The sequence below is a fragment of the Bidens hawaiensis genome, unplaced genomic scaffold (assembly GCF_021521415.1).
Source record: "Bidens hawaiensis isolate Kalapana, Puna unplaced genomic scaffold, B.hawaiensis_p1.1 tig00037261_1, whole genome shotgun sequence".
NCBI classification, from domain to species: Eukaryota; Viridiplantae; Streptophyta; class Magnoliopsida; order Asterales; family Asteraceae; genus Bidens; species Bidens hawaiensis.
Window position 1 is genome coordinate 408 of NW_027496504.1, and position 72,089 is coordinate 72,496.

Here is a 72,089-nt window from a genome sequence, read left to right on the forward strand (position 1 = left end):
AAAATCGAGAGAAAACAGGAACCATTCCAGTGCTACATTCGACCTCGGTGATATACGTTCAAAGTTGTGCGAGGCACTTTGCACTGTTGAATTGTTTGGCCATGTCATGAAGTTAATAAATGCTGAGCGCATTGATGTTCCTTTCGATCCAGGTGGCATTGATTCTGAAGGCAAAACTCGAGGACGAGTTTTTCGAAGATTGGGAGTATGATGCAGGAACATCTCCTAATTTAAATTCTGATTTTATTATGTTTTATTATTTTATGTTTATCTTGTTTTCATGTTTATCTCTTTTCTTTGTTTAGTATAAATAGGGTATGGTTGTTTAGTTATGGAGTTTTTGATTAAGTTTTTATATAAAAGAACATTGTTCTTGGAACCTTTGGTTCAATTTTATCGTCTTTGTTAATCATAGAGTCTCTTGAGCCATTAATCGCTTCCCGAAACTGCATCAGCATCAGTTGTTTTGTGAATGAATTTGTGGTCGTTTAAAATAGGTTTTTTTGGCTTTTATTTACTTTTTTAGCAAATTAATAGTTGGATAATTCCGTTTTTCTTAATGTATAATTTTAAAAAATAAATATGTCAGAATTGTGTGTATGTATCGGAAAACAATTTATATATGTTCCTGTGTAAGCATAACATTTATGTGTCGGAATTGCGTCAGTATACAATTAATATATGCGTTATAATTGCGTCGCAAAAACTGAAAACTAATACGATATTTATACATATACAGATATACCATTTTAACTTTTTAAAAAACTAATGCTTGTTATTATAATTATTAGAAGAAGTTAAAAAGTGTCATAAATTTGCGACAAAATGAGGGGTCGGAATTGTGTCACAAAAGAATTTTCAACGAGGGTTTTTACGGCATTCCACGATAAAAAAAAGCACAAATACGAATGTGAATTCACCATGCAAGTTTAGGTTAATTTACGATGTGAAATAGTAAGTGAGTTAACATTAATATGCGCTTGACACAATGTAAATTCGTACCGTAAACTAATGCCACGAATTTACAAGAATGTGAATATACATTAGTTCACATGTAAGCTGCGTTACAAATGTAAAGTCACATATGAATTAATAATGTTAGTTTACATGTAATTTACTATTAATTCCATAGTTAAACACCCAAATATCAAACCCCCCTTGTATATATCAAAAATAGGAAAAGAAAAAGAAAACTAATAAAGAAGATTAAAAATTCTTCAAGAGAGAGAGTATTTTATTTTTAGTTTACATATGAGGTCGTGGACAATCTCCACAAGTCCCATCTTGCTCGTGTTAGTGCACTACTTTTCAAGAAGGTGGACCACAAAGAACCCCAAGTCCACTATGTTTATATGAATTTTAAAATTTTCCTTATTTAAATTATAATAAGTTGGAAGAACTTAATTATTTTTTCTAAATAGAGATTAAGAATTTTAATAACCGGCATTTAACTCGTATCGGATTGAGAAAAAAACAGTGCATCCGGTTGTACCTTGAGATTCAATCGAGTTAAATAGTTTACCCTATAACTTCATGTAAAAAATAACCTAAAAGAATATGATTCCACAATAAAAAATTATCCAAAAGTTAATCCATAATAGAAAAAAGAATATAAAAGCACTCTATTTTCAAAACTAATCAAAAAGTTTACTCGTATAAATACTAATCTCTAGGTTAAAAGTAATTTTTTTTAATAATGATTAAATGCTGGTTTAAAACAAATTGTGCAGTGACAATAATGATTATGAGGTATGGAACTCAAGCTTTTGCAAGTGTGGGTAATAACAGAATATCATCTAAAAATATTGAGTTTACATATAATTTTTTAACAACCAATGGATAAAGTCCGGTAATATGGGATAAACCAATGGCAAAAGGTGATCACATATGACCGCGATCGCAGACAACGTTGGGTAATTCAAGCTCACCATCTTCTGTTTTGAGAAAAACTCACAACTCAAAAGCACAACATTATAACATCCAGTTGGAATCGGATTCGAACATGAGACTTTGTGGCCTCAATTTACTTCCCCTCCATGTCGCTGAGCTAAAGTTAATTAGCATATTGAGTTTATACTAATAATAATTTAAAATTACAAGAATATAATAACGTTGAATACCTCTATTATTATATATAATAGATTATTTTAATATTTTTCTAAATTAAAATGAGTTTATAAAAAAATTTATTCTTTTATAAAGATAAAAAAATTTATTTTAGTATTGTTTATTTATAATAAACAATACGAATGTGAATTATGAATAATAATGAATACAATTGTTGGTAATTAATTAACCTTGGCCGGTGACTTCGTCAAAGAAGACGAGATCGAAGTGTTTGTGGCATACGCCATTTATCTTCAATTGACGTAGAATTTTGGATCTGAATTCTCTCAGCGATATGTAGGGTTTACCACCGTCGATTTCGTTGGTGTCGAAGTTAATGGAGCTTCTGGATTTGAATCTGATTGACATAATATGCCACGTTTGTGATTGCTGCTTGTTTGAATTCAATGAAATTATGAGCTAGCTACGGTTTCAAAAGAGGAACGACAGAAATGACGAAGGTTTGAATTAAATAATAATAGTCATAATTTAAAATAGATAAATGTGAAATATTAAAGTTTAAAGAAAATACAGATTCGCTTTAATGCAAAGTTTTACAATTTTGTAACTTCGTATTAACATTGGAGTCAATAATTAGAAAGGTAGGAGATTATGTCGATCAGATTCAGATTTAGAAGTTATGCCAACATTGACACGATCGAAATCAACGGTGATAAACCCTACGTATCGATAGGAGAATTCAGATCCAAAATTTTATGTCGGAAGAAGATAAATATCGTATGGCGTAAACCTTCAATCTCGTTTTCTTTGATTTGGTATGTGTGGTGTTTAGAAAGATTTCATAGATGAAATTGTGAATACGTGATAGTTGTATTTGGTGTTAGATATTTATAATGATGGTTAAAAGTAATTTTTATAACTACTTAAACAAAATATTAAATTCGAAATTTGTATAATGATTAATAATGAATGTCGTATTGAATTTGAACCGAAAAACAAAATTTAAAAACTTTAATTTAGTATTCGGATTAAGTTTGTGTAATGCTAAAATCTATATAAAATCCGTCTATGCATAAACACAAACGAATTAGACTCCAGTCCTTCAAGTTTGTGTTTTCCCAGAATAAACCCTGCAGTTTGATGATATAACAAAAAATAGTCCTGAACCGAAGAGTCAAAGTATAATAATTATGTTTCCATGATTTAACAAGTCCTAGAGTGGATGGAGTGGAAGGAAAGATGTGAGCAAGATGGAATCAGAATAGGTAGAATTGGTGAGGTGGCAAGATGGGATCGGGATAGCGGCTTGGACAACCCGATTCCACAAGAAATCAAAGAAGAAATGAAAGTCAACGAGTTGGAGGATCGGGAAAAATGCCAAAAGATGGACGGGAATACCATTTTGGCCATTTCGAATTTTCGATACCAAAGTAAGTTGGCAAGATAGAATTGGGACGGCGTGCTCCGTTTTGTACACCCTTACTGGTGTATTATTTAGGAAAAAAAATACTATAATTGTTGTATGTATGCAATACAAAGTTGAATGTTTGACTAAAATGTAAGGATTTTTCTTTTTAACAGCACTATTGAACTTTTAACCTTATCTTTCACATTCGTACCTTTGTTATGCTAGCATATATGATATTAATTATAATGTTTACGCACATTTCAAAATGTGTATATATTAAATAATACACAAAATATATAGATAATGCTTTAAATTTTTTTAAAATTTGAATTTTTATAATTATAAATTCGCTAGTATTTACTATTCAAATGGATTTGAGGTGACCTAAAAATGGAGTTTCGGATAATGAGAACTCTAGCGACTAACTATTAATCACATAATACCGTAAATGGCACTGGACTATAAGGGTAGACAATATGGAAGAAAGACCAAGTAGACGGTATCGAAGAAAGATCAAGCAAAACGGTGTTTACAATTTACATGGAAAGATGGTATTGTACGGAATATCGCCCCATCTCTAGGTACCGCCAAAAAGAAATTCAAATCAGGTAATGCATCCCGACGGAGAGAAAGCAAAGAAGAAACAAAATAATACCTAAGCGACAAACGTAAAATGAGAGAGTGAGACAACCACCCTCCAATGTGGTACCAAAAGATGGACGGTGCGTGATGATGAGGATGCGGATCTATACCGTATATACCAAGATATCAAAACCGATTCCATACCCGTATAATTGCTACCTACATTCCACACTTATCAGTACATGTAATACATGGGATATCTTGCTATTTAATACAAACTAAATGGAGTAATTAAGAAGTCTTACAAAAGCTTAGGGTCTAAATGTAACTTTGTTAATCATGCTTTGCTGTACATTAGAAAGTTAATCCACAGATTAACTAGTGGATTCCATAACAGTGCCGACGAAATCATTGATTCTCCCGCAAAAAGAAGCCTACGCGCACAAAAACACGTGCCCATCACGGACCAAGAAAACAAGATGTCTCACGTGAGTGTTACACACGCGCTCTGATGATGTTAGCTATATCTCCGGCATTTATTTTTTTTAAAAATCTGAACAAAAATAAAAAATTCTTTTTAACAGGTAGGCAGAGAAAGTAGCGGATTGCGATTTCGCATCTCTATTTTTCATAATTTGGCCACCAATTTATTTTCCATTTTCTTACGAGACAAAATGCGACCTTATACACCTGTGATTGCAGACAACGATGGATAGCTCTCTTATTTTGAGGAAAACCCGTCACCCGAAAACTCACTCCGATAAAACCCAGTCGAGATCAGATTCGAACTTAAGAACTTACAATATACAGCTGAAATCTTTACTTCCTCTCACATATCAGCCGACCTAAAGCTAATTGATGCTACTATAATTTTCATAAACTCTTATTTTGTTGCATTAGTTTTATTTTCATGATTTTGATTTTATTAATATTAAAAGGTACTAACATCATGATTCTTTTTGTTGGAACATAGAATTAAGCAGGTACGGAAATATGTGTCATTACTCATTTGCTAGACAACATTCTTGTGTTATGTTTTTGTTTTTGGAGAACAGAATTTTAAACATTATGAAAAATAGTTGTTAACAAATGTTTATTTTTCTTCTAATACTAAAATCAATTATATATAACCAATTTAAATTAGGACCGTGAGTTTTGTTAAATCAAAATATAAAACAACCATACGACAAGTTGTGTTGTTACATTGGTTCTAGATTGAAAAAAATTCATGTTTTCTATGTTGTCAATTCTGTTAAAGGTGGGGGTATTCAACATGCTCAAGCATAAGAAAAAAAATTATTCGTAATGTGGTTGTATTGTGTTTTGTTCTAGAGGTAATTGTATATGATTTTTGCGCACCTAATGTGATTGTCCAATTTTTTTTATATAGATTGGGATGGATATTTCGCAAAATGGTAATGTTCCTCAACTTAGGTTTTAAGGACATTTATATATATCTTCAATTTATGTGAAAATTTAATATATATGGAATTTGATATCTTGAATTTATGTGAAAATTTGTTTGCTTTTTTAGGTTTTAAGGACTTTTATTCCTCAATTTATTCATTGTAATATCTTGAATTTATGTGAAAATTTAATACTATATATCCCTCTAGGCTAGCAAATGGTATTGTTTTCTCAACTTAGGTTTTAAGGACATTTCACCAGATGTTTATAACACTTTGTGTTTTATAAAAACTATGATCTTTTTACAAATTTCTTGAGGATATATGAAATTATAAAATTGTTCCCTTAAACTTCACAAATGCACCCAATTGATGCAACAATTTACTTTTATATTTTTCTTTAAAGTATATATTTATTTTTATATTATAACTTTGAATATATATTATTTTATATAACTTTAATTATAAAGTTACCTAGTGTAACGTGTTTACTTTCATATAAATGATCAAAAACCGAATCATACACAATATATTAAATCATTTTAGAGTCTAGACCAAAAATATGTTACACAAATACTATTCATCTTATCATAAAATTATTATCACTACATTGTTAAAAATATATATTAAAAGTAAAATAATTAAAACAGAAAATTGGAACTTTAAGCCATCCGTAGAAGTTGTGGGAGTGGAAAACGGCCTAAACGCCGGGCACATTTTGGGTCCGCTTTAGTGGTCCAACATTGTGTACATAACGGTGGTGTGGGGAGGGTTGTCCAGCCAAGTTTTTTTGTCTTTTAATTTATATAAATAAAAATAAAAAGATAATAATTGTGTAATGATTTAAATGAGGTTATGGGGTTTTTACCACTACACCATTTTTCGCAAAACTCTTAATTATTGACTGGTTGCAACGTGACACACAACACCCATATGTGAAAACTTTTGGCTATTAATCATGAATAATGAAACCATAGTGGCCAAATCTTTTAACTTGTTAATAGTTTAGTGACCAAACATGAGTTTTGACTCAAGTAGTTTCCAGTTGTGCATACATCAGAAACAAACCTACACTAAAAAAAATCAACAAAATACCAATTATTTATTAATCTTACATCAGCCATCTTTACTTTCTGTACTTGTATTCTCCTTGAATCATCAAACAAACCTCAATCTTAACAAAAACTGAATCTTTCTTTGTTTATCAAGGTCTTGATCACCTGTATCATTCCCCTGGGAGTCTTATGGTGGGGCTTCACAGACTGTGACCAGAATCTCCAACAAACAACAAAGCAAAGGTTTCAACAACATTAGAACTCACAGATGATTACAAGGTACAATATAAAGATGATATCTAAGTGTTGTCTCTTAATTTGATAACAAAAAAACACTTGTTTTTCTGACCAGATACATGTGTTTCAGTGTTTGGTCTTTTGTTATGTCTTTTTTTTTTCAGATTTATTTTAATTATTTTTTTTTCACTTGCTTGTTTTGGGTTTTTGAGGTAATGAATTCTTGGCAAGATATTAATGTGGTGACTTGATTGGTTCTTCATGAATTTAATTTCAAGAACATGAACTATTTTGACTTAAAAATTGGATTTTTTTGGGAGTTTTCTTCATTGATTAATATTTGCTAAACAAATTGATTTTCAAGTGTTCTTTAATGGGTTTTCAATATTGATTGATCTTTTTGCATCTGTTGATGATCATCTTACATGTTTGACTAATTACCCAAGTCAAAAAAGCAAATCTTTGCAGAATATTCTGATTTTCTTCTGTTTTAAATCTTTGCAGAATATTCTGATTTTCTTCTGTTTTAAGCATGTTAAGGTTGATTTCTTACTGGAGGTGTACATGTTTGACTAATTACAGAGTCAAGATTGCAACTTTTTTACAAACCCTTTGATTTCCAATAGTTTTTATCATTGTTATAGGATAATATCAATTGGGGTTTCTTTAATCTTCATTATTTGGTCTTTATTGCATCTGCTGATGAATATGCAACATGTTTGACCACAAATCTTGATGTTTGACCAATTACACTAGTCAAAGCAGTAATTTGTATGCAATACCTTGATAATTTTTTCTCCTCATTTGGACAGGTAAATCTTTTGCCTTTGAAAAGATACATTGTGGAGTTTTTATCAAAGATAGCCATGGATGGAAACGATTTCACACTCGAAAACTCGCCCGATACGCTCATGGACTTCGATTACATGGATGAACTCTTGTTGGATGGATGCTGGTTACAAGCAACAAATGGAACTGAAATCTTGAACAATAACCCTTCACCTTCCAACCCTTTATTTGACCCTTCATTTCAATGGCCCAAATTTGAATCCAACGCCGAAAACCCCGAGTCAAACGACCAACAACCAAATTCGCCGAAAACACATGTTAGAACTCTTGTTACTCTACCAAACCCATCTGAGAATCTTTCTGAATTAAGCAACCAATGGTGGATTGCACCAATGGCAAGTCCCGGTCCATCGTTATCCTTAATGGAACGATTAGTGTGTGCGATCGAGAACATAACGCATTACACGGTAGACAAGAATCTGCTCATTCAAGTATGGCTGCCCGTGATCCGAGATGACGGGAAGAAAGTTTTGAGTACAAGTCAACGGCTTTTCTCACTCGAATTCAACTGCCCGAGGCTTTCTAAATATAGAAACGTCTCGGAAGGTTATAAATTTCCAGCTGAAGGGAATCCTAGAGATAGTGTCGGGTTGCCCGGAAGGGTATTTATGGAAAAGGTCCCCGAGTGGACTCCTGATGTTCGGCTTTTTAAGGTTGAAGAGTATCCGAGAGTGTCTCATGCTAAATTACATGATGTTCGTGGAAGTTTTGCGGTCCCGGTTTTTGGTCGAGATGTTAAGGATTGTGTTGGTGTTGTTGAAGTTATTATGACTACTCAAAAGTGTAACTATAGTTTGGAGATTCAAAATGTTTGTAAGGCCCTTGAGGTATGTTTTCTTTCCGGTTTTTTGACGCAGAGCGGAAGCAAATAAAACGCAAAGATAATTAATTTTTGACTAATTGAGCTATTACATAAAGAACTGTTACACTAAAATGCATTTTTAGCCTAAAAAGAAAAAAAAATGAAGATTGCAAAGTTTGAGGCTTAATCTTGGTTGATGAAATTGGAGCCTTACAACTAGGCCAAACCGCCTGCTCGTTATGGGCCCGTAATACCACCCCTAGACCAAGTTATGCTCGTTTAAGGTTTGGGCCTTTTCTGACATGTTTTCTGTAGTCCAACTGGTCTAAGAAAGAGTGCCAACTTTTGGAACAACTCCTCATTATTTTTTTAAATTTTTGTACAAGTTTATAGTTTAAGCACCGTTGTAATTTAAAACAAGTTTCGTTATCTTGATAGGCATTTAACCTCAAGAGTTCTGAAGATTCAAACCCACAAAAATTCAAGGTATTTGGAATCCAAATTCAATAAAGAAATGTAAAAAATTATTTCAATAAATTAGTACTAATACTTTTGATTATTAGGAAAGCGGTGGCTTCAACCATCCTGTACTACCCGAAATTCTTGAAATACTGAAAACCGCATGCGCAATGCATGAGTTACCATTAGCTCAAACATGGATCCCATGCATCCAACAACGTGACAAAGCGGGCTGCCGTCACTCAAGCCAAAACTTAATCCACTGCATCTCAACCGTTGATTCCGCTTCATATATATTCGACCCTCTTTTGAAAGATTTTCAAGAAGCATGTTCTGAGCATCACTTGTTTATCGGTCAAGGTGTTGTGGGAAAAGCTTTTAAATCAAGTGAGCTGTTTTGTTACTCGCCCGATGTGACATCATACATGAAAACCGAGTACCCGCTCGCTCATCATGCTAGAATCTTTGACTTGCATGCTGCTGTGGCTGTTCGCGTCAGGTCCACGTGTCCTCCAACGGTTGACTTTGTGTTGGAGTTTTTCTTGCCTGTTAAATGCAAGAACCGCGAAGAGCAAAAGGCGGTCATTAATTCGTTGTTGGGCATTATAAAAAAGGTTTGTAGAAACCTGAGGATTGTTGCAGAGATGGAGGTGCAGGAATATAGTGGTAATGATGGGTTACTTGTTGTTTCTGATACTGAACCGGGTGCAAAAGTTCATGAAATGGATAGTCATGCTCATGGTGCGGGATCCGGGTCAGGGTCGGGCTCGGGTTTGGAGAAACGACAGGCTGGTGCGAAACTGGAAAAAGCGATTACTTTAGATATGCTAAGGCAACATTTTGCTGGGAGCCTGAAAGATGCTGCCAAGAATATTGGTGGTAAGTTCTTATTATAACCACCATGAAACTTAGTTATTATTTTATGATTTGCATATTCACATCTTGAAATCGTGTTACTGTAATTGCAGTTTGTCCAACGACTTTGAAACGGATATGCAGGCAACACGGGATTCAACGGTGGCCATCTCGGAAGATCAAGAAAGTCGGTCACTCGTTAAGAAAGATTCAACTTGTAATGGACTCGGTCCATGGTGGCTCGGGTTCGTTTCAGATCGAGTCTTTCTACTCAGACTTCCCAAAACTCGCTTCTCCCGGCCAGTCAAAAACAACCCGTTCCCCATTTCCAGCTACAAAAATCGAAACTTTCAACCATAAAGCTACCGAGGGCCCCGCCATCGCCACCGAGGCCAGCCAGAGTTCAAGCTCCAGTCATTCTTTATCTGGTGGGACGCACAGCATCCCAACCGTTGATCAAGATAGAAGTGGTGGTGGTTCTCTGAAAAGAACCAAAAGCGCTGCAGAGATTCACACGTTTCACTCGTCAACCGATCAAAATCAAGTTCAAGAACCAAAAAACTTTATAAGATCCCAAAGTCATAAATCACTTAAAGAGAATCAAGATCGCCCCCCTAAACCACGCGTTAAACCAGAAAGTCATCCTTTGAGGATAAAAGTGACTTTTGGCGAAGAAAAGATTCGTTTTCGGATGCAAAAAGATTGGGGTTTTAAAGAGTTGCTGCAAGAAACCGCGAAAAGGTTTAGCTTGAATGATACTAGCGGGTATCAGTTAACGTACCTCGACGATGATTCTGAATGGGTGTTGCTAACTTGTGATGCTGATGTGGAAGAGTGTATCGATGTGTATCAGTCGTATAAAAGTGGGACCATCCGGCTAGCTCTTCGCGAGCCACCACTTCGTGTTGGAAGTAGTTTAGGTAGTAATGCACCCTTGTAAATGGGTGACCGTGGTGCACCATCGTTCACCGTGGTTCTTGACTTTTGGTCAATGGTTTGGACATGTGGTTCACTGGTTTCAGGTTTTAGGGAGTTGGTGCACAAAGTTTAGGTATGCAGGCTTTTACTTTGCATATGTGAAGATTGTGCATGCATTGTGATGTTGTACTGTATGCATTATTGGGTTGTACCGTAGGACGAGTGGAAAACAGTTAAAAACACTTGGTGGATTTGAGAAATGCAGGGTGATGTTTTTAGGTAGTGTTTTGTATTATGTATGAAATGTTTAGTAGACTGTAGATAATAAAGGTACAACTCGCCATGCACGATGTATAAGTTTTAATCATGCTTGTTTTTAACTGTAAGCATACATAGACCAACCAGAACTACCACCCTTATCACATTTTCTCACTTTAACTTCACCTTTTTTTGACTTTGTTTCGGTCAAAGTTTCATCTTCGCGCTTTAAACCGATGCACATTTCTAAACCAAATAACCGACTGCTTGTTGACCAAGCTCCTCGTCCTTGTTTTGACTGAACTGGAGACCATTGATAGCAATCATTAGATCTGTGTTCATTAAATGCACTCGTCGAATCATCCTTTGACTTTGACTGGCTCGGTTTCATTTTGATCGCATCGATACCTTGCAGACCCGACACAACTTCCTTCATAGAAGGTCGGTTTTTGGGTTCTGGCTCAAGACATGTTAGGATGAGCTCAGCGGCTTTGATCACACCTTTTGTAGGGTAATCTTGGTCCAACCGCGGGTCAATGATTTTTTGGATATTCTTTGTGTTGGTTATGAAAGGTTTAGCCCACTCCACTAAGTTCTGCTTCATGCCATTATGGTTATAGTCTGACGCTCTTAACCCTGTTAGAAGCTCGAGCATCACGACTCCAAAAGCATAAACGTCACTCTTGACATATAACCGACCTGTAATCGCAAAGTAACACAAAACTTTTTAATAGATTATATGCAACAATGATTATGTGAAGACAACCATGTAGAAATAAACAATGATCAACAAAAGTGTTTGGTACCAATATTATTTCTTATTTACAAGTGAGGGAATTTAATATATTTCATGAAGATAAGAAAGTATATTAGTTTAATGTTGTTAACACTGAAAAGAACTAACCAGTGGCCACATATTCAGGAGCCATGTGGCCATAGGTGCCTGCAATTTCTGTTGACACATGAGACTCTCCATTAACCGGGCCTAACTTTGCCAACCCAAAATCCGAGAGCTTCGCATTAAAATCCTGTAATATTCAATAAAAATGTAATTCGGTAAGGATTTAAACTAAAGTGTTATTGATATTTTTATAGGGGTGCAACCATAATAATATACTCATATTAAAATTTACTTGCCTTGTCTAACAATATATTTGAGGATTTCACATCTCTGCAAATCACATTATTTTCTGTAGTGTGCAAAAATGCAAGACCTTGGGCTGCTCCCATTGCTATTTTAATTCTTGTGTCCCATGAAAGAGGTTCTGCACCTTCTGCAAAGTCCAATTTAAAACAAATAAATCGTTCATAAATCTTGAATTTTTTATTTTTTTTTTTGTATTTGTTGGCGTAGATTTGAATGCATACCTTTGAAGAGAAGCATATCTAAGCTTCCCTTTTGCATATATTCATAAACAAGAAGGAAATTCTTATTTTCCCAGCAGTATCCAAAAAGCTTAATGACATTCGGGTGGCTAAACGTTCCCAAGAATTTCACTTCCGCCTGTCACAAAACACGCAAAAGTAACAATTTTATTTTGCCATTTCATACACTTTTCTTCAAAAACAATATATCATCAGAATACATTGAAGAACAAACCTGCCACTCATTAAGACCTTGAGCCCGGTTGGGACTCGATTTCTTGATGGCCACTGCAAGTCCACCACCCGCCTTCTGTGGGGAAAGTGTTACACTATCCAACCACCCTATAAAAACCTTCCCATAACCACCTTCTCCAAGAAACATTTCCCGACCGAAATTCTTTGTGGCGGTTTTTAGCTCAGAAAATGTGAACATCTTCAACTTTGGTATCATTGCCTGCCGCCCCCTAGGCAGCACCGCTTGCTGAGCACCACCACCTTCAGCCATCATGATGCTTTTCTTTTTGCCAACAATGCTTTGCCCGAGTTTCTTTATTGTAGGACTCATACGCTCTGCTTAATCAACATTTAACATTAGAAAATAATTTACAAAGAAAGATTTAGACACATAAGCTTTACTTGGACCTTTGGTCAAAAACATTGACCATGCCTTCTCAACAAACATTGACTTTCCAATATGTTTCCGATTAGTAGCTCGCTGCACACTCTGCAATGTCCAGTTTAATACAAACTCGAGCCTTGCTACCACCTTAGTCATCGTGGGTCGGTCCTTTGAAGAATTAAGAATACATTCATACGCGATTTTCCCAAACTCTTTAAGACAGTTACTCTCCGCTTGCCCTCTCAAACTCGGGTCAATAATTTGGTCAACCTTACAGTCTTTGATGCACTGTCTAGCCCATCCAGCTAGACTATGTTGTTGTTCATCTAGTGAAAAATCCAGAGCCGGCCTACCACATAATACTTCTAATAACACAACACCAAATGCATACACATCAGACTTTCTAGTCAGTCTGCGAGTCGAGAAAATACTCGGCATCCATGTATCCAAACGTCCCTTTGATCTGATCCGTATAAACATTTGTAGTAGAACCAGGCTGGCGTGCAGGACTAATTCTAGACAACCCAAAATCAGAAACCTTAGCGGTCAAGTTATTGTCCAACAAGATGTTTGAACTCTGACATCACGATGTATGACTCTGTGTTGGACACCTGTACCCGTATGGAGGTAGTCTAACCCACGAGCCGCACCTATGCAGATATTAAGCCGTTGAACCCAAGTCAATGGCGAATAATTACTTCCATTCTCTCTTTTTTTGTGCAAATGATCCTCAAGGCTTCCGTTGGGCATGTATTCATAAACAAGTATCATTTCTTTTTCACAATATCCTAGTAAAGACACAATATGACTATGACGAAACTTGGAAAGCATCTCGACCTCTGCCCAGAACTCGGTTGTGAAGAAACGTGGATCGGCTCACTGGTAGACGATCAACTTTCCTCGGGTATGAGTATGCTATTTCACCGATGGTTCTCCGGAGTATGAGTTCTTCCACCTACAAAACGAGCAGCACCGTGAACTTACCCCTCAGAAAGGGACAGAGGGGTCCTCTTTGGGGTAACCCTCCGGTGTGAGAATAAGAGATTGTAGGAGAAGATAATAATAATCTGAGAGTGAGTAAGGAATTGGAATGTATTTTCTTGCTTACCTCCCCTTGTGGAGGTGGTGTGGTATTTATAGTGTTAGGGTTTCCAATGATTGGGCTCAGATCCCATTAGGGCCTTTTTGGCCTCCTCCTATTGCTTTGCGCCACGTGTCCTTAGGACACCTGGTGCTTTTTCATTGATTATTCTCTGACCCAGGCATTTTACCTGACCCATGTGCAATCACGTGGTAGCACATGGGTTTTGCTGAGTTGTCCACCTTTCATTGGCAGCTGTCAACATCAGCATATTCTTATTCCTTAAAGGATACCTTCTGGAAGGTTTGCTGACGAGCACAATCAAGGTTGTCCTTATCCTGATTTGGATAAGGACGAGGTTGATTATGTGCACGTGTGATATGCGCCTATCCTGAGGATGCGCGAAGTCTTCTCTTTATTCTCACGCGCAGATGTTTCATGCGCAGATGTGATATGCGCAAGCATATGTAATATGCGCCACGCGCATATGTGATATGCGTGAGCATATATGATGCGTGAGCATGCGATATGCGCCACGCGCAGATGCGCCACGCGCAGATGTGATATGCGTGAGCATATATGGTGCGCGAGCATGTGATACGCGTGAGCATATGTGATGCGTGAGCATATATGATATGCGCCGTGCGCATAGGTTTTGGCTTTGTGCCTTCATGATATCTTGATTTCAAGCCTCTTGTCTATATCTTGTGGGTTGACCCGCCCCGCTCGATGTTAAGGCGGGTACATACCTCTTCAAGCCCCCCCAGTCTAATGTGTGTCTTGTCTCGCGCGAGCGAGGTAAGATAGATATTAGACTTAATAGTTCTCTTTTAATAGGGTTTTGTCTTTTCCTTTTTTATTTCTCATCGTTGCGCGAAATTCTATCCTTGTGGTTGAAATGAATCGTCCATGTACGTGGTTGGTTGGTGCTGACATGCGTCAGAGATGGAGACGTGTCAGACTTTTAGTGTGCTCGAGGTGCTACAGTTGCCTTTCATGTCCCCTCACACAGTGTCAGGAACACGTGTCGCGCTCGCGTTGGCCTGCACCTGCGAGTGGGGGCGCGTGAACTCTGATCAGTACCTGTTTCGTTCCCTTTTATGTCCCCTCACACAGTGTCAGGAACACGTGTCGCGCTCGCGTTGGCCTGCACCTGCGAGTGGGGGCGCGTGAACTCTGATCAGTACTTGTTTCTCTCTCTCCTGGGCCTATAAAAGCAAGCCTTTTGAGTTGTTATTCTTCATCTTCATTGTTATTTCAGAGCTTTTTCTTTCCTTCCATTTTTATTCCGATTAAGAGCTTGTCTTTTGCTTCCAGATTTCCGTTCTTGAAGTAACATCTGTTTGATTCACAGTTGTATTTCTGATAACCCAGACGCCACAATCTCCCCCAGCAGACGCCGTGTAAAATCATTAGTCATGTCCACTTTGAAGAAGACCGGCAAGGGAAAACGGGCTGCTGAGGCCTCGTCGGAGGAGGTGGGGAAGGGCAAGACAGTAAAGAGGTGGGATGAGATTCCCTGTAAATTGAGACAGTCTGATTTTGACAGTCTCATCGCCTCTCAGGGTTTTCTCCCTGAGTATGGCTGTATGCTTCCGGCGGCCGGGCAAACGGCGGAAGATCCGCCCACCGGCTATATCTCCTTATATTGCCATTTTTTCACTCACTGCAACCTTCGTCTCCCGATGACAAGGTTTATGGGTGCGCTGCTTCAATTTTATGGGATTCACATATCCCAAGTCCATCCTTTTGGACTTGTGCGCATGACTCATTTTGAGTTCATGTGCAAAGCTCAGCGCGAGGAGCCGACCCCTCGGCGCTTTCAATTTTTTTATAAGCCAAAAATCAAAGATTCTTGGTTCTCATTCGTTCCTCGCAGTCAGAAGGTCAAGTGCTGCACTGTTTCCTTCAAGAGCCTTCATGACTGGTCTGAGAAATTTTTCTATATTAAGGCTGGTGTGATTCCCATCCGCATGACCATGCGCGCGATCACTTCTGCGCCCTCGGATGTGAATGTTTTTAAGAACCCAACTGGCGCATGGGTTAATAAGTTGACTGCTGAACCATCCCCCGCCAAGAATATTTGCGAGGAAGCGCTGGTGGGGGTTGGCATGAGCAGGAGGTGGGCCGACAGCGCGACTGAGCCTGTTATCCAAGTTGATGGATTATGTGAGTTATTAGCTCATTGCATTATTTCTGCGCGAACATAATTCGTTTTGTTGATATCATTTGTCTTGTTTTATGCAGTAAGCAAGGAGTACGTCCACGCCGCCTATGATGAGCATATGGAAGGTGGCTCTGTCGCGCTGGGCGCTGGGGAAGTTGGCTTCCCCGATCGCTTCGCTGATATGTTCATCCCTGTTGATTTGGGATTTTGCTTTGACAGCGATGCGCCTGGTAGGCCTTTGTACTTATGCTTATGCCTTTAGAATACCAAATTTGGTTAACATTTCTGTTGCACGTATTGTAGATGCGCTCGAGAACTATGAGCTGGAGCTCGCGGAAGAAGAGGTGGAGGAGGAAGCTGAGGTGCCACAGCTCAAGCGTAAAGCTAAAGGGAAAACTTGCGCAGGGGCCAGTAAAAAACAGAAGAAAAATGATGCCCCTGTTGCTCAGGATCCTCCTACTCAGGCGAAGGGACTTAAGAAAACCAAGGGGTTTACCTCCAAGGTTTCCTTGTCTTCTTTGCCTCAAGGTGTGGGCAGTCCTCCTGTCCACACGAGGTATGGTGCCGCCACCTCCTCTCTTCGCGCGGCGGAAAAGGGAAGCGGCGCTGCGCCTGCTGTTTCCTCTTCAACAGGTATACTTTGTTTATACTTTATGGTTTTATGAGCGTGATTCCGATAGAGTTATTAATGAATCTTTGCTCACTCAAATGTTTGTAGAGCCGGCGACCTTGGTGGATCAACCTCAGGCGCAACAAGGTACCGAGGCTGCGCCGAAGGTTGCTTTGAAGTCCCCTGTTTTGCCCTCAAAAAGGGGGAAAATGGACTTCATGGCGATGTTTAACTCGCGAACGGCGGTGCGCCAAGGTATATATTGCGCTTTTATTTTCTGACTTTTTTCTTTTTAGATCAAGTCTTGAATCATTTCTCTTTGTTGGTTTTTTCATAGGCATTATAGCTGGCACACAAGCTGCTGGCGGCACTGCTGGCGCCGGCACCAGCGCCGTTGGTTCTGCTCCTGCTCCTGCAAGCACTGAATCTCCCCTCATTGGGATTACTAAGGAGCAGGAGGCTATTTTACGCGCTGATCTCGCGGCGTCGAGACCTCCCTCACCTCCTCCTGCGCTCAGCCCTCCTCGCGAGACTGGTTTTGATTTTTCCAGGTCGCAGGAGAAAAGGCCTGTTACAGAGGAAGATGAGGAGGCCCATTTTGAAGATTCCGATGGCGGCCGCGCAAGCCCTGTAGCGCCACGAGATTTCGTGGCGCAGTCTTCTCATGGGGCTGGCGCTGACTTTTCTGCTTGCTCCCCGCAGGTATAAGTTCGTTTTGCTCCGCTGCGCGGACTTCCATATTAGTGTTTAGATGACTCGAACGTTGCTTTGTGTTTGCAGGAAGCCGATCACATCTACCGCCCGAGATGGAATATTACTGAGGATAGCTCATTTCAGTCCATGGGGGTGTGTGAAGACTTCTGGGCTCACTCCGTGCCTCCAGCTGAAAGGAGGTTTCAGGAGGAGCGCGCCCGCGTGGACTTGCTCAACGACCATCTTTTCGCTGGGTCAGCGTTCTTTGCTGCCTCCCAAGAGTTTCGCTATGATTATGTAAAGGTGCGTGATGCTCTTGCGGAGGCCAAGCAAGAGGCTAAGGTATCTGCTTGGAATCTTTCTGACGCTCGAGAGAGAGCTGAGAAACTCCAAGCAGAACTCAGCGAGAACCGAGCAAGTGCCAACGCTGCCTTCGTGAAGCGCGGGCATGAGCTGCAGGCTGCGCGGGAGAAGCTGTAGGCAGCAGAGGCGGACGCGGCCAAGTATGCGCGGCGAGTGCGCGACTTGGAGCTGGATGCAGAGGCGCGTGACCAAGCACTTGTGCAGTCTATCACTGACAAATCTTCATTAGAGAGTGAGGTTGCGCGCCTGAAGAAGGAGCTTGAGGCCGCGCGGGCAGAGAAGGATGAAGCCCTGGCGACGGCAGCGTCTAGCCAAGAAGCGCTCGATGCTGCGCGAGCGGAAAGGGAAGAGGCCTTGGCGGCAGCAGCGTCCGACAGAGAGGAGCTGAAACAGACCAAGGAAACTGTTGAGTTGTTAAACTCTTAGATTCCTGCTCTTGAGACGTCTGTTTCTTCCCTCGCGCAGGATCGCCAATGGCTAGTCTCACAGGGTATGACTCGTTGCGCTTATGCGATGAAATACTCAAACGAGTTTCAGACCCTTGTGATGGATTGCAACGCTGCCTCGCGCTTGGTGGGTCGAGCTGAAGGGTTTAAGGATGGCTGTGAATATAGCATGCTGAAGAAGAACCCATCCGACTACCCTTATCAGCTCGACGTTGTCTGCGCGGACATGGCCGAGGTGGGGGAGAAGTATTTGAATACTCTCATTCCTATCCTTGAGCAGGTATTTTAACCTTAATGAGTTTACCTTGACTTATTTTCCTAGTCTTTTTGTACTCACACTTTTCCTTATGCTTTGCAGATAGCCTTGCTTGCTGATCAGCCCGATCTCGGCGCTCTAAAGAAATTACTTGACGAGTGTGAAGGGGCTGGTGGCGGCGATGATGGCGCGGGCAATGCTGCCTCTGCTAGCGGCTCTGGCGTGGCCAAAGGACCCGCTCCTGACACTATTGTGATAGAAGACGACTCCATTCAAGACGAACAGCTTGACTATGGCAAGTTTGGAGATGACGAGGAGCGGGCTGCGCCAGATGCTGAGGGAGGTAATGATGAGGGCGATGAAGAGGCTGACGTCGACATAGAGACTTGAGAAGCCCTTCATGTTTTTTTTTATTTGCAGTTTGTATCTCATCATTTTGTAAATTTGTAACCTTCTATGTTTTGGAATGAAATTTTGTTTTTCCCTTATTCGCATCTTGCGCATTCCCCATTCATCTCTTTATATTGCATGTTTGCTTGTTGAATATAAGATATGCTTGCACGTTGAAATAAGAACAAGGTTGTAAGGAAATTATTTTACTTAATCCTTGTCATATTTTAAGTGATTTTGCAATATCCTGACTATGTTGACACGTGCCTTGGCGTTTCATTATTCCTCTTTTGCGCGACGTTATCGCGCATTTATTATAGGGAATTATGAGTTTTTTAGCCTTTACGTGTATGTGTTACTCTGATATCCATTACAATTCCATGCGCGACCTCGACCTGAGACCTTAACAACTATGTTTTGGCATGTGCTTTGCCTTAGTTGTGCTTAGGTATTTTTATGGTCTAGCTGCGCAGCATGTAGGATGGATCTTGTGAGTGATTTGAGCTAAGGCTCGTATTATTGGGCTAAGGCCCTGAGCTAAGGCTCGTATTATTGGGCTAAGGCCCTGACGTTTTAGAGTTAAAACTCGTTAACGCGTTTGAGCTTGAAGCTCGCGCATGTATGTTTTACTTCGTTTTATTTTTGTTTTGATGTCAATACAATGTTGTCATATTGCTCAAAATTAATAAAGGGAAGTGTGAAACATGTATGCAAAAGGTAATAGAACACACATTAAGAGAAGATAGCGCGTATCATTATTCATAATGGCTTAAAAAGCCTTGATTACAAACTTGACAATTTTTACATGAAACATTTTCTAAGCTGTGCTGCGTTCCATGCGCGCGGGATCTTCTTTCCATTCAAATCTTTTAAAGCGTATGCGCCTTTTCCCAATTCTTCCGAGACTTGATAAGGTCCCTCCCAATTGGGGGACATCTTTCCCGGGGGTATCGCGCGGCTAGCTTCATTGTTTCGAAGGACAAAATCATTCTTCTTGAAGTGGCATTCTTTCACGTGGTCGTGGGTTCGAGTCCCACGGATGGCGCCAATGAAGAAACGTGGATCGGCTCACTGGTAGACGATCAACTTTCCTCGGGTATGAGTATGCTATTTCACCGATGGTTCTCCGGAGTATGAGTTCTTCCACCTACAAAACGAGCAGCACCGTGAACTTACCCCTCAGAAAGGGACAGAGGGGTCCTCTTTGGGGTAACCCTCCGGTGTGAGAATAAGAGATTGTAGGAGAAGATAATAATAATCTGAGAGTGAGTAAGGAATTGGAATGTATTTTCTTGCTTACCTCCCCTTGTGGAGGTGGTGTGGTATTTATAGTGTTAGGGTTTCCAATGATTGGGCTCAGATCCCATTAGGGCCTTTTTGGCCTTCTCCTATTGCTTTGCGCCACGTGTCCTTAGGACACCTGGTGCTTTTTCATTGATTATTCTCTGACCCAGGCATTTTACCTGACCCATGTGCAATCACGTGGTAGCACATGGGTTTTGCTGAGTTGTCCACCTTTCATTGGCAGCTGTCAACATCAGCATATTCTTATTCCTTAAAGGATACCTTCTGGAAGGTTTGCTGACGAGCACAATCAAGGTTGTCCTTATCCTGATTTGGATAAGGACGAGGTTGATTATGTGCACGTGTGATATGCGCCTATCCTGAGGATGCGCGAAGTCTTCTCTTTATTCTCACGCGCAGATGTTTCATGCGCAGATGTGATATGCGCAAGCATATGTAATATGCGCCACGCGCAGATGTGATATGCGTGAGCATATATGATGCGTGAGCATGCGAGATGCGCCACGCGCAGATGTGATATGCGTGAGCATATATGGTGCGCGAGCATGTGATACGCGTGAGCATATGTGATGCGTGAGCATATATGATATGCGCCGTGCGCATAGGTTTTGGCTTTGTGCCTTCATGATATCTTGATTTCAAGCCTCTTGTCTATATCTTGTGGGTTGACCCGCCCCGCTCGATGTTAAGGCGGGTACATACCTCTTCAGGTTGCACCTTGATTCGAGTCAAGGTTTAACCTTTTGATGGCGACATCCGTTCTTGCTCCAAAGACGATTTTACCCTTGTATACCTTACCAAACCCGCCCTTTCCGATAACAAACGTGTCATCAAAATCATTGGTGGCTGCTTTGATCTCAGCAAGTGAAAACTGTCTACACTGTTTATGTTTATCCGGTGATGATGATGTGGACGAATTCTTTTGATCACTATCGTTTTCGTCGTGTTGTTTCTGTAACAAATAAATAAGAACATCTAATTTAGTGAAGAGTAATATAAGAGCAGTGGAAAGATACATATTTCTTGGAGCTATGGATTATAATGTGTTGTTGTGTCTCATGCATTTATATGACATGTAACAGAACATAAGATGAAATTTAAGTAATGAAGAAAAAAGAGTACAAGATTGAACATGTCAAAGCAAAGTTATACACAACTCCTATTAATACAATAGGCGTCTACTTCAAAAATCATAGGTGTTGAGACATTATATGCCATTTGACCTGCAAGTCAATGTGGCCATTTATTACTAACACGCTCACACATCCACAGCCATTTACTGGATATGGAACAAAACTGGAAAATACTTTAAAAAATGATTTGGTATAGTTTTATAACTTTATCATTATTTGACATATTTGTCCTTTTTGACCGGTATATTTCTTTTTGACATATTTGAGTTGTCTTGACTAGTCTGTATTTGGTTCCCACTGACGAAAAATCATGTACGCCGACATTGTTCGAACGCTCAAACTTATGAGAAGGATATTTTGGTACCACTAAGCTACAAGCCCTTTTATCTATATTGAATAAGTGACCATATATAATAATATTAAAACTCTTCCTTAAAGGAGAAAAACTGGATTTTGTCAAAAGAAAACAATGATTGAGAATGAAATAACATAAAACAATCTTATTGTGTTTGTTGGTTTGGGTAGTATGTCGTGGTTCTTGATGGTTGGGACTTGTTTATAATATATAGCCGTTCAAAAAAATATATATATATTATACCAAGTAATCTAGTGAATGGATCATTCTTATTTTTTTGTTTGGTTAATCTATGGAATATTTTTTTGTTTGGTTAATCTATGGAAATTGAATGAATCATTATTTTATGTTGTTTGGTAGACAGAAAAAGAAACCTGAATAAAATACAAACGAAAAATAAAAAAAAAACTTGTATCTTATAATAAGAAAATTTACCAAAATAAAAATATGGCGGCAGTGGTGGTGTCGAGAAAATATGGTGAAAGAGGAATTGAATGAAAAAAAACTAGTGGAAATGAATGATTTTGATGGAATAAAATTATTTTTGCAATCCACTGATTTCATTTCATTGCCTAACCAAGCAGCTCGGTAGCGTTTGATATGTAAGAATGATAGTGAGAATGGAATAAGCCATTGTAAGGGAATAAAAAGTAGGTGTTAGGTTGGGCAATGGAATTGTATCAACGATTTAATCCAATCTCATCAAAACCATTCATTCTCACTTTTTTTCATCTTTCATCTTACTCTCTACAACACCACCTAACAACAACCACCACCATTTGTGCACCATCAATGTAACACCCTAGGCAAATCCCACACCGGTCTTGGACAAGAGAGATCCTTGGTTCATAAGTAAATGCTCTGCCTCTTAAATCACCAACGCGTTTTGGGCTTAATGATTGTGGACGAGAGGAGAGCTCCACAGTTAAGCGCACTTGATCGCTACCACCATGCCGCATCCACTACCATCACCACCACCACCTGACCACCAGCGTCATCACCACTGACAACACCTTACCTCTACCACCACCACCTTTTGAGCACAACCACCACCATTGTTGCCGCCTCTTGACCACCCCCATCGTAGCTTGATAACCACCACCACTGCTACCTGACAACCACCACCATACCATTGCCACCACTAGTGCTACCACCGCCACCCCCACCACGACGACCATCAACACTGTCGTCATTGCAATTTATTTTTCAGTTTTGGTATTTTTTTTAGATATGAGTATTTTTATTATTTTTTTATTTCATTCCTCTTTCGTTCAATTACTTTTAATCAAACATATATTTGTATAAAGGGGTAATGGAATGGAAGAAGGAATGGAATGGAGCATTACCATTCCTTTGTCTTGTTTGGTTAACCTATAGGAATGAAATGAATTATTATTTTATATTGTTTGATATCCAAAAAAATTGTATGAATGAAATATAAATAATAAAAACACTCATATCTCAAAATAAGGAAAAAACGACATTGCGCGATAGATCGACAGTGGTGGTGGTGGTAACTTCGGTTACGAAATGGGTAGTGGTGATGGCGGTGGTGGTGGCGGTCAGGCGGTAGGGGCGATGGTTGTGGTGGTGGCAGTGGTAGCATTGGTAGTGATGGCGATGGTAGGGTGGCAACAATAGTGGTGGCTATCACGTGGTGGTGATCAGGCAGCGACAGTGGTGGCGGCGGTGATGGCCAAGTGGAGGCGATGACAATGGTGGTAAGGTGGTGGTAGTGGCGGTGGTGGCGATGGTAGTGGTGGTGGTTGTTGTTGTTAAGTGGTGGTGTTGTTGAGAAAATAGGGTGAATGATGAATGGAATGAAAAAAAAGGAGGGGGGTGTGGGAAGGAATGGTTTTGATGGAATGAGATTTCATGTGTAATGGATGATTCCATTTCATTTAGCAACCAAATATCATTTTTTTCCATTTCCACGCCCATTCCTCCAATTAATATCATATCAAACGCTACCTGAGTTGAATACCGTCCATTCCATTCCCATCTTGTTATTTCTTACCAAACGCCACCCCGGTTTCAATAACTGAAAACAAATAAACAAACATTTTAACTCCCTCCCTCGATCTTTACGTATAATGTGTTGAGGTCACCGTCACTAGCGAAGTAGACACGGCCGATTTGATTTGATTTGATTTGATTTGATGTGGAGGAAGCCCGATAATCGATCTTATCTTTGGTGTTAACAAAATAGCACTAATAACCATATACATATACTTAACCCAAAAAGAAGAAAAAAGATCAATTTTCGGGCTTCAACAACTAACATAACATCAAATCGTACGTCCGACCGTCGCAAACCTCTCCAGACTGGACCTTCATTTCCCCTCAGGTACACTTAGACTTGCAATTTTGTTCTTGTATCAAACCAAATACCTAAATTGATAGGAAACAATTTTTTGCATTATTATTATTATTATGTCAATTAGATATATAGACAAGGGTACATGCACCAATCGGCCGGTGTCCCAACGGTTGAGTGTTATGTGCCTTATGTCCAAGGCTTGATGCAAAACTACCATCGAGCTGGGGGTCTCACCGGAAGCAACCTCTCTGTTCCTACGGGGTAGAGGTAAGGCTGTCTACATCTTACCCTCCTCAGACCCTACCATAGCTTTGCTATTGGTGGGATATACTGAGTACGATGATGATGATGAGATATATAGATGATCATGAATTCATGATGCAGTTCATCAGTGTTGTAAACCCACAGCATATTCAATTCAGAGTATCTGTGTAGATTTTTTTTTTCAAAATAAGACACTGTTCACACTTGCCATTTGAAATGGCGGATGTATGTCCGACACACTTGCCATTTCAAATGGCATATGCCTTTCAAAAGTTTAAAAAATTATAGGGGTAGGCTACTACGTGTTAGGAGATATGCCGGTCAAATTGACGGAAGAGTGTCAAGTGACTTTTGCCTGAGCACCTGATAAACCTCCAACTCAGCCGACAGAAACCAGCACCTTTTGGAACAGTTTTGACATCCGCCATTTGAAATGCGACAGATGCCCTAGAAACCTTCACTCCATTTCTCTCTCCTATAAACCATCACACCCTAACCATTTCTCCTATTTTTTTTTTTAATTTTTAAAAATTCTATCTGTGTATGATTATCCATGTTATCTCAACAGCGTTATTAACAATACCATGTTGATTACTTTATGTGTTGTGGAGAGTTAGGGGGTGTTTGGGATTGTTTATTTCACCAACTCATAACTTATTAACTTTATAACTTTGGACAAGAAATAAGTAATCCCAAACAGCCCATTAGTTCTTTCCGGGGGTGGTGTTATAATTATTTATCAGTCAACCAAGAATAGAATAGAATTCAAGGCTTCAAGGTGATTTTGTCATAGGTCAAGGGTCAACTGTAAATTTCGTAAACTATATCTTGTCCAACATCACCACATCATAATCACTGGTTGTCCATTTATGGGAATCGGGTGATATAATTATTCATTAGTCAGTCAACACTGCTTCTACACTGAAACTTCCTTTCCATCTCTTATTTCTTTATTAACCTTATTTTATCTGATTGAGTCTCAACATAATCTTAAGATGAAACAAATATCAAGACAACTTCGCCGAGGTAATCTTCATGTATAAATCTACTGATCTTTTCTTGTATTGTAAATTGTAATCCATAACTCAAAGAAGCATGCACCTTTCCACCACCCTTATACTACTCCTTACTAGGGGTGTCAAATGTGACCCATGGGTTGAATGGGTTGTATTAAAATGTATATAATGGTCAGAATGGGTCAAACTAGAAAAAGAAAAGGATTGAAACGGGTCAAAACGGGTTGACATTTCTTTAGGGTTTTTTTTTATGGAACGAGAAAAACGGATAAAAATCTTTAGTTTTTTTAGTTTTTTAGTTTTTGCTTTATATTTTGAGTTATGATTTCTTAATTTTTTTTTTTGAATTTTTTACTGAGGGGTTTTTGAAATGGGTCAAAATGGGTTGAGATTTCAAATTTCCCTCATTAAAAAATTCAAATAAAATAATTAAAAAATCATAACTCGATATATAAATCAAAAACTAAAAAAAATAAAAAAAACTAAAAAGTTTCCTCCGTTTCTCTCATTCCATAAAAAAAAACTCAAAAAATGTCAACCCGTTTCAATCCTTTTCTTTTTTTAGTTTGACCCATTCTGACCCATTATATACATTTTAATACAAACCATTCAACCCATGGGTCACATTTGCCACCCCTACTCCTTACTGTGTTGGATATTCTTGTTTATTATTTACAAGGGCTAGACAATGGTGAGCAGAATAATTCATCCTCTTTGGATAAGCGATCCATGCACGAAGAAGGCCGTGGAAAGAGGAAGGATTCATCGTCATCTTTGGATAATAAACGATCCATGTGTGAAGAAGACCATGGTGAGAGGAAGGATATATCCTTGTCATCGTCTCTGTATACACAGTGTCGAGTATTTTCACTTGATGAAATCAAATGGGCAACAAATGATTTTGATGAGGCTTTTGTCATTGGAAAGGGCGGCTTTGGGAAGGTATATAAAGGTAAAGTTGACTTAGGGGCAGGAATGGATGACGTTGCTATTAAGAGGTCAAATATTGATTCCAATCAAGGTGAAACCGAGTTCTGGGCAGAAATTAAGATGCTTTCCAAGTTTCGACATAGCCATATTGTGTCTTTACTTGGATATTGTGAAAAAGAAATGATTCTTGTTTATGAATACATGCCCAATGGAAGTCTTCAGGATCATTTGCACAAAAAAAGATCTGATGGAAGTAAGTCTCCACCACTGACATGGATTCAACGGCTCAATATCTGCATAGGTGCTGCTCGTGGTTTGGACTACCTCCATACGGGTACAGGTGTTCAACATAGAGCCATACATCGTGATGTTAAGAGCTCTAACATCTTGTTGGATGGGAACTTGGCAGGTAAGATAGCAGACTTTGGGTTGTCTAGAATTACTCCAGCACCGCAGTCAGGTGCTACCACTAATGCTCATACGCGCCACATCATTGGTACGTTTGGGTACATGGATGCTGAGTATTTCTCGACTGGCAGACTAACAAGAAAGTCTGACGTGTATGCATTTGGTGTGGTTTTGCTGGAAGTGCTATGTGGTAGGCCTGCTCTGGATTTTACATTGGATGAGCAACAGCACAACCTAGCAGGATGGGCTAAACACTGCATCAAAAGAGGAAATATAAGTCGAATTTTTGATCCCTGTTTGCAGGAACAAGTGTCAGCTAAATGTCTGCAGAAATTTGCAAAAATTGCATATGATTGCCTCCATACTTGTTCAAAGGATCGACCGACAATGACGATGGTTCTGGCTAAGCTCGAGTTAGTGCTGACATGGACATTGCAGAGGGCTAATAATCAGAAACACATTGCATGGACACTGTTCTTCACCCGAACTCCAAGTAAGTTTGATTATATTTTTTTTCTTGTGTTTTATTTCGCTTGTATTAATTTTGTTTCCATATGTTTTAAGCAGGACGTGTGATATCTGATAGAAAGAATGCTGGTTGTAGTAGCAGTGGCAGTGCAACTGCTTCTCAGCAGGTGGCGCTGCCTAGTGGGGACACACTGACGCTGATCTTGAAGGAGTTCACGTATTCTGACTTACAAACGGCCACGTGTAACTTCAAGCTTGATTGTCTCATTGGAGAGGGTGGTTTTGGGATGGTTTTCAAAGGGTGGGTGGACAGGGAAACATACACCCCACGGAAGGCTGGCAATGGGCTTCCTGTTGCTATCAAGAAATTAAATCCTGAAAGTGTGCAAGGGCTTGAAGAGTGGCAGGTTTACTTGCTTTTTCGTTTGTTGCTTTCTTTTATGTTATTTGTCTTGCATTGACATATGATGCATGTTGCAAAAGGCATGCGCAAATTAAAATTTTTTATTGAGAAATGATTTTCTCAATAAACGAAAGCATTTCTTTTTATATGATGATTTATCGATTACAACCGTAAACATCAAAAGTTTAAAGGCAACTTATCTTATGACCTTTAAAATTTCTTGACCTTTGTAAAAATCATGTCTTGACTTTTGTTTGTGTCTTGTGACAGGCAGAAGTGAATATCTTGGGAAAGTGTAGCCACCCAAATATAGTTAAACTCTTAGGATATTGCCAAGAAAATGAGGAGTTGCTTCTTGTTTATGAATACATGCAAACGCAAAGCTTAGAAAAGCATCTATTTGGAAGTAAGTATTTACATACACAGCAGCAAATACGAGAAATCTCTTATATGTTAAGTTTATAAACAATGCATATTTATTTTCTAAGTCTATTATGCAGAACATGTAGAAGCACTACCGTGGTCTACAAGGATTAAAATAGCAATTGGAGCGGCTAAAGGCCTTGCTTTCTTGCACACTATGGAAAATAACATCATTCTCAGGGATGTGAAATCCTCAAATATTTTGTTAGATGAGGTGAGTAAAAAAGTATATAAATTTACTTTAAACATGTAGATATGATTATGAATGCGCCCTTAGTGATTTTGATATTTTAGTTTAGGTTCAATCATCTAGCTATCAATTTGAGATATTATGTTTGCAGGATTTTAATGCAAAGATTTCGGATGTTGGACTAGCGAAGTTAGGTTCAGACAATGGAGAATCTCATGTTACAACGCGCGTAATGGGCACCCACGGTTATGCAGCTCCTGAATATGTAACCACTGGTTAGTTCTATTGTCTCCCTTTTGTTGACGCTAATTTAATTAGTATTCCTTATGTTTCATTAATGCTTCACTTAGATCATTTAACTTCATATTATCTCACTGATGTGAAGTTTTGAAGAACCAGCTAATGTAAATGAAACAGTTATGTAACTTGGTACATTTAGTTACTTTTTCCTTGCTCAAAAATGTTTATGGGAAACTCATTACTTCTGAAAGGAAAATACTAAATGGTAATCAAGCTCTCGGATTTTGTACTATCGAGTGTTCAGTTTAGGTCACTCAATTTACACAGTTGCTGAGAATTTTGTAACAACAGAATGACATGAAATTTGAGTGACCTGCATGGCATAGTATTGAATTGGACAATGTTTCAGAAATGTTTACTATGATGTACAAAGCTTCAATTTATGCAATGGAAACGGATACTTTTCTTCTTCTTCTTCAGTTTTGATATTTATATGGCTTATAAAACGGTGTTGCTTTTCAATGCAGGCCACTTGTATGCCAAGAGCGATGTTTATGGTTTTGGAGTGCTAATGCTCGAGATTATAACAGGGTTACGAGTTCTTGACACTAATCGACCTGCCACAAAGAAGATGCTAACGGATTGGGTTAAACCTTTCTTATGGGATAAAAAGAGAATACACAAAGTTATGGACCCACGATTGCGAAAAAAATACCCTGTAAAAGCCGCTCATAAAACCGCTAAGTTCATCCTAACTTGTCTTGTACCAGAGCCCTCGAAGCGTCCTTCAATGGAGGAAGTTGTGTCGCGCTTGAAAGGTATTGATGCTATCAAAATGTAACTGAGCAAGTCAATGGCTAACACCCTCGAAGATCTGATGATCTATCTATTGATGAACTTACATAAGAAACAAATGTCATGTAAAGCTAGTCATTGAGAAATAACAATTCACATAGTATGTGTCTGTGAAGTGCATCATTTCAATATGTATTTTTATATAGTTTTTGTTTTAAGAACTATCTTGTACTTACATGTTCACACTAACACAACCTTGGCCATTGCTGGTCGATCCTCTGAGTAACGAAGTGTTAGTCTGTTAGATGATATGACCTCGACGGTGAAGGTTTGTGGAGGTGATATGAAAGCAAATACCTAAATTGCTTTCGATTCTCAAAATTGTTTGACTTGGATTTAATTCGGTGCCTGCAATTATAATCAAAAGGAACCGAGTTAAGTCAACTCCTGAACCATCCATTTTCTGGCGGAATTTTGTCAATTAGATGATCAGGATGCAGTCCATTGTTGTAGAATACGCAAATCATGGATCATATTCAATTCATAATGTATCGTTGTCTACGCGTGGTTACCTTTCTTATCACAAGAAGCTAGGATGGTTGATGCAGTAGTTAATTAGTTAGTTTTGTTTGCCCTTTTGTGTGGGTTGGGGGGGGCAGTGTCAAGCACATTATAATATGGTAAACTCCGTCACCGTTTTATAATAACTGGATGTTCATTGGTGGGAGTGGTTTAACTTCAGTAGTCAGTCAACTCTTGTACATTGAAATGTTCATCTTCTTATAAACATTATTTCAGTCTCAATCATATGATGAAACAACTATAAAGATTTCAGGGAATCCCAGTCAGAGAATAATACTTTATTTGGCTGGTCAAAGTTAACTTCAACATTTAAGACACTTGCGGCACCTAAATCATCTCCATCTGTAAGCCTATGATCGTTTCTACTTTCTTGTACCGCAATCCACAACTTGAAAAACCATGTATTTTTCGACTATTCTTATATTGCTCCTTACTGTATTGGATATTCTTGTTTATTATCCACAGTACAGACGGAAGGCACTGGCGAGCAGAAAGATTCAGCCTCTTCATCATCTTTGGATAAACGATCCATACATGAAGAAGACCATAGTGAGAGGAAGGATTCATCCTTGTCATCATCATCGTCACGGTATAAACAGTGTCGAGTTTTTTCACTTGATGAAATTAAACTGGCGACAAATGATTTTGATGATGCTTTTGTCATTGGAAAGGGCGGGTTTGGGAAGGTATACAAAGGTGAAGTTGACATGGGGACAAGAATCGATGTTGCAATCAAGAGGTCAAATCTTGATTCCGATCAAGGGGAAACCTAGTTCTGGGCAGAGATTGAGATCCTTTCCAAGTTTCGACATAGCCATATTTGTCTCTTTGCTTGGATACAGTGAAAAAGAAATGATACTTGTTTACGAATACATGCCTAATGGAAGTCTCGGGGATCATTTGCACAAAAAACGAGGCGATGCGAGTAATTTTTCACCACTGACATGGGTTCAAAGGCTTAATATCTGCATAGGTGCTGCTCGTGGTTTGGACTACCTCCATACGGGTACAGGTGTCCAATATAGAGTCACACACCGTGACGTCAAGAGTTCAAATATCTTGCTAGATGAGAACTTGGCAGGTAAGATTGCAGACTTTGGGTTGTCTAGAATTACGCCAGCATCTCTGTCAGGTTCTACCACTAATGTTTATACGCATCAGATCATAAGTACATTCAGGTACATGGATGCTGAGTATTTCTCGACTCACAGACTAACAAGAAAATCTGATGTTTATGCATTTGGTGTGGTTTTGTTGGAAGTGTTATGTGGTAGGCCTGCTCTAGATTTTACATTGGATGAGCAACAACACAGCCTAACTGCATGGGCCAAACAGTGCATCAAAAGAGGTAATATAAGTCGAATTATTGATCATTGTATGAGGGGCCAAGTCTCAGCCAAATATCTGAAGACATTTGGTCAAATTGCATGTGAATGCCTTCGTAATTGTTCGAAGGATCGACCCACAATGACTATGGTTCTGGCCAGGCTCGAGGAGGTGCTTACATGGACCATGCAGAGTGTGCAGAGGGTTAATAGTTGGAAACGCATTACATGGTCACTGTTCTTAACCAAAACTCCAAGTAAGTTTGAATATTTTTTGTTCTCTTTTTTATGTCGCTAGTATTTAATTCTGTTTTCGTTATGTTTTAAGCAGGGCGTGCAATATCTGATAGAAAGATAGACGCTTGTGATAATGTTGGTGTTGCAAGTACTTCTCAGCAGACGTTGCCGCATAGAGTGGACACAACAACACTGCCCTTGAAGGAGTTCACATATTCTGAGCTACAGACCGCAACACGTAACTTTAAGCAGGATAATGCCATTGCAGAGGGCGCTTTTGGGACGGTTTATAAAGGGTGGTTGGACAAGGTAACATACTCCCCACAGAAGGATGGTAATGGGCTTTCTGTTGCAATCAAGAAGTTAAATCCTGAAAGTATGCAAGGACTTGAAGAGTGGCAGGTTTGCTTTTTCCGCTGTCTGTTGATTTCTTCACTTTGGCCATTTTGTTATTTTAGATCTCTTGTATTGACTTATTTTTGGAAAATCAAATTGTAAATAATATGTGTTTTTGCGACAGGCGGAAGTGAATTTCTTGGGAAAGTTAAGCCACCCAAATCTTGTTAAGCTCTTGGGATATTGCCAGGAAAATAAGAAGTTGCTTCTTGTTTATGAATATATGCAAAAGGAAAGCTTAGATAAGCATCTATTCCAAAGTAAGTCTTTAAATCCATACCGGCAAATACGAAAAAAATGTTGTATATATTAAATTTATAAACATGCAGAATTTGGAGAAGCTCTTCCATGGTATACAAGGATTAAAATAGCCATTGGAGCAGCTCAAGGCCTTGCTTTCTTGCACAATACAGAAAATAATGTCATTTACAGGGATGCGAAAACCTCAAATATCTTGTTAGACAAGGTAGTTAAAAAAACTACATAACTTTTATTTAAACATGCATATATGACTATGAATGCACCTCTAATGATTTTGATGTTTTAGGTCCAGTCACTTAGTTATCATTTTCATATATTGTATTTTCAGGATTATAATGCAAAGCTCTCGGATTTTGGGCTAGCAAAGTTGGCTCCCGCCAATGGGGACTCTTATTTCTCAATGTGTATTATGGGCACCTACGGTTATGCGGCTCCTGAGTATGTGGTTACTGGTTAGTACCCTTTTCTTCTTCTGAAAGCATATATTTTGACATTATTATAATTTATGATAATCTTCTTATTAGTCTTAGTTTACAATTGAATTATTGGATTTAGATGAAGGGTAAAAGTCATAGAATAGTAACAAAGTTTCATAATATTATAATATTTTTAAGAACTAATTTCTTACATGGTGTTGCTTCGCATTACAGGCCGCTTATATTTGAAGAGTGATGTTTATGGTTTTGGAGTGGTAATGCTCGAGATTATAACAGGGTTGCGAGTTATTGACACTAATCGACATGCCATGAAGCGAAACCTGGTGTATTGGGCTAGACCTTTCTTAAGAAATAAAAAGAGAATACACAGAGTTACGGACCCACGATTGGAACACAATTACCCTTTAAAAGTTGCTTATAAAGCCGTTGAGCTCATCCTAACTTGTCTTGAACCATTCCCCGAGGACCGACCTTCTATGGAGGAAATTCTGTCGGGTTTGCAAGATATTCATGCTATCAAATTGAAACCAAGAAAGTCAAAAGCTAACACCGTTGATGAAGAAACACTAATCGACCCTGGGCAGATTACAGATAATCTGGGGGTTAAATAGATGTTTCCCACGAGGGGTTAGACCCAGCAAAGATGGTTCTTCTGATAACCTGCAAAACAGACACCGTGAGCTCGTCACTGAGAAGGGGGGGTACCTCCTTGTGACCACCCTCCGGCGTGAGAATCAGACTAGATTGCTCTTGAATATAAGTGTATATTAAGAGATTGCTAGAGCAGATATCAGGTATAAGATGTAAGATACAAGATAAGATGAGATGATCATACCATTTGGGGTATTTATAGCCGAAGGTAGGTTTCCAAGAAGGTATAGCCGGCTGAATAGTATTCCTGTTCTACCAATTGTGGCCTATGCACGTGCCATGCTGGTAGTTGGTGGGTAGGCAGCGGCTGACAGTGACCAGGCCTGCTGTGTACTATTCCTTTTCCACCAACTGCCGGCTATGCACGTGGTATGACAGGAGTTGGTGAGTAGGCAGCGGCTAATAGTGACATACAGTACAAGAGCATGCTGCTCGCCATACTGTTGTCAATGAGCTGTCGTATCTCTGGTCAGATCTTTTGCCCATACCTCGTCAGGTACAGTACAAAAGATCCTCCAGTATCGTACGGACTGGCTTATTTGGGCGGGAGTATTCCCCCTCCCGCCTTTATGCGGGATTGTTCCCGGCTTTGCTCATTCCTTCAGGTGACTACTGAATTATTGAGAGCTAAGTGCCTTGTGCGTGTAGCCTTGCTGCGCGGGTGGCCTTCCCTGATGGCTTGTATCCGCAGCTGCGGGAACAGGCGGAGTACTTCACCATTGGGAGGCATTTCCTGCGGGAACAGCTTGCGTACTGCGCGTAAGGACGTCACGTCTCTGAGCATGGTGGGTCCTGCGGATCCAGTTGGTTTCTGCGCAGACGTCTCTTTTCAAGGTGAGTCCTGCGGGTCCAACTGGGCTCTGCTGGGACCTACCTCTTCAAGTCCCCCCTGTCCAATGTTCTTCTCATGAATGTTTAATAAAGTGAGGTGAACTTTTGGACTTAAGCAAAGGGTTTTGAAAAGGGTTTAGTTTTAAGGTTTTCCATGGGGATTCTTCCCGCGGAAGTCCTAATGTCACTTGCAGAAATTCCCGACTTTCCTGCTTGATCTTTGGGTATGATGCGGGTAGGTCTGTAACCTCCTCGCAAGTCAGGAGCGTTGAGTCCCACTTGTGTGGATTCTCCATGAGGTTTTGGTAGTTTTGAACATAGTGATCAATTATGTTAAAACCACCAATTCCATCTTGGAGCTTCAAACAATATAGTTCTCGACGTTCCCGCTATGCGGGGATGTTATTCCCGTTTCCGCAAGCATTGCCCAGAAGATCCTTCTTGGTTTCAATTCCCTGCGGAGCGCTAGGTATGTGAAGGGTTTTGCCTTGACACTGTACCCGCACTCGTCTTACGGTTACTTTACTTCCAAGGTATTCCTGGCGTCAATTCCCTGCGGGTGCTAAGTATGTGAAGGGTTTTGCCTTGACACTGTACCCGCACCCGTCTTATAGTTACTTGGTCGCCGAGGTATTCTTGGCTTCAATTCCCTGCAGGTGCTAAGTATGTGAAGGGTTTTGCCTTGACACTGTACTCGCACCTGTCTTACAGTTACTTGGTTGCCAAGGTAAGGGGTATTTTCCCGCTTACTTTTGAATCTTTTTGAATTTTTAAAATTCGAAGAGTTGGTGAAAGGATAAGAACAGTCCAAACTGTTGAAACGTCGTCCGACGGTTTCTTCTGACTGTGTCAGGACGTGCAGGAAGTTATGGTGACGTGACAGTACATGGTCATTCCAGACGCTTTTTCAGGCGCGTGGGCGCGATTTTTCGGGCGCGTGGCCGCGAAATTAATGGCACGCGTCCTTTCAACAGCTGTTCCAGCTTGCTTTTTGCCACGTGTCATAGTTTCATTGCACCTGCGATTTCTCTCTCTTCCGCATTAAATTCATCGCATTGATTGCGATTAGTATATAAAGGGGGAGAGGGTCCTTTGTAATCCACACTTTCACTTTTCTCTTCATCTTCAAAACGATTTCCGGCGAATACTCACCTTTTCAGTCGAGCATTCTCTTGAAATCGTTCTCTTCTTTCATACCTGCAAGATGTCTTCTGCTCACGATCTTGAGGCTACAGCCCAGGAGGCTGGGGTGTACGCCGAGAACCCGTCATCCACGTCCGACAAGGATGACAAGAGTACTGCTGGCGAGTGCCAGTGTGCTCTGCCTGTCGATCTATATCAGTACATCGTCAGGAAGTTCATGCTCGAGTCTTTCGAGCCTGAGTTTTCTGAACCTCATCAGACGGTGTATGATGCCCCCAGAGGCAAGATCGAGGTATATGCCGCATTCTTTGTCCATGGGAATCTTAGGTTCCCCTTGACGAAGTTTGTGTACCGTGTTCTGGAGAGGCACGGTGTACACCTGACCGAGGTACACCCGATGGCGATCGCAAAGATTCGCCACTTCGAGTGGGTGTGCCGGATTCTGGGCGTTGAGCCCTTCGTCGACCGCCTGATGACCTTCTACTCTTGGAGGTGCATCCAGGGGTGGTATACTCTGATAACCCGGATCAAGGGTTTGAAGATTTGCGCAACCGAGCGCAGTCTTCGTTCATGGAAGCGGGAGTTCTTTTATATCTCCGCTCGCGCCATCCCCCTTGCCATGAAGTTTAAGAATGGGCAAGCACTCCCAGCCTTCACGCCTCCAACTACCAGGAGGCGGAATGGTTCTCAAAGATTTCCCGAGTCCAATCTCCGGTTTACCGCTTTGCGGAGTCCGGGATGGTGATGCTCGGGATGAGCCGGGTGTGGAAGGATGCGGAGGCGCAAAAGATCCCGATCGTCCTTGAATACGGTTTGAACTCTGTCCCTTACGGTATGCTCTGTCTTCTTTGTTTATATAGGTTTGTCTTCTAACTGTTTTTCTTTTATTTCAGAGGGGAACGACTTGCAGTCGCTCCTGCATCCGCGGGAGGCTGATAGTCCCGCTCGGATGGGTACTCGTGCTCTAGATGAGAACGAGTTGCCCATCCTTGAACAGACGGCGGATCGGTTCGTGGAGGTCTACCCGCCAGGCCACGAGATCCTGAGCGCCAGGGGGGCAGGTAAGGCGTTATTCAACCCTCGACCCCTCAATGCTGAAACCTCTGCTGGAATTCCTCTAATCTTGTGTTCTGATGAGGAATCCGCAGATGGTCCTCCGTTGGTGCGGAAGAAGAAGGCTGCCGGCGGGAAGGGGAAGGCGAAGGTGGGCTCCACTGTCGATCCGGTGCCTCGGTCTGATTCAGACTGAGAGCGAGGAGGTGGCGGGGAACCCTGGTGGTGATAAGACCACTGCTCCGGAAGCTGCGACGACTGTCACCTCCGGAGAGCCCAGGATGACGACGGTGAGCGGCGTAAAGAGGCCGGCTCCATCGGGTTCGTCCCCGCCTGTCCGCACTTTTAGGCTCAAGAAAACCCGTAAGTACAAACTTCCTTTATTTTTGACTTCATAGCTTTCCATCATTAATACTTATCTTCCTTGTGCAGGCGTGGATGCTACCGCATTCCAGGGTGGAGCGGGGAGGAGTACCTCCGGACCCATGACGGTAGGCTTGGTCAGCCTACCTGAGGCGACGACCCAGGCGGCTGCGCCTGCTTCAGTTGGTTCAGTTGCTCAGCCAGTTGAGCCAACTGTTCCAACTGTGATGACATCACCGCCGGCTGTCAGTGCCATATTTACTGAATCTTTCACTGAGCCGGCGGTTACTTTTTCTGCGGACTCCGCAGCGGCGACCACGGTTGTGAGTTCACCTACGGTGAGTTCACCTCCGTTGGTTTCTACTACCGCGGCGGCCTTCACCATGCCTCCTCCGTCATCGGTAACGACGGCCGATCCTTCAGGTATGCTTGGGGCTTCTTGCCAACCTCTGCCTCCTTCCCATCTGCTTGACCTCTTGGACGGATTTCCCTTGGGTTCAGGTGATGGGTTTGGCGGCTATCGGCCTGTTGTCGACCCTACAGGTGCGTAGGGTTCTTTTGGCCTTTTTTTTTATATCATCTTTTCCTAACTGCTTTTTGTTTTTTGCAGTGTCGGATTCCAATGAAGTGTATGTTCCACGCTGGAACATCCGCCGAGGAACAACCCTTCGCACGCCTGTGGAGTGCGTGGAGTGGGCTCGTCACGCAGCTCCCAGTGGTGCGTTGGGGGAAGCAATGGCTAGCTACCAGGAGGGTAGGCTAACCAATGAGCTGCGGATTCTCCTGGCCCGGATGCAGCCGCGCGTCGAGCTGCTTTGTCGTGAAAACGACAAGTTAAAAGCAGCTCGCATCCAAGAAGTAGCTCAGGCGCGGGCTGTCCGGGAGGAGAACAAGAGGCTTACCACAGTGGCTGCGGAAAAGGAGAAGGCCTTCAAGGCCCACGAGGTTGAAGTTCAGGCCCGTCTCGAGGCCCGTTCCAAGGCTGCCCAAGCTGTTAACGAACAGCTTCGGCTGGCTAAGGAAACTGCACGGAACGCAACTGAGAGGGCCACCAAGGCTGAAGCTGTTGCTGAGCCTCTACGCCTCGAGAATGAGGAACTTAAAGCCAAACTAGAGGCGCTCCAACAGGCTCATGATGCCTTGGCGATGGAAGACGCCAAGAAGCTCCAAGAGATCTTGGACCAGAGGGGGGTGCTTGACCATACTGAGCGGAAGCTAAAGGGCGTTGAAGAGGCTGCGGCTAAAGAAGTGTTGCTTGCCAACCTCAACAAAAGTGAAGCCGAACGCGCCCGTAACCAAGCTCAAGCTGCCCTCCAGGAGGCTCTGGTTGCCAAGGAATGGCTTCTTCGAGAAGCGTTGTCTCAGGTAAGCTTAGCTTCATAATGTCTTCACGCTTTTCTTTGTAAATAGAAAAGGTTTTGATACTTGTATATTTTTTTTGTAGGTTGTGCATCGAGTCTTCACGGACACATCATACGACGATGCCATGAGCGCAGCCTTCAACGCTTCTCATGAGGATGGGGAAAAGGCCGGCTTCCTGCTTGGTCTAGGGTTCGTTGAGAAAGGCATCCCGCCTTCCAACTTCCCTTTGTATGATGTGGATACTGAAGCTGTTTATGACCAAGCAGTGAATCAGTATGCCGCCTTCCCGCATCCGGTGGTGGAGAAGGTGAACGAAGTTGCTGCTGCTGATGATGGGCTAGCTATCCTTAAAGCTTTCCTTGAACCGCCACGCTCTACTGATGGTGCTGGTCCAAGTGGAAGTGGTCCTGAAGCTTGATCCTGAAGATCCCTTCCCACTGTTAGGATAGGTTTAGCTTGTATAGATTTATATTCTTGTAGGCGGGTAGTTACCCGGCCATTCTTGTAATGAATATTATGAAATATAAATCTTTGTGCGGGTAAGACCGCTACTTTCACTGGATGACTTGCTTTATAAACGTTATATGACTTGCTCATGCATACTTTAGTTTAAATTAGCAATTTTCCAAGTGTTTAGAATAAGTTAACCTTTGAACGTGGTAGATAATAGGTTGAAGTTTTGCTTCCTCCTTCGTGATTGTGCGGGTAGGACCGTCACTTGCACTTAGTAGGATGGCTAAACTTTACCTATATCTGACCTGCGTGGAGGTTTTCCTCATCTTTTTAGAAATTTTCTAAGTGTTTAGAATAAGTTAACCTTTGAACGTGGTAGATAATAGGTTGGAGTTTTGCTTCCTCTTTCGTGATTGTGCGGGTAGGACCGTCACTTGCACTTAGTAGGATGGCTAAACTTTACCTACATCTAACCTGCGTGGAGGTTTTCCTCATCCTTCTGTTAGAAATTTTCTAAAGTATTTTGAATAAGTTAACCGTTCGACGCGCGGTTGTCAATAGGTTCAGTTTCCTCTCATGATTTGTGCGGTTAGGACCGGCACTTTCATTTAGTTGGATGACCAAAGTTTACCTATGACTGACCTGCGTGAAGGTTTGCCGTTTTTTGGGTTTATGCGGGTTTTGCCGCCTTCCCCACGCAACGACTTTCCACGTAATTATGCGGTGAAAACCGGCATATCAGTGTTGAGTAAATTAACCGTTCGACGCGCGTTTGTTAATAGGTTAGTGTTCAGTTTCCTCTATCATGATTCGTGCGGTTAGGACCGGCACTTTCATTTAGTGGGATGACTGAACTTTACCTTTAACTGACCTGCGTGAAGGTTTGCCGTTTTTTGGGTTTATGCGGGTTTTGCCGCCTTCCCCACGCAACGACTTTCCACGTAATTATGCGGTGAAAACCGGCATCAGTGTTGAATAAATTAACCGCTCGACACGCGGTTGTTAATAGGTTAGTGTTCAGTTTCCTCTATCATGATTCGTGCGGATAGACCGGCACTTTCATTTAGTGGGATGACTGAACTTTACCTTTAACTGACCTGCGTGAAGGTTTGCCGTTTTTTGGGTTTATGCGGGTTTTGCCGCCTTCCCCACGCAACGACTTTCACACTTATGTATGCAGTGAAGACCGGCATATCCGTGTGGAAAGTTCATAAGTATAAATGTAAAATCATCAGCGTCGATGTTCTAAGGAGAATCATTTCCATTAGAAGTGGCTCTGGGCCTTTTCTTTACAAATTTGGAATTGATCTACATGCAAACTGTGTAATTGAGCTCCCTTCCATGTTGTTGGGATGGGAGTGCCATCGAGCCGATATGCACCTGGTTCGGGATCTCGTTGTTTACGCAGTATGTAGTCTCCAACATTGAAGCTGCAATTTTATTCGTGTTTTCCCCAACTCGGGTTCTACACGCATCAGCCTGCTCAGCGTTCATTGCGCCACGAGGTGCGCGAGCGTCCCATCTCTGACAAATGCTTCGACCATGTCCTTTACGTCTGTGCATTCTTCAGTGTTGTGGCCTTTTGTCCTGTGAAAGTCACAATATTTGCTCCGATCAGCATTGTGACGATGTCGGATTATTGGAGCCTTTGGCCATGAGAGCTCCTCAGTGGCGAATATCTCGGTGACGCTTTTGGTGAGTGGCGTCCATCTGGAGTTCTGGTTCGACTGTACGTTATCCCTTCCACCTAACCGATGTTGCAAGCCGGATGAGGTGTCAAAGTTTACCCTTGACTGCCAAATGCCTAGCTTCCGCTTTTTGTTTAGTCGGGCGGTAAGGACGTTGTCTTCTCTTGTTTTCTGGGTGTAGAGGTTTGTGCTCTGGGGGAGATCTCTACCCAGTTGCTTCTCCGTTTCCGCAAAGCGTTTAGCTGCTGTCATGATGGCATCCCATGTGGATGGCATGCCATCTTTACCCGTTAAGGTGCGGATGAGCTCTGGGTCGTTCGCGCCCTGGATGAAAGCAGCGCGAACAAGATCTTCGCTAATATTACCCAGACTTAGCTTCTTTGAGTTGAAGCGAGTGATGAAGTCTGGCAAAGATTCATCTTCCTCTCGAATGCATTTGAGGATTGTCCATTGCTCTTCGGTATACTTTCTTTGTTGGCTGAAGTGTTGGCTAAACTTCTGTTGGAATTCTGCCCAGTCGTAGATGTGGTTGACCGGTAGACGATCGAACCACGCTCTAGCTGGCCCAACAAGCGTCATTTGGAACATGTAACACCACGTAGGTTCCGTCAAACTACTGACGGTTGCCCCCGCTATGAACCTGTTCAAATGATCGTCTGGATCAGATATACCATCGTAAGTGCCGATGTTGGACATCTGTTTGGCACTTTTCGGGACGATTGCTTCCGCAATGTCCCTTGCAAATTTGGACGTTCCCGCCTTTGCAGCAGTTGGTGTAAATGTTTTGGAGAAGTCACGTGGGTTTCCACCCGCGTTTTTTGGTTTGAAGGTATCTCCAAAATGCCTTCTCGGTTGGGAGTCCGTTTCCTTACGCTTCCCTTTCGCCCTATGACGAGGGTTTGCGTCACTATCGGATTCCTCCGAATCATCGTCAAAGTACTCTACGAATTCATCATCCTGTTGGAGTAAACGTAAGCGTTCATCCAACTCAGTTTGGAATTCTTTTTGACGTGCTTCCGCCTACGCTTTAACTTCATCGAGTGTTTGGCGGGGGAGCCTCGTTCGTTGTCTCTCTAACTGGGTATCGGTGAATCCCAGTGAGCGATTATTTACTGCACTTGCCCCAGCTTGGGTAACTGGGGTAGTGTTCGTAAAATTTACTGCACTTGCCCCGGCTTGGGTAACCGGGGTAGTGTTCGTAAAAACTGTGTAGTCGCCGGTATTCCCCCCAGTAGCTGGGGTTGTGGTTACCGGAGTTTCTTTAACCATCTTTCCAGAAGTTTGAAAAAACTGAAAAGAAATGAAGTTCTAGCTTTTATGCACGGATGGCGCCAATGAAGAAACACTAATCGACCCCGGGCAGATTACGAATAATCTGGGGGTTAAATAGATGTTTCCCACGAGGGGTTAGACCCAGCAAAGATGGTTCTTCTGATAACCTGCAAAACAGACACCGTGAGCTCGTCACTGAGAAGGGGGGGTACCTCCTTGTGACCACCCTCCGGCGTGAGAATCAGACTAGATTGCTCTTGAATATAAGTGTATATTAAGAGATTGCTAGAGCAGATATCAGGTATAAGATGTAAGATACAAGATAAGATGAGATGATCATACCATTTGGGGTATTTATAGCCGAAGGTAGGTTTCCAAGAAGGTATAGCCGGCTGAATAGTATTCCTGTTCTACCAACTGTGGCCTACGCACGTGCCATGCTGGTAGTTGGTGGGTAGGCAGCGGCTGACAGTGACCAGGCCTGCTGTGTACTATTTCTTTTCCACCAACTGCCGGCTATGCACGTGGTATGACAGGAGTTGGTGAGTAGGCAGCGGCTAATAGTGACATACAGTACAAGAGCATGCTACTCGCCATACTGTTGTCAATGAGCTGTCGTATCTCTGGTCAGATCTTTTGCCCATACCTCGTCAGGTACAGTACAAAAGATCCTCCAGTATCGTACGGACTGGCTTATTTGGGCGGGAGTATTCCCCCTCCCGCCTTTATGCGGGATTGTTCCCGGCTTTGCTCATTCCTTCAGGTGACTACTGAATTATTGAGAGCTAAGTGCCTTGTGCGTGTAGCCTTGCTGCGCGGGTGGCCTTCCCTGATGGCTTGTATCCGCAGCTGCGGGAACAGGCGGAGTACTTCACCATTGGGAGGCATTTCCTGCGGGAACAGCTTGCGTACTGCGCGTAAGGACGTCACGTCTCTGAGCATGGTGGGTCCTGCGGATCCAGTTGGTTTCTGCGCAGACGTCTCTTTTCAAGGTGAGTCCTGCGGGTCCAACTGGGCTCTGCTGGGACCTACCTCTTCAGTTGAAGATCTATCGGCGAGCCAACATAACAAAAACATATCTTGTAGTTATTATCAAGACCACAGCTGGTATAGCCAAGGCGAAGGAGCTCGGTCCAACATCACTCGGGAGTTATACGTTACCAAGAAAGGTGCAGAGTAAACGAAAACCAAAAAAGTGGAATGTAAAGGGAAAACTAGAGAGAAAATTGGTGGTTATAGTTACCAAACTGGTTTCGGGATACTTACTGGGATGAACTATAAGCAGTTGTTAATCTGTTTTTATTGTAACCTTATCATGCTAAAAGTTTCTTGTTGTTGTCCTTCAAGATAAGTGTCCTCGACTCCTCGTAGTCTCCCAACTAAGCGGCGGTATGTGATTGGCATGCGTGGTGGTGGCTAAGGTTTTGGAGAGCATGATATTATGTTACTAAGCCCTTATGAGAGCACATTGCTAGGGTGTCCAACGATTGTTGTAAGCGGCAACTAAGGTTTAGAAGTGCAGGACACGTCTCATAATTTGAAGCATTTGGAGCAACTTGGCTCTGATACTAAGTTAAACCACAAATTGTATTGAATATTGATTGTATATTTGATAAGGCTACATAGGAACTCTATATAGAGAATAGCATTACACTTGAATATCTTTCGTATATGATAAAACTATAACTAGTCTAATAAAAACTCATGTAGAGTACTTTTAGAATAATAGTTAGTAAATGTAAAGAAAAAGGTTTTGAGGGCGAGTGTCTTAACAAAAAAAGCAGGATCTCTATTTCTATGGAAAGGTAATATTTGGCCCCATCCCACCCTATGTTTTCTAAAAGGGAATCATTAGTTGATGTACAAAACCTACAATATTACCAAAAGTATTTAAGTAGTAACTAATCAAATAAGATTTGAAAAAAGAAGGCATGTATCACCAAACATTTAGTTGAATGAATCATTGACTCCTAAATGTGTATACTTTAGTTTTGAATAAAAACTTTGGTAACTTAATCAATGAATTCCTTCTATTTATACAATGTGGCTGTTGATCTATCGACCCGAGCCCCTCCCCGTTGCTTTGCATGGAAGGGAGACCGATGACGATTCTCATGACCATATCTTTGTTCATGGTGCGGGCTCATTGTTTGTCTATCGTTGATGTTTGGCCGCCTCGGTTTCATTCCAATTGCATTGATCTCTTCTAAACTCGCCACAACTTTCTTCATTGAAGGCCGATGATTCGGGCTGGAATCAAGACACTTTAGAATGAGTTCTCCTGCCTTGATCACACCTTGTGATGGATAAACATGTTCCAACCGTGGGTCCATGATTCTTTTTAGTTTCTTAATGTCGGTTAGGGAAGGACGAGCCCAATCCACCAGGTGTTGTTGTGAGGAAGGTCGGTTAGGATCGATCACACGTAGCCCTGTGATCATCTCTAGCATTACCACTCCAAAGCCATAAACATCGCTCTTTACATATAAATGACCTGTCATCGTAATACTTTGTTAATCATGAATATATTAAGGGTTAGGCTAAACGTACCCTTGTGTACTTGTCATACCCCCTCCCTTAGACTTTCAATTCTTTTTGCAATTTTATTTGACATATTTCTACCCTTTAATATTTTTTGTCATTTCAAGTCTCCCTTTAAAATATCAAATAAAAATCCTTACATTTTCTTTTATCTTTTTTCATTTTCTCACCTTTTGTATTTATTGTTCTTTATCATAATAATATTTATTATTAAATGCATTATAAAATGTATTTAAAAAATAATGATATAATGTCTTGATAAAAACAATAAAATGTTTTGTATATTTTTATCTTAGCATATATCATTCACGGACAAAAAAATCATTTGAATATTTTTTGTTAGGTTCGGGTGCATAAGATAAATGCCACATGATATGAGAAAAGAACCAACTTGTTGATTAATTCATATGTTGTTTAATCTCTTTTATTGATAAAAAAAATATGATTTTTTATTAGAAAAAAAGGTAAGCTATCTCTAAAAATTATCTTTAAAAACTCTAAAAGTACTAAAACACATATTGAAAATCTTTTTAATTAAAGAAACGTTTTTTTTTGCATAAACAATTATTTTGGTTATTTTTAATAACTAAAACACTGTTTTATAATATGAAAAAAAAAACCTCTTTAAAGTATAATAAACTATTTTTAAATAATAATGATAATAAAGGATAACAAAATGGAAAAGGAAAAACAAAAATGTTTAAATCGTATTAATGTAAAACTCTAAGAAGGGGATACGTTTTGTAAAGCTGAAGAGGAAGGGGTACACTTAGCAACAACCATATATTAACTAGCTACCTATTTTGTACGATAATTACCTATGTTCAATTTTGGGATATATTAACCAATTCATATTAGGTTAATTGAAAGAAGGATAATTTGTAACTTTTCTTCAAAAATAAAAAAATAATAATAAAATATTGACCTTTCTTGGATCAAAATAGTAATTAAACTTAGAAAGAAAATAAATATATAAAGTGGTCAATCTAATTAATTATATTATTTAATGAGTGGTTGAGGTGTTGGTGTGACTTAACATGAAAAACGGGGCCGATCATACTGACCACCACAACCGCTTTCATCCTTCTTCTCCACACAATCACTAGAAGTCCAAGTTAAATTATGCCATTGGTGACGAATACTGAAATTTTCAGTAGTAGTTGAAATATGGACAAGTTAAAATGACTCGTGTAAATATGAGTCTGTTTAATATTTACTCCATATTTACATAATCCCTCAACTCGTTGACATGCTTATGTTAATATGATTTTTAAGTGTCATTGCGTTAGTTTGGTTTATCTAACTTAAATATATGTATACGAATCATGTTCGGACACATCAATTCAACCTCAACCTAACTTTACCCATGCAAGACGATTTACACCTAAATTACAAAATGAGATGTGACTAACCAGTAATCATATACTCAGGAGCTGCATAGCCGTAGGTGCCCATTGCGAGTGTTGACACGTGAGACTCTCCATTAACTGGACCTAACTTTGCCAATCCAAAATCTGAGAGCTTCGCATTAAACTCCTGCCATCAAAATTGCATTTAAAAAAACTAAGATGTTTCAACCATCTCAATATATATACACACACATATATATATTAAGTTTTAATAAATAAGCATTTTTAAGTAGAAAACTTCAAATTATCTAAATGCTCTAACTAAAAGAAAATATAAATTATTTTTTTCTCTCTCTTAGTCTCTCACTACATATGATTATATTTTAAGTCTCACATACAGTTGGCTTCTATTGCACGGATCCATATATTATATGTTGTGAAATATATGTAGTTTTAATAACTTACACCATCTAATAAGATATTTGAGGATTTAAAATCTCTATAAATAACTTTTCTTTCGATGGTATGCAAGAAAGCAAGTCCCTGCGCTGCTCCCTTAGCTATTTTGATCCTTGTCCCCCATGAAAGTGGTTCTATTCCTTCTGTAAATGGCATCTAAATAATAAATAAATAACTCATATAACGTTAATTTAATAAAAGTATGCGATAATAAGTGTATTGAATAAATGCAATATAATTATAGATCTATTGGAATTTACACTTAAAATCAAACATCTACTCATAGATCTTTCATCCATTAAGGAAGATAGACCCGTCTATACAAGTCTGTGGAAAAATTTAAGATTTTAAGGACGGGTCACCAACATTATCATTTTTTACGATAAAGTTTCAACTTTTACCATCTCTTGTGAATTAATAAACATACCTTCTATCTCTAAGAAAAATAAAGAGAATTACAATTACAAATTATTGTAAAGAATTCTATATATAACAAAAATTGAAATGTAAAGAAGATATACAGCTATATAATTTATATTTTTAACTACAATTTGATTTTGCATCCACATACATATATAAAACAAAATACCCACCTTTAAAGAGATGGTTTTCTAAGCTTCCATTTTGCATATATTCATAGACCAGAAGATACCCTTTATCTTCCCAACAATATCCCAAAAGTTTAACAAGATTTGGGTGGGTAAATTTCCCCAAGAAGTCCACTTCTGCCTGTCACACATATAATTAAAACAATTAAAAGTTTCATGCTCTATATTCAAACACTTAGGGGGTGTTCGGGATTTCTTATTTTACCTTCTTATAACTTTTTATTAAGTTAATAAGTTTTAAGTGTAACTTATAAAACTTTTCCTCTCACAATATAATCAATCCCAAAAACCCTATTACTTTTTGAAAAGTTAATAAGTTATAAGTTGATGAAAATAAGCAATCCCAAACACCCCTTAATATTTATGAACACTAAGAAAAAAGGATGAAAATAAGGCATCCAAACTTTAAATAAAAATTGTGGGTTTTATTTGAAGTAGAATATGCATGCAATGTTTTCAAACTGAGCATATTTTATTTTATTTTGACTTTGAAAAGGCTGTTATTTTAGAGCATTTCCGATTTATTCTTCAAATTATGTGAAAGGTTCTTTATTTTTTTAGTGATGGTTAAAAGTGGTCGTGAGAGAAGAGTAAGAAAATGTTACTGTTTATGGTTAAATTTGGAGAAACACACTGTTCATCTCTATAATTTTTTAATGATTTTTGAAAATGGTTGTGAGTGAAGAAAAGATAAAAGGTAATGATAAAAGTATAAAAAAATATTATTTAATTGAAAATGAGAAAGAAAATATGATGTTTTAGTGTAATTATAGAGATGGAGAATGAATTGAGAATAGAGATGAGCTCGGTACCGTACCGGTTGAATTGAGAATATGATTTCAATACCGGTATCAAGTACCAAATGCTCATCCCTAATTGAGAATGCTTAAAATGAAAATGGACCAAAAATAGCATACTATCCTCAACAAACCACCCTTCCCCCCTCCCCCCCCCCCCCCCCATCTTCAAAATTAAGTAGTAGTTATTTTAATGTGATATAAAATACGATAGTGTTGTCTTAACAAACAAAATAAGTTAAATTATTTCATGCTTTATTCATGTATCATCAACAATATTTTGTCAAGTACACCTACTTTTACTTTGTGTATTTTTATATTGTCACGAGTATCTATTTTTCAAGTATATATATACTTTCTTTATATATTACTTTTCAAAACACGTTGCATTAGTTGCTTGACTTACCAACACACTTATCGACTTTCGTGTACGGGCTTGACAACCTGTCCACCTAATGGCCAATACCCTCATTGTTGGTTTTTTAAAACAAAAAACAATTCTTTTAATTTTTTTTTTTTATACGTGATACTTGAATTTAATACGTTCTTCTCTCAAACTCAAATATTTAAAGGTTTTGTTTTCAAAATAAACCACCATGATGTTGATTGTTTTTTCCAAGTCATACATTTTCATTTTTATTTTAGAAACCCTTGTTGATCTTTCAAATATTTTGGATTTTCAGACAAAACAAGAAACGCATAGCATGTCTAATAAGTTTAATAAACAATTAGTATTCATGTAGTGACGGACCTATAAATTTTTTTAACAGCGAGTGGTTTCAAAATTTCAGTAGATATCAGTCAGGATTTAACGCACAGTCCGCCCCCCTATCCACTACAGTTGGATCCCTGCTGTGTTTATGTTAAAACGCTTACCTCGATTAAATAAAAAGGTTGTCATGCTAACCAATATAAGATTAAAGAGCATACGGTTTTAGTTTTATTTGAATTGAATATGATACCTTTGAGTAGGGATGAGCATTTGGTACTTGGAACCGGTACCGAATCGGTACCAAAGTTTTGAGTTTCGGGATCGATACGGTACCGGTATTTCCCGAACTTTTGCCTTCAATACCAGTACCGAACCGAATATTTTGGTACCGGTACCGGTACCAAAATTTGGCGATTTTCGAGATCGGTATTTTCGGTACCGGTACGGTACCGAGCTCATCCCTACCATCGAGGCAATTTAATCCGCTGGCCTGAAACTACCACCTTCCATAACCTAAGCCATTATTAATAACTATATATATGCCCCTCAAAAAGAAAAAAAAATATAATTATAACTAAATAAGTCTAAAATACTTCATCTTTATCAAAGAAGCCTAGCTAGTCATGCAAACGTCATGCATGCCATCTTGCGACATGCAGTTATTAGGTGAAAATAATAGGGGCACTCCGTAGGTGCATTCGACCTATTAACTCGGCCGGCCCAAATGTTTATTTTTATTTATCATTAAGATTGTTAAGTTCTTTTGTTTAGTTAGCTGATTGTATTTGAATAAAGAAATTGTAAGCTTTATGCTTGTTAACCGAATCATTCGGTTCGAATCGTTTGAATGAAATCATTGTGTTCTTGAGCCATTTGGTCACCAGAAGTGCATCACTTACAGAGAAAACAACATGACAAGATTACAAAAGACATTAAAACCAAACCTGCCATTCTTTAAGACCTTGAAAGCTGTCGGAATCCGACTTCTTAACGGCCACAAGAATCCCGACACCAGCCTTCGACGGCGCGTAAGTCACACCATCCACCCACCCTTTGAATACTTGCCCGAATCCGCCTTCTCCAAGGATGCTATTCGGCCTAAAATTCTTGGTCGCGCTTTGTAGCTCCGCATAAGTGAATATCTTTAAGTTTGGTGTAATTATTTGCCCCATAGGCGGCACGCTGGCGGCATCACGGTGAAAAGATGTGCCATCAGCCACCATGACGGAACGTGGTTGTTCCGTCACGTTGGCTTTGTATTTGGTGTTTGTGGGGAGATTGTTAAAAAGCTTTCTTTGGAAATTTCCCATCTCTTTGTGTAGTTGAGTGTTAGAATGTGTTTTTGGAAAAGAGTAAGAAGATGAATTAGTAGGGAAAGAAAGATGTGACAGGGTACCATAATCCATATGGTGTCCTTTTTGCAAACGTGAATGAAAACTTTTTTCTATGGGTGTATATATGTGTTTTAAGGGTTTGGATCAAACACAAATTAAATTAACACATTAGCTGTGTAAATTAATTAGTGTAATTATATATACAATATAGTGTGATTATAGTGTGTTGTAATTACAACATCGATAGTGTAATTACTTACATAATTACATAATTACACTACATGTTTCGTACAGTTAACATGTTAATTTAATTTGTACGTTAATTTTTTCCGTGATTCAAAATGCATTATTATATTATTTATTGTCTAAGTTTTTCATTACACTATCCACTATCATAACCCAAGTTATCCGATCCAACCCAACCTTTTATTAGAAAACAATCTCTCTCTTCCATCTATATAACCCAACCCAATCTAATATTTCACTCACTAAACACAACCCAACCTAAACCAATATTCTATTAATTAAATATGATTATGATTCTTGTTTATTTTATAAAAGGTATTAGAAATAATAAAAATAATAATTTTATTTCTAAACTTATAAATTATTTATATTAAATATAAAACAAAAAAAATTTTAACCTTTTTTCTTTGAACAATGAATAAATTATTGAAGACAAATCTAACATGTAATAAAGAAACATTTAAATAAATAGAAACAAAAAAGAAAAAAAGTTAATTATAGTGCTGGTTGCAAACTTGGGTGCAACCGGGTCGTTCATCACATCTGAATTCTATTTTTTTTTAAGCAAAAGGTATTTTGTCTTAATATATATATGGCAACCGGTTGTCAATTTTAATTATCATAGTGAATAGTCTTAATAAGGTACAGTTTTACCTTAAAAAACAATGAATATAAAATTAGCTTTTACTTTTAATTTTTAAAAACAGATTAGTTTTTCTTTCCTTTTTCTTTTCAATTTTAAAGACATGTTCTTTTATTAATTCTGCTATGCTTAAATAACTTTAAACTACTTCATTGCCTAGATTTATATCTAGGACATTCCATGGCGGTGCTTTCGATAAGAGGTATTAATTTTGAAAACTTAAATTGTGTATTTTGTGGGCATGTAGAGGAAATCTCGAAACATAATATGGTTAGTTGTGAAGTTATAAAATTGACTTGGGCCGTGGTGCTGCAATGAGTTAAAATTCCAAAGCTCATTAGATATCTCTTCGGTGGCAGAGCTTTGGAGATTCCAAAGAAACAGGGGTTCATGGAAAGAAAGGATGAGTTGATCCTAGCGGTATGGTCGATTGCATTGTGGATTATATGGAAGACAAGAAATGAAATAACTTTCAACAATAAAACTCTTCCAATTTGCAAATTGGTAGGGAAATCAAAGCGACTTCATATTTTGGCTTACTCACAGAGATAAACGTTTGAAGATGGATCGAGAGAGTTGGTGGGGGTGTTAATACTGAGAAAGTGATGGCATAATATATAAGTTGGGACGAAAATGATTTAAACCCCCTATGATTTTGTGTATTTACTTTCTATATGAAAACTATAATTCACTTACTTATCTGATCAATGTATATAGATTATACATTTGACTAGGGTCTAAGCTATATAATAAAATAATCGGGCAGAATTCCTACCTTATATGGCTTGTCTATACGAAATGTTTAAACGTGATGTGGGCAGTACTTTTACTTGCACGTACTTCAAGACAACGAACACTCCAGAATGTCGGGATTATGGCACGTATTTCAAGGTAGAGTTGGTGTGCGTGGATGAAGTGAATTTTAGCCTAGTGAGAAGCATCACCTTTGATATTTCTTGTCTTTCGCGTAGCGCGAAGCATCACTTCGCGTCGCGCGAAGTAGACCAATAGGTCTGGTGAGTTGACAACTAGACTTGCCACGTGTCGTTCAACGACACGGTTACTTAACCGTTACTTCTCGTAGCGCGAAGATGGAGAAGGTGATTCCTTCGCGTTGCGCGAAGTAGCAAGATTTCCAGAATTTCTATTTTTAGTCCCTGGACTTTGGTAGTGCGCCATCAAAGCGCCCATCGCCCGAGCACGTTCGCGTGCGCGTCGCACCCTTCGCTAGGACTACTGAGAGTGGTTAGCCACGTAAGAATATTAATATTGAAACTTTCTTTCTTATAAAGAGCTTCCATTTTCTTTCATCTTTTCATGTGGGATGAGATTTCTTATTTCCTTAACATAATATGCTTTTATTTTCTTTATCTCATTTCTTCCCATTACTTATCTTAGAATATTTTTGGTCATTCATCTTTATAAATTTGTCAAATTTGGACCAAAAATTTTAGATATGTTACACATTTTTTTATGTTGGACTTAGCGTCGGATAATGAGTCAAAGTTTAAGCTTATTAAAATCTAATATCCCACAACATAAAAAGAGAACCAGGACAATTAGCAATTTGTGGAAAGCATTCATATTTAGGCGGGAATCATCAGGAGATTACACGTTTTATCAAGTACTAGATTTTATCCCTCGTATTACGGGGGGTTGTTTTTACATTATTCGTTTTTAATATTTTTATATGTATATTTGGATTTTAATTTTATTTATTATAAGAAAGTTAATAATTAATATACTTGAGTTTTGATGATGAAATGGTTTCACAAATAAATGATATGTTATAATCCGGTTTAAAAGCCATCTGGGTTTGGTGATACCCATTACCCATTTATTTTCTTTATTATAAAATTGTTTCTTAATTATAAATAATGTTTTTTTAAATAAGATAGGATATTAATTTTCAGTATATCTCGTTTTATAGGATTTTCATATAAAATATTTGATGAGATTAATTTTTAATTTAATGAGTGTTATAACCCGTTTAAGAACTGGATAGGTTTGGTGAGACCTTTACCCGTGAATTCGAATCAAATACGTGAAAAGCCTTCATTTACAAATAAAACAATCTGATGGCTTGAGAAAATGGTTGTTTTACATTCTTTTGTTTTTTAATATTTACTTTTTGGATTTTAATTTTTTTATTATAAGAAAGTTAATAATATACTTAGGGTTTGATGATGAAATGGTTTCATAAAAAAATGATATGTTATAACCTGTTTAAAAGCTATTTGGATTTGATGACCCATGACCCGTTTATGTTTTTTACTATAAAATTGTTTATTAATTATAAATAATATATTTTTCTTTTTAAATTGGATATTAAATTTTAATATATCCCTATTTTATAGGATTTTCCTATCAAATAATTGGTAAGATTAATTTTTAATTTAATGAGATGTTATAACCCGTTTAAGAGATATCAATAAATTTGGGTTTTGGTATGACTCATACCCATGGATTTGGGTTAAATCAATGAGAGGCTTTCATTTAAAAATGAAGCAATCTGGTAGCTTCCATAAAAAGGGAGGGGGGAGGGGGGACGACCACATCACGACACGTAGGATTTTAGGGTTTTCATTTATATATATTATAGATTATGCATATCAAGTTAATCACTTTGTCATCAACGCATTTGGACTTTTGTGTGGTATAAAAGCTCTTTCTTAATGTTTGAAAGGTGAAGCAAAAGGATTGGTCTACTGGTCAAGTCTCGTTTGATAAGACTTAAGAAGGGCTTAGTTTTGATTTCGTTCCTGAAATTAATAAATTTCAAATTCTCACTAACTTGTTTTTAATAATTATATGAGTAAATTATAATTATTGATAGGATTCCAAATTGGCCTTAAAAATTGAGTAAATTATAAATTTTGTTATTTATATTTACATCAAATTTCAAAGATTGTTTTTGTTCTTTCTTAAAATTGATAGAATTTGTACTTTATGTTTACAAATCTTGCACGCTACCTCATTTAGCCTTAACATCGTTAGTTTTTATCGTTAAATGAGGTAATGTGCCTTGTACGTGAGCAAATTGGTCATTTAGCTTACTTATTAATTAAAAGAATTTAATATCAAACCTAAAGATTACACACACGCATTAACTTAAGACCCATGTATTATACGGATAATTAATTAAATTAAAATATTTAAAAATAATCAAAACACAATTTAACAATATACTTATCATTCACTGTTAATACAAAATTACAAATAAATGTACTGCTCAAGCTTATAAGTGGCATGCCTCTTAATAACCAAAAAAACATAAATAATTAGTTGATTAGATGACATTATTTGTTAAACTACACAAATTTTCTAAAAAGCGTAACATATAAACAGAAAAAAGTAAACACAATATATATAATATTTGTTACCATTTTAAAGATAAGGAAACTAAAATCAGTGGGGATTATTTAGATTTTAAATTTTATGATATACTTGACTTTTTAAAACAACATACTTTGATATTATTTTCTTAAAAATATGTTTATTTTTGAATTAGCAAGAAAAGCATAGATTAAATAATTGTGACTAAATTTATATCTATTTAATATATAGGGTTAAGTTATATTATAAAGGGGAAGGAAAATGAGAAGGATTATTAGTCACACAAAAAACCCTTTTAAAATAAAAAGAATCATAACTTAAAATTTAATAAAGACAAAAAAAGTAAAAACTCAAAAATGTTTCCACTGTCTTTCTCGTTCTTAAAAAAAATGTTGAGGTAAAAGATCATTATGATTTGTGTTTATTTTCGTTATTAATTGTGCATTTTTTTTTCTTAACATTGTATATTTTTTTTCTTGATATTGTGTTATATTACTCAACATTTTGTTATATTTTGTTCGGCATTGTGTTATATTTCGTGATCAATTGTGTCTTTTTTTAGTTATAACTATGTTTTTTTTTTATTTTCGTCATTGTGTCTTTTCGGCCTTTTTTTGAAGGGAATGACGGGGAAACATTTTAGTTTTAAAATTTTTCGTTTTCTATTTATATTTTGAGTTATGATTTATTATTATTATTTTTTTGATTTTTTTTACATTTTTATGAGAGGGTTTTTGTGTGGTCACAAATTCTTTTCACACCTCTTAGTTTTGTATCCCTCTATATTTTAACTTTATATAATATAATATAAACTTTTTAAAATTTGTGATGCTTAATGTGAAAGTAACAAGTGATAAAACATAAGCAAAAAAAAAAATGTTCGATTATGTGTTTGTGTTCGATCAAAGTTAAATAAATAAACACGAACATACCCTCGTTCGTGTTCGTCCGTTCATTTACAAGCCTATGACGATATTAGAATGTTAGCTATGATTCACAGTATTTGTACCAAACCTTTAAATCAATAACGAAACTCGATATTGTAAAAGTTAGTATATTTGCATTATAATATCAACTAGCTTTTGAACCCGCGTAAGACTTCTGCAAGATGCTCTATTTTTCCATAGAAATATATTCGTTCAATAAGGACTCCAGAAGATATTAATCATAAGTGAGAAGATTGGTTACGGAAAAAAAGGAAGCCAGATTCATAATACACTGAATTTTTCATAAAACAAATAAATATCATTATCTTTGCTAAATGTGAAATATAAACACTTTCTTAATTAATCATAAAACTAATTCAAATTCTAAGTTGACATAATTAATTCAAATATATTTCATTGTTAACTTGACTAAAACAAAATTAAACTAATTATAATTGTAAGTTATTTTCAAGATTCTGGCTTATAATTTATGTAAACCATAATTTCTTATTTTGTTTACTTATTAAATGCAACTTTAAAATTTTCTGCTATGAAACTATGCTAAATTTTAATTTTCAAATCATAATTTATTTCCTAATTTCTAATTCTTAATTCCGGCTTGGAAATTCTATTATTTTAAATTTAGATTTTAATATTTATGACTGAAAATATGAATTTAATTCAAATACCTATAATTATTACCCGATCTTTTTCTTCCAAAATAAACTATCAATTAAATCTTTAATTTGATACTTACATCATTTATCAATTATGGGTAATATAAATTTATTAAATTGAATCAAAATACAAATTATTTCCTACATTATAAAATTAATTTCTGAAAATTTTTTTCTAAGTAATTCCAATGCTAGATTAAATACTTTAAAATTATGTTAGATTAAATACTTATGAATCTATACTGCGTGCTATACAAGTTCTGTTTAATTTGTGACTGTGAGTTGAATGAATAAATGTTACATTTACAATAAATATTAATCTTATACAATAAATAACTACCAAATATAATTAGCACCTCATTATGGGACTTCATAAGTTATAAATATAATATTAATTATATCATATTACAATTTTGAAATTCATATCATGTAAGAATTAATTATAACCTCGATTCAGTTGTAAATATAATATGTTTTGGCGATTTATCACACTGCAATGGTAGAGTCTCCTACAGTCCTACTAGGGGTGTGTGTGTTTACAGTTTATATATATATATAGATCGATATCGATAATCCATTAAGTAAGAGAGTATTTTGTTTGATAAATATTGTAAATAGATGATTACGAAGATCATGAGAATGGAAGCAAACGTAAAACATACCAATTGTACTATAAAATATCATACATGCATGCTTGTTGCATGTATAACATGGACATGTATATGCTTTACGACCATGAAAACAAACAACTAAAACAAAATTCCTATGCCATTAATAATAAAGAACGTCGTCATATAGTTCTTGGCTTTGTCTCACTAAAGCCATCATTTGTTTCCAATAGGGCTTGGACCGGATGGTACTTCATGAGCATCAGCTTTAAAGGGATTTCCAATAGGGCTTGGTCCGGATGGTACCTCATGAGCATCAACTTCTAGGGGATTTCCAATGGGGCTTGGTCCGGATGGTACTTCATGAACATCAGATTCTAAGGGATTTCCAATAGGGCTTGGTCCAGATGGTACTTCATGAGCATTAGCTTCAAAGGGGTTTCCAATTGGGCTTGGTCCGGATGGTACTTCATGAGCAGGCCATATTAGGGTTCTTGAGAGAGATTGAGGTGCCATGGAAGCCATGATCAAGAAGATGGAAATTGAAAGAAATAAAAATGTCTGTGAGGACATGTTGAATTTAGCCATTGGAAATAAGAAAATCTTGAATAGAAAAATATGGATGAAAATGTTGTTGAAAGACAAACACATGCAAAGCAGCAAAGGTATTTATATATAAGATGAAAATCCCTAATGGTCTTTGAATTTTTGACCATTGAAATTTATTTTTCATGAATATTAAATGCTTATTATCATTCCAAAAAAAAATTTCAAAAATAAATAATAATAATAATAATAATAATAATAAAAGGTGACATGATTAATGTATGAACAAGCAGATCTTAGATAATTAAGACGTCTTATATTTGTTGTAAATGCTTGTTTAGTATTTTACTTTTAATTGATTTTATAATTATTATTCTTTAACAAAATATTTGTTGTAATGTTGATTATTTTAGAAAATTTAAAAGTTTAAAGTAGTTCCTTAAACACGAACATGAATGCACGTACCAACGATAATATAATTACTAATGGGGTGGTGGTCAATTAGCAAAGACAATACTTTTAAACTCACTTAGGTTTGAAATAAGGATGTCTTGCATTTAAGTCTCACATACGACAAGATTTAAAAAGAAATTCATTCCAAAAAACCAAAGAGAGCGTAATTAATCATAGTGAGATTTTGTCAATGCTCTTATGAGAGTTTCTATTTTGTTCACAGATCCACGTCTATGATCCATTTCTGTCTACAAATAACTTATTTAAATACATATGTATCAGCTTCTAATCCTTCCTTATATGATAAATTAGGTTATTAACTCGTGTACTATATGTGTAAAAATTAGTAAAATCGCCAGGGTAACATATAACTTTATATGAAAATTAGTAAAATCGTCAGGTAACATTTAAGTTTATATATTTGAAGATATTTAAAAATTTGTATTTATACGAATTGATAAATTTACATAAATATTAATTTTTTTTTTCTAATTAGAATAAATTGCCGGAATGAAAAGTTAAGAGAATAATACTATTACAATTTAACAATTAAATTTTTGTTTTTTAATAGATTTATTAGTAGGTGTATACTATTAGAATATCAAATAATCGTTAAAAGTAACATATTGCTTGAAATTAGCAATTAAAATATACTATTTAAATACATAAAGTTATAAATAATAAAATTAATTATAATATTAATACAAAAAACTTCATAAGCTTTTAAATATTTTCTTGTAAACAACATTTGTTGTTTTGTTTGCAACTTTACATTCTCTATCTAAAATAGTTATTATAAGTTAATATGTACTCTTGGCTCTTGATAACACGACATATAGTAGACCATGTGTAAAAACTGGTCTTCATGTATATGCCAATTCTTGCTAGTGATCGTCTTTAACTTTTGTTGATAATTATTGCAAAACAAACTACAATATGAAATTTTCTTTTTTTTTTTTAATTTAAAAGAGAAGTTTCTTATCTAAAGGCATCAAATCACTTCAAACTAATAAAAATGTGATGACCAATGTTACTACAAAAAATAATTACTTTGCCTCCTAATAATTGTTGTGAAAGGATGTCAAATATAGACAATGACGAAAGTAATTAAAAAGGATACCAAATTAAGCATCATACCTTTAGGGGGTGTTTGGGATTACTTATTTTATCTCCTTATGACTTATAACTTATAACATATAAGTTATAAGATGTTCGGGAAAATCAAAGATTGTGAGTGTATAAGTCATAAGCTACAACGTTGTAACTTATAACTTATGACTTATATAAGTTATAAGGAGGTTAAATAAGGAATCCCAAACACCCCCTAAGTTGTAATTGAATCTAAGAAGGCACTCGCTTGACTTGCAACAGCTTATTGAATAAATAAAAATTAATTTCAGTGTCTACGGATTAACAACAAACTTTGATAATATGCTAGAGAAAAACCTTCATGTTTCACTAAACGCATAACATCACATGAACATGTTTTCTACTCATATAAGCCTTATACATAGTGGCACTGATTTTCTAGAAACATAAACAAAGCACTCTTAACCACAAATGAAATTAGTATAATATAAAAGGAAGACTCCTAAGAGTTGATCATACGAACTGGTCTCCGGTTGCCATAACACGCCTATCAAATGCCCGAAGTTCACTTACTTTGCGGACTTGAAACCCTAAAAAAAAGTGTGACAAATTTGGTATTTCATAAACTAATTGATAATAACATAATTAACAACATAAGTAGATGAATTACTTGCAAATGTTACTTTCTTGTATACCTGAGTAACATTAACACATTCACATTAAGGATAATCAAATGTCATTAATTCAAGTAAGCACATTATTCAACCGCATATATCTTGTAAGGCCCTGATCTCGATGCTCTACATTGAGTGTTGGATTTACTAATAAACACAGTTTTAAATATCATAGTGAATTAAAACTTCTCACGAAACATAAAAATATAAGCCATTCGTTACAAAACATTTCAAATCTTGTCTTAACGTTGCTCATATTTGTCTTGCAGAATAAAAACATAACAAAATATAACATCATAACATTCTTCTCAAGATGTTAGCCTCTTCAGTCCAATGTCATGTGTCTCCCTCAAGCCAGCTACTTTAACCTATTTTCCTGCGTGCATACTAAAAGTTAGCTACGCTGAGTGAGTTCTATTTAATCAGGCAACATATACATTCACATACTTACATATACGTATCCGAAGATACAAATTACATACTTAACCTGTTTACCTTTCATACATACATACATTCTTACTTTCGTACATTCATATTTTCATTCTTTCATACTTTCTTGGTTTAGCTTACGTAATACCTACATAATTATTTCTACGTTTTAAAGAGCATTTCGTCCAACTTCCTCGGATTTATTAGGGTCCGGTTCCCTTCTGCCTTGGATATTATTAGGGTTTGGTTCCCTTCTGCCTCAGATATTATTAGGGACCGGTTCCCTTCTGCCTCGAATATTATTAGGGAGTCATTTCCTTCTGCCTCGGATATTATTAGGGTCCAGTTCTCCTCTGCCTCGGATATTATTAGGGTCTGGTTCTCTTATGCTCGTACCATACATCCATACATACTTTTAATTATATATTTTTGTATACATCTACGTGCATACTCTTAACTCTTTCTATATCATTCAAGTATCATTTATAAACATTCATATAGCATGCACTTTCCACTTAAGGTAAGTGTATTAACTAAACACATAGGAGTATGCACACAGCCCCGAAAAACATAACAGAGAAAGGGGCTAGAAACTCACCTGGATCCTGTTTCTCTTAGAGTTAACGGTAACACCTCTTTTTAACCTGGGCACGTTTAACTGTGTAATAAATTACAAGCATCACTTAACTACTCCTAATCGTATCATATTTCTAGGTTAGTGAAGCCCTTAACGAACGGGGTCCAGGGGGCAGCGCCGCTGGTAGCGGGGTCCTAGGGGCGGTAGCCCCTAGCAGGGCCCAAGGGAGCAAACATACGTACCTTTTCGATAGCTTCCTTCTGACGGGTTTGTTCCTTGGCAGCTTCAAGAGTGGTGTTTTGTTGTTCACATGCCACCTTCCAAGCCTTGGCGGCTGCAGCTTGCTTCTCTTGGGCCTCCTCAAGAGCCTTATCGGCATCTGTAAGCTTCCACTTGGCGGTGTTGGCTTTTTGGCGATATTTAGCAGTTTCTTCTCGAAGGGTTTTCATTTCATTTTCTGCTGACCCCCACTCCTCCCAGATTGACATCAATTCGCAATAAATTTCTTAGCCAGAGGAAATGACGTCGGCTAGGTTATAAGTGAAACTATCAGCAACGTCGAAGCGAGGATGGCCGCGCAGAAAAAGCGCGTTCAGCAGGTGGAATGCCATATAATAAAAACTCACGACAAGCATTCACACTGATAAAGTGTGAACCTTGAACTAAATTCCAGCGAGGACTGTGGATTACCGAGTCTTCTTGGGGATTTAGGTGGCCATAGAAATCATCATTCGTTGCCTATGGAGATCCTCCTTCACCTTCTTGAAGCAGCAGGGAGGAGTGTGGCGGTTGGTATTCTTGAAATTGTGGGTCAAATTGAGAAATTTTCTCACTATCCGCCCTAAAGGATTTTGTTCGACATATTTTCCCTCGCCAAGCAAAGGATCAGCTTGCGGGACCACCTTGGGCGGGGGAGAGGGTTCTCGAAGGACGATTGTCTTGGAGGCACCTTTTGTAGCTTTCTTAACAAGACTTTCCATAAACATAAGGAGAATATATAACAGCCAGGAAAGAAAATTTGAAAGAACTACGAGAAACTGCACCTTTGGGCGCTCCCGCCGCCTTTTTAATCCAATCACTAAGGCGAACTTTCTTTGGCCTCGCCTTCGGTGCATGCGTCACAGTTGGTTGTTCTGCTTGCGGGCCAATTTCTTGTTCCGCTTGAACCTAGTTGTCAAGATCAATAGTTTCTGGCTGATCCTTCACCTTCCGGATTGGAACCTCCAACAGTACTCTGCTTCACAGCCCCTCTACCACTATATTCAGAGCAATGTTTTCTTTTACGACTTATATATGCAATAGCACGCTGAACACTTGCAAAATCAGTGGGAGAGGATACTTCCTCGCGGGACGATGATTCCTCGCTGGACGTGAGAAGTACGATCGTCCCGTCGAAGGTAAGGGCAGTTACAGGACGAGGGTTTAGAACAAACTCACCTGTTGAAGGTATAGTCTCAATCACCGCAGGTTCCGTGCGAAGGTCTTGCGGGAACAAAAAGTTATCCCTTGTCTGATCAAGGATTGGAAGTGCCTATGGGTCACGCGGACGGCTTCATGCTGTCCGGAACAGTGTCAACAGTGGTGTACAAGATAGTTCCATCGCTGAATATTGAATGCAAAAAGTTAAAAGGAGCCACACAAAAAATAAAAAAATAATAAATAAATAAGGATATAATAATACTCAAATCTATTCGTCTCGCTATAATAAGGCTCAAACTCATAATAAGGCCAAAGACGACTTATTCCAGCCCGCACCAAAGCAGATTCCAATATGTAGCGCATGGGAGTCGGTATGCGGGTCAAAGAGATGAGCCATAGCTTGTCACACCCCAACCTAAGACGGAAATGTCAGGACGTGAGCATGATTGTTCACAGCTCGAAGACACTATCACGATTATAAATGGCAATATCTATTTAATTATTTTATTTTAAACAGTACACACAATTTTACAAATATGACAAACAATTTAAATACGTGAATATAAACTTAAATAATGATTTTCTTCATTATATCCTAAGGTCTTGTCTATGTGTCCTTTTCACGTCAAACTTCAATTCAAAAGCAACCTGCATATGCGTAGAAAATAACAGAGTTTGTCAACGACACATGTTGAGTGAGATGATCATCAATTTTGACACTAACAATAATATGTATATAATATATGATAAATGTTAAATGCGTAAACAAACATATGTGAGTAGTAATCAATCAAACCATAACAAACCATAGACTTGCTAGTGTGCCATTAAACCGTTGCCAAGCGAATCGGGCATTGGTTACAATGCTGAGATTGTTGGTTACCATCGCCAAGTGAATCGGGCTCAGGTTACTACGACGGCCGTATGAACATACTATAATGAGAATATGTTGGACCTCTCCAAATGTGATAAAGTAAACAATTAAACAAGTAGCAAATAACATTTAATTGATATACAAACAATGATTATGTTTGCGAGTTCGTGTATAATATATGATAGAAAATATGAATAAGTACACATATGTCCCCAAAACGTTTGAAAATAGTAGATAATAGGGGAATGATCAAACTAACCTTAGACTAAAAGCAAGTGAATACAATTACGAATATACGAGTTAACGATTAAGCGAGTCGTCCACTAACGCGTCAAAAGAGATAAACAATCAGAACTTAAAACTTTGAGATATGATAACATAAGTAAAAACGAACTCATTGCCGCTGGAATCAATCCAAACGGATGTTTAGAACTCCGGTTATGTTAAATTTAAGATTTTAAACGAGTCGGTACTGACCAGAATTCAAACAGCGAGTCGGAAGTCGGGTTTGGTCAATAGCCTTAAAATTTTGTTACGAGAATAAAAGTCTACTGAACCGAACATTGTTTTTGACCAGAAGTATGAGAAAATGTAAAGTCAAACTTGTTGGCTGTTTTGCCCTTTAACGGGTTTTAAGCGAATTGGTCAGTCAACACCCTTCAACCATGAAAATTGATTGAAGGTTATTGACTAGGGAATATGTATGAATGATTTCACAGAAGACAACTTACCCGGATAATGCTTGAATCGATGAGAAACAGAAGTCAATGGTTCAAATATAAGCAAAGTCAACCTCCAAAGCTTGTTTAATCGAGTATTATGGCAAATCGAAGAAAATGATGAAAGACAAAAGCGTGTGACGGCTGAGAATGATAGTTTAGGGTCTAGGGAAGTCTGTGGCAGAAGAATTATGATGTGTTTATATAGAATAAGCAAAAACAAACCATATTTAGTAAATTTACTCGTTTAGGAAACCGAATATGTTTTTAATGATCAAATTCACATATCAAGCAGTAAAATTCATTCTTGGATAAGGAGTAATGAACATGGACATGTAATTAGGCTATATTAGTTTTCTTGGGGCTTAAAACACTTGATTTAGTCCAAAAATAAGCGATTTCGGGCCAAAACGAACTAGGAAGCAAATAACTCAAAACGATCTGATCAGTGGTGTGATGGCGCTGCACGACGGTGAGAGGGTGGCCTGGTCGCACAGCGCTCCGGAGATAGGAAGGGAGAAGTTTGAATTTTGGCAATTTAGGTTTTTGTAGTTTGAAAATTGGATAAATAATGAACCTTTTATGTATAAAACAAGAAATGAACATCTCAGAAAGTATAAGGGGCATAAAATGAATATGTAAATATTTAATACTTATAGATATGTGATTTTGATTAATAACAAAGATCTAAAATTGTTCCCAGGTCAGGTTAAACGTAAACGAATATGAGTACGAAAAATCCGAGATGTTACATGGCTGATCAACATATGTAACAACGCGTAGATCAGGCAATTTCTCGGAGAGGGGGCATATAACCATCTTAATTGGAACTGAGTCTTCACGAGTCCAAAGGAACTTCGTCCACCATTCATGGGAACTACGTGGCAGTTCTGTTCCTATCACGCCTTTTCTGGTAGAAGTACAGTTATACCAACTGCCACGCCCCTGCACCTTATAAAAAACGGAAAACTTATCCACCATCAGAACGATGCCTTGAGCTCTACAACAAAACTCGAAATGACGAATCCTCACTAACCCAAAAGGATGCGTTTGGGACAAGTGAATACCATTCACTGTCAAAATATTTCCCAAAAATATGGTAATCGGCAGGCGAAGATAGCCAATGGTGAAATCTTCAACATATAGCGCCATCTTCCCTTTCGGAGGTTTACCGACGGTCAAACCGACAGCAGGGAGCTCTGGTTCCAACTCAGGTGCAAGCCCGTAGCCATTGACGATGTCCAGATAGTCCTTTTCTTTCCAGTTTACCGTTATGCGGTCGACGAACGGGGAAGGGTTCTTTTTCTCGCCACCAGCCGTTAAGAAATCAGAAAGAGATATGTTGCAACGAGGAATGATGGCAAAGTAGGGCTAGAATAGCAAACACAGTAATTCCAGCGAAAGAAATAATATCGGAGTAAGCAAGGAAACGCATGAAGATTGCTATGAGTTTCTCCTATTTATACACATCACAGTTAATGCAATAGGAAGACATACATAAGAGAGAGAAGTTGGAGGTCCAATGAGTGTTCGACACGGCAGGCGGGAAAGCGGAAATGGGAAATTGAATAGTATTTGAACAGTTTTCAAAGCATCCATCACTCACAGCAGAATGCCAAAACAAACTCTAACACCACCGGTCTCATCAGCAGGGTAGACCTGTCACGTAAACCTTTGATGCTTATCTTAATTCTTTGCTTAAATAAAATCCCAGACATGTCATAACTCACAAAAGGCTTAAGTCCATAATTCCATCCGCACGAAAAATAACGCGGAAGGAACAATGGACTAGGTGGACTTATAGAGGTAAGGTCGTAGAAAGTTGAAATGGGCCAAGGGCCCTTAACTCCTTTAAAGCATTCTCGCGGGTCAGTTATAACAAGAATAGCACCCGCGGAAGCCACCCGCCAAAAAGCAGAAGTCCAATCATTATCCAAAAACCCGCGGAAGATATCAGCGGGCGGAAGAACAAAGGAAAAAACATTCTTCTAGAAACACGCGGAGGAACCCGCGAGAAGGAGAAAGAATGGCCTCACATTTGTAAAGGAAAGACGGTTTACAGCAGTGACCTTTCAGAAGCTTGTTAAATATTCCCTGACATCGATGCTTACCTCCTTCATAGAGAGCACGTGACGGATCAACCAATAAGGAGGAGCCAGCTGGATTTCCCAAATGGCCTAGCACATGGCCAACTATTGTCCCCTATCAGAACCGGCCACGTGTCCCTCCAGGTAAAAGGAAGCATCTTCTGGATAGTGAGAGCTGGACCAATCATTCTCTTTCACTCTTGGCTATAAATACCCTCTCAAATCATCATGAGGTATTCATTGACAACTCTCAATATTACATCAATCGCATATATTACCTTCTCTCTCTAGAAGAATGGTACTTATTCTCACGCCGGAGGGTGGTTACGAGAAGACCCCCCCCCCCCCATCTTGTCCTTCTTGTAACGAGCTCACGGTGATTTGTTTTGCAGGATATAAATCCGGGTCTAGGTTGACAACCAAACCATAAAACCTCTTTAACCGGTCCGTTTGCTTAATTGGGTTTGGTCCTCGGTTGTAAGTTTCACATAAAAACATCCTGTTTTTGTATAGCCTTGTAGAGTATATATTTACGTGCATGGGCTTGGTAAGCCAAACGTAGGTAAGGTTCTCATCTTCAAGCTGCTCGCGAGCTATTAGAGGCCAGTTCATGAAAAACTCGTTCGAGACGAGTTTAAATGAGCCCGAGCCCGAGCTCGAGCCTAAAGCTAAGCTCGTTACATAAATTAAGCTTATTGTTATCTACGTTTCAATATAGCATTCTTTCAAAACAGACTTTCGTATGATAATGTGCAAGTCATATATGCACTTATGTACACGGCGTCATAGTTGTATACATATTCGACAACCACAACTTAATGCCCACATAGGTGCATGGTGGGTTTACATAAATGTTTTGATTTTATTTTATAAAGCTTTAAGAACGTTCATTTTAATGGTTGTTTAGCACACCGCAACGTGCACGAGTTCAATGCTAGTTACTAATGATCGTGCTATAGTTATTAAAATTTGACTTTTATTTTTTTCAATTAGTTCATTTACTTCATTTTTAGTGCTATGGAAATTCATGGATTGTGAGGATTCCAAGCAACTTATCTGACTCTTCATCTCTATTTCTAAAAGTTAGATATTTGAAAATAATGATTCTCTGAATATAGAAATTCACTCATCTATGTAAATGTTAGTGAGTATTTAGGAATGAGGAAAAAAAGTAATAAAATAAGTGCTTGTAAGTGAGATAAAGATACATATAAATAATGAAATGTGAGATTAAAAAGATGGATGTTCTACTATGAATGTTTTGACTTTTTTAAAAATTCTTTATCCTCGTATCATTACACCACCACCATAACATAATAGTCGTTCTCACCACCAGAATCCGCCAACCACATACTACCACTATAGCCTATAGGCATCCTCCATACGGAAATCCTCCACTACCCATACATACACACCATTATGACCATCATCCACAACCAGAAAAACACTCATTTCTTTCTAAAAAATAAAAGCGTGCATCATAATGCATAAAATCTAAATCCATCAGAACGTGTGTATTTGATGAAGCCTTTATGGGGCATTTTACGCCATGTGACGTCACGTCACTAAAAAGGCTTTTTGAAAAGAAAAAAAAAGATGTTGTAGATGGAGCCCATACAGATCATTATCTTATTATTATTATTATTATTATTATTATTATTGAATAACCTTCTCCCCCTATGGCCCCATCCGGCGCTTTGTGAGAACAAAACTTTTAAAATATATCATTAAGAACAAAGAACAAGACTTTTGCTTTCGGTAGGTCTATTTACTTTTGAACACACCATAGAATTTGGTCATATGAATTCAAACTCATAATGAAAACAAAAATGTCTTAGTGACAAAGAAACAAAACATTAGGTCCATATATATTTATCTACATAGAAAATGAAAACCATCATTATAAGTTATAACTCAACATTAAAGAAAAGCAAATTTAAAAACCTTATCCGAAAACCGACACTTACGAATTATACACCGTTGCGAACGAAGGCAGACCTTTACCCTAAAAACAAAATAAAACAATTAATTTTATCTACACTTATCAAATATGAATTAAGTATCATTTTATGACGTTTACCTAAAGTTTGTGATAAATCTTTTGGCAAAAAGAAATTGGTGTTATTTTGTGCAAGCACATAAACAGAAAAACCGTCATGTAGATAGCTTAAGAGCATGATCTTCTTCGACTTGTTTTGAGGGTGACGGTTGAGAGTCAACATTAGTCAAACTCTTAGTATTTTCAAATGTTTCAGCTTGAGAGGCTAAGTACTCGAGTGCAACAACAATATCACCAATCAAGGGCCGGAAATTTGCTTGCTCTTGAAGACACATTGCAGTTACTGCAACCACATGGTGCACCGAACGCACGGAGAATCGACCTTGCAGCATAGGGTCCACCAGCTGAACAAACTTCTTACGGTCTTTTAAGAAGGGACGCGACTGCATATATTCAATAATATTATTATTCAAAGCAAAAGCATTTTGTACAACAAAGAAAGATGAATGTACTGAAGAGGCGGCAAATTTGACCCGTTTACTAAATTGCGTCGGTTTGGGTTGGGTTTGTTCACAAATAGTTCGTTTAAAAGATTCAGATTATTATTGAAAAAATATGGTTTGTGTATTCATAATTAAAGCATTAATTAGGCCGATAACTATTACTTAGGCTTGTAAACCAAACGAGCACGAACGGTGTATGTTCGTGTTTGTTCGTTTAATATTAACAGAGCAAACAATCGAACACGGACAATTAACCAAATGCGGTTTCTTGTTCGTGTGCGTTCGTTAAGAGAATGAACATGTCCTGGTATGTTTATATTCATTCATTAACAGTTAAACGAGCAGTTCACAAACGTACACGAACGAACATAACTAAACATAGATGAACGAACGTAACGAGCTAAAACAGTTAAAAAAAAGTATGTGAAGAACAATGTGTTGGACCTAAAAAGTTATTAAAAATAACTAGACTAAGTTGTAATGGGCCAAAAATTTTAAATGATAATATTAACGAACATCAACAAATTTAAACCAATGAACGTGAACGAGCGTTCAAGAGACATGTGTTCATGTTCATTCGTTTAATTGAATGAATAAAAGTTTTTGTTCATGTTCATTCATTATTAAATAAAAAAAAAAGTTCCCACCGAACTGTTCACTAAGCATTCAATTCGTTTACAAGACAACTATTACTAATTAATAGTGGTGTGCATGAAACTGAAAATTCTGATTTGTAACCGAAAAAACCGAACCCAAACAAAAACCGACAGTTTGGTTTTTTGTAAAAACTGAACTTTTGGTTAGGTTTTGGGTTTGCGTGCAATTAAAACCGAAAAAAAATAACCGAATATATGGCTTTTCAATTTTAGTTGTGAATCTTATGTAATATATAAGAACTTAATAAATAATGTTACCCAAATATTTTAGCCCAATTTATAATATTAATGTAACTATTAGTTATAAAAAATATTAGGCACAGTTTTAGGCCCAAATTCATTATTTTAGGTCATTTTTTAGCCCAAATATTTCAAGCCTAGATTGTAAAACCGAAAAAACTGAAACTAAGGCGAACCCAAATCGAAACCCAAAATAACTGAAACTGAAAAGACCAAAACCAACTTTTCGGTTTTTGGTTCTGTTTGAACCGAAAACCGACCCATGCACACCCTACTAATAAAAGTAATAATCTTTAAAAGTCAAAAAGTCAACTCACCCAAACAACTAAATTCTGCTCTCCCAGCTTCTTAGTCGTATCAATGGCTCTACGTCCGGTAATAAGCTCCAGCATAACGACACCAAAGCTATAGATATCCGACTTTGTAGTTAGCTTACCACTCATAGCATAATCAGGAGCACAATAACCATAAGTACCCATAACTCGAGTCGACACATGAGTGTTATCACCAACCGGGCCCAATTTAGCCAGCCCAAAATCTGAAAGCTTGGGCTTATAGTCATGATCCAATAAAATGTTTGAAGATTTTAAATCGCGATAAATTACAGGCGGGTTTGCTTTGCAATGGAGATACTCGAGCCCACGGGCTGCACCAACAGCAATCTTTAATCGAGTGTACCAATCCAGTGGCTCCTGATCGGGCTCTAGATCTGAAAATATAAAAATATTATATGTTAAAGTTATTCAACTAAGTTAAGCTTTTTGTGACAAAATATGAATCATGTGAAGTCACAAGAATCATATTCATTTCTTGAAGCATTAACATGGTACAAAAGCAAATATAAGAAATTTATTATCCGTTTATTTTCGGTCAAAGTGTGTTGTAATTTCCAGCTGTCAGTTAACTACTACTTTGTAGATAACAAAATTTTCCGGTCAAAAGCGGGCAATAAGAAGAAAAAGAACAAGAATAATGGAGAAAGATAGTAGCTTTTTATCTTTCTTGCTAAATCTGTATCTTTTTTAAACTAAGTATTAAGATCATTACTTATAAAATAGCAAGCACATTTCAAATCACAGACAATATTAGCATATACATCAAAAGATTAAAGCCCAAAATCGACACCAAAGGCATTGAAATTTCAAAAAAAAAAATAATAATAATCTTTTGAGGCTCCAGTTCTATGTTAAATTGTTAATCTGCATTAACAAGCATTATTATAACTCTGAAACCAAAATGTGTATCATCAGTATAATATCAAAGGCGCAAATATATCATTAGAGCTTACCAAAAAGATGATTTTCGAGGCTACCGAGTGGCATGTACTCATAAACCAACAGTCTCTGATCTCCATCAGTACAATAACCGATCAAAGTAACAAGATTCGAATGGCGCAAAAGACTCAACATAAGCACCTCAACAATAAACTCCTGGTTCCCTTGAAGACCATTAAGGTTCAACTGCTTTACCGCAACCACCTGCTCATCAGAAGTCAACCATCAATCCCAAAATCCAGCACTATAATCACTTAACAAAATACGACAACAACTTACTTTCCCGGACTCTAACCGCCCCTTGAAAACACTCCCGAACCCCCCTTCACCGATCAAATTCGCATCCTTAAAGTTCTGTGTCGCAACCGCAAGTTCACGAAACGAAAAACTATGAGCCACATTAGCCCTATGACTACTAAACCTTTTCTCCCTCATTGGTTCATCATTCACCTTCTTATCTACACACCAACATTATTCAAATTCAATAAATAAATCCACAAATCAATACAAAATAGTAGAGGTGCATAAAACCGAAAAATCCAATCCAAAACCGAAAAAAAACTGAAAATACCGAACCAAAACAAAAACTGACGGTTTGGTTTTATGTTTTGTAAAACCCGAACCTATAAATTTTCATTTAGTATTTAAAGTAATGCATAACGAATTTAACAAATATATAACTCAAATATTTTAGCCCAAATGTATAATAATCAATCATTCAACCCAAAATTTTCAAGCTCAAATGGCAAATGCGAAAAAACCGAACCCAAACCAAAAATCAAGAAACTGAAACCGAACGGATTTCAAAATTCCAACCAAGTTTCGGTTTTTGGTTTGGTTTTCTCCTGAACCAAACCGTGCACACCCCGCAACATAAACATATCAAACCTGCAACTCGATTTGATTCGACATCACCATCGAAATTTTTAACATTTTTATAGCAGCATTTAATGCAAGAAAACCACTTCTTCATCTTCAACACAAACCCACTTCAGAATTTACATATAACAAATTACAAACCCTAATGAAGCAAAAAAAGTACTAAAAATCGAAAAAAAATTAAATTTTTTTTCATATAACACGACAATTAACAAATCAACACGGAATTGACATAACCCAATTGAATAACCCAACAAAAATAAGACTAAATTGGAACTAATTGATCAAATTGAAGCACAAAAGTACAAAAATTGAATAATAAACCAAATGGGTACAGAAAAAAACAAAAAATTGAATAAATTTAAGCAGCAAAAGCGGTAAAGAGTATGAATCTGGTGAATTGGGCTAAGAATTTAAGTGTGATAGATGACGTATCAAATCCGTCGTAATAAATGGGTGCCAGTGTATTCATACTATATTTGACACGGATTAATATTTAGTGGATATATTTTGTGACTCGGTTATGATTTTGCTTCGTTATATAGAGGGTGTCAATGAATGTGGATGCCATGTAGGCTCGGAACATTCGGTTTCAAACAGGTTAACTTTTTAAAACCGGGTTAGGTTTTCGGTTCGGTTTTTAGGTTTAAAAATTTGAATCTGGTTTTCGAACCGGGGCCTACCAATAAAACGATAATCACTGATATCGCTTTTACACTTGGGGAGGGAAAAGATATTAGATCTTCTCTTCTCGTCATATCTGACGCGCCTGTCTTTCTGTCTTCCATGTTGATTGCGGGCATGCTCCCGGATCATGCAATAGAGATGGTCCTGTCTTACTTTATTTTTTGTCGTACTTATGACTATGCTATTAAATAAATAATTAAACTTAGTAATTTAAGAAATAAGGTAAGATATAAAATTTGTGACCTTTACTATATTATATTACTATATTATATGAGTATTTATTGAGTATGATAAGAAAATCATTATTCATATATTAGTGTTGGGCCATATGTTATGGTATTCTCGCTCTCTCCATATCGTCTTCTCTCGTGCACCAACCACCGTGCTGGCCTGTGTTTTGTACATTCTATGGCAAAGGTCACATGCACTCCATCACCTTCCACACCACGACATGCACGGTGGCGGTGCCAAATCACCACCTTCGTTGTGTTGTAGGGAGACCATTGCACATGGTTTTAAGATTACAAGTCATTTAGTTATTTTATTTTTTTATTTACGTCATGTAAAATGACATTTATGTCTATAGTTAATGGTTACTAAAATACATTTCGTAAATTTATACCACTGATAGGTCACTGGTTCACCCACTTATCTTCATTCCACTTACTATTGAAGACATCCCTCAAGAAAAAACACACCATGGATGAGAAAACCCTAAGGCCAATCCGAAACCATCTATTTGTGTGTCACATGTGAGATTTGAGCCCAAAGCATCCTCTTTTTAAATTGAAGTTTTTAGCTTTTTAATATTTTTTTTATAAAAATAAACTTGTAATTATGATAAATAAGTATGAGGGTCCCAAAATAAATGCTAAAAAGATATTATTAAATCGTTGAATGTCGTTCTCAGTGGCGCTTTTAAGACTTTCACCGCCTCGTTTCATTTATATATGTTTCGGTTCCAGCTAAGCAAAATAGAAACTTACTCATGGAACGACTTTATTACATTATCCCTAGTATTGTGTTCTTTTGTTTCTTTTTCTTTTCTTTTTTATTATTATTTTTTAACGGCTATTAAAACTACTTCTAATATCTAATATCTAATATCCAAGTGAGTCTTTTTAAAACAGGATGTTAAACGTAAAACATCTATACTGATTTTGACACTTCAGACATGTCTTACCTCGGATTCAAGAACACCATTAAGGAGAAAATCCATCACTATAGGACTTGAGTCAGGTTTCGAACCTAGAACCTTAAGACTCAAACCTTAACCATCACCCACATATCATTAGACCAGAATTCTTAGCAATCAGTCTCTCCAGTTAGGTAATGTAATTGTTTCTAACTTTAATAATCTTTAAATTTGTATTTTGGCTTGTGTTAAAATAAAATAAAACAAAAACATTTGTTTTTCTATGTGGGAATAGGGTTGTTCACAAATCCAGCCAAACCGAACGTAGGCTTGCTCATATTTGGTTTGGTTCGAAAGTGAGCCGAACCGTGCGGATTGAATAATAAGAAACGAGCGGCACTTTTATGCTTGAACTTGGTTTGG

General features: G+C 38.0%; 4 protein-coding genes and 2 pseudogenes across 5 annotated transcripts; 3 read left to right on the forward strand and 3 right to left on the reverse strand.

Annotated features, from left to right (window-relative positions):
- Positions 1-7,607: 7,607 nt before the first annotated feature.
- On the forward strand, positions 7,608-10,784 carry LOC143589165 (protein NLP5-like). The gene is made up of 4 exons (XM_077070004.1): positions 7,608-8,431; positions 8,845-8,892; positions 8,970-9,744; positions 9,834-10,784. Exons 1-4 carry the CDS (start codon positions 7,622-7,624, stop codon positions 10,658-10,660), a joined length of 2,460 nt encoding a protein of 819 aa, XP_076926119.1. The 5' UTR covers positions 7,608-7,621; the 3' UTR covers positions 10,661-10,784.
- Positions 10,785-11,014: 230 nt separating this feature from the next.
- Positions 11,015-21,209, reverse strand: LOC143589172 (uncharacterized; annotated as a pseudogene).
- Positions 21,210-25,958: 4,749 nt separating this feature from the next.
- On the forward strand, positions 25,959-29,201 carry LOC143589167 (uncharacterized). Its single transcript, XM_077070005.1, has 6 exons — positions 25,959-27,110; positions 27,185-27,492; positions 27,759-27,894; positions 27,989-28,125; positions 28,253-28,376; positions 28,869-29,201. The coding sequence occupies exons 1-6, from the start codon at positions 26,009-26,011 to the stop codon at positions 29,180-29,182; spliced, it is 2,121 nt and encodes a 706-aa protein (XP_076926120.1). The 5' UTR covers positions 25,959-26,008; the 3' UTR covers positions 29,183-29,201.
- Positions 29,202-30,117: 916 nt separating this feature from the next.
- Positions 30,118-32,985, forward strand: LOC143589168 (uncharacterized; annotated as a pseudogene). The gene is made up of 6 exons (XR_013145223.1): positions 30,118-31,300; positions 31,375-31,682; positions 31,801-31,936; positions 32,006-32,142; positions 32,266-32,389; positions 32,588-32,985. The product of XR_013145223.1 is annotated as an uncharacterized LOC143589168 (transcript).
- Positions 32,986-43,220: 10,235 nt separating this feature from the next.
- On the reverse strand, positions 43,221-48,828 carry LOC143589169 (putative serine/threonine-protein kinase PIX13). Its single transcript, XM_077070006.1, has 5 exons — positions 48,601-48,828; positions 46,133-46,268; positions 45,546-45,682; positions 45,144-45,267; positions 43,221-43,684 (listed from the first exon to the last, which is right to left on the reverse strand). The coding sequence occupies exons 1-5, from the start codon at positions 48,826-48,828 to the stop codon at positions 43,221-43,223; spliced, it is 1,089 nt and encodes a 362-aa protein (XP_076926121.1).
- A 17,574-nt stretch (positions 48,829-66,402) lies between these two features.
- LOC143589170 (putative serine/threonine-protein kinase PBL21) lies at positions 66,403-71,750 on the reverse strand. The gene is made up of 6 exons (XM_077070007.1): positions 71,715-71,750; positions 69,854-69,938; positions 69,245-69,423; positions 68,980-69,169; positions 68,009-68,400; positions 66,403-66,735 (listed from the first exon to the last, which is right to left on the reverse strand). Exons 1-6 carry the CDS (start codon positions 71,748-71,750, stop codon positions 66,448-66,450), a joined length of 1,170 nt encoding a protein of 389 aa, XP_076926122.1. The 3' UTR covers positions 66,403-66,447.
- Positions 71,751-72,089: the final 339 nt, after the last annotated feature.

Bases quoted from the DNA above. Each gene is read 5' to 3' on its own strand.
- LOC143589170 (XM_077070007.1), bottom strand. From the start codon at position 71,750: ATGGATTTTCTCCTTAATGGTGTTCTTGAATCCGAG. The intron at 68,401-68,979 runs GTAAGCTCTAAT...TTATATTTTCAG, and splicing joins CCTCGAAAATCATCTTTTTG to ATCTAGAGCCCGATCAGGAG. The intron at 66,736-68,008 runs GTGAGTTGACTT...GAATATATGCAG, and splicing joins AGCAGAATTTAGTTGTTTGG to TCGCGTCCCTTCTTAAAAGA.
- LOC143589165 (XM_077070004.1), top strand. From the start codon at position 7,622: ATGGATGGAAACGATTTCACACTCGAAAACTCGCCCGATACGCTCATG. The intron at 8,893-8,969 runs GTATTTGGAATC...TTTGATTATTAG, and splicing joins CAAACCCACAAAAATTCAAG to GAAAGCGGTGGCTTCAACCA. The intron at 9,745-9,833 runs GTAAGTTCTTAT...CTGTAATTGCAG, and splicing joins TGCTGCCAAGAATATTGGTG to TTTGTCCAACGACTTTGAAA.
- LOC143589167 (XM_077070005.1), top strand. From the start codon at position 26,009: ATGCACGAAGAAGGCCGTGGAAAGAGGAAGGATTCATCGTCATCTTTG. The intron at 27,111-27,184 runs GTAAGTTTGATT...TGTTTTAAGCAG, and splicing joins GTTCTTCACCCGAACTCCAA to GACGTGTGATATCTGATAGA. The intron at 28,377-28,868 runs GTTAGTTCTATT...TTTTCAATGCAG, and splicing joins TCCTGAATATGTAACCACTG to GCCACTTGTATGCCAAGAGC.
- LOC143589169 (XM_077070006.1), bottom strand. From the start codon at position 48,828: ATGGGGCAAATAATTACACCAAACTTAAAGATATTCACTTATGCGGAG. The intron at 45,268-45,545 runs GTAAGTTATTAA...TTTTGATGGCAG, and splicing joins CAAATATCTTATTAGATGGT to GAGTTTAATGCGAAGCTCTC. The intron at 43,685-45,143 runs GTTAGTCACATC...TTACGATGACAG, and splicing joins TCCTGAGTATATGATTACTG to GTCATTTATATGTAAAGAGC.